The 72,089-nt window shown below is 39.7% G+C and overlaps 4 protein-coding genes across 4 annotated transcripts in view; all 4 read right to left on the bottom strand.

Moving 5' to 3' along the window:
* The window catches only part of LOC122970020 (pleckstrin homology domain-containing family O member 1-A-like), a 24,567-nt gene extending 11,448 nt beyond the window's left edge, over positions 1-13,119 (bottom strand). Inside the window, exons 1-2 of the mRNA XM_044336106.1 lie at positions 12,726-13,119; positions 8,370-8,519 (exon numbers count right to left, since the gene is read on the bottom strand). Coding sequence (XP_044192041.1) covers positions 8,370-8,519; positions 12,726-12,752 — 177 coding nt within the window. The 5' untranslated portion in view covers positions 12,753-13,119. The remainder of the gene's footprint in view (positions 1-8,369; positions 8,520-12,725) is intronic.
* Positions 13,120-16,562: 3,443 nt separating this feature from the next.
* Positions 16,563-24,238, bottom strand: LOC122970136 (toll-like receptor 13). Its single transcript, XM_044336221.1, has 3 exons — positions 21,503-24,238; positions 18,668-18,785; positions 16,563-17,439 (listed from the first exon to the last, which is right to left on the bottom strand). The coding sequence occupies exons 1-3, from the start codon at positions 24,042-24,044 to the stop codon at positions 17,193-17,195; spliced, it is 2,907 nt and encodes a 968-aa protein (XP_044192156.1). The 5' UTR covers positions 24,045-24,238; the 3' UTR covers positions 16,563-17,192.
* An 8,673-nt stretch (positions 24,239-32,911) lies between these two features.
* On the bottom strand, positions 32,912-35,851 carry LOC122970031 (tripartite motif-containing protein 16-like). Its single transcript, XM_044336124.1, has one exon. It carries the CDS (start codon positions 34,632-34,634, stop codon positions 32,970-32,972), a length of 1,665 nt encoding a protein of 554 aa, XP_044192059.1. The 5' UTR covers positions 34,635-35,851; the 3' UTR covers positions 32,912-32,969.
* A 2,468-nt stretch (positions 35,852-38,319) lies between these two features.
* vps45 (vacuolar protein sorting 45 homolog) lies at positions 38,320-54,070 on the bottom strand. The gene is made up of 15 exons (XM_044336117.1): positions 53,699-54,070; positions 53,240-53,374; positions 51,610-51,670; positions 50,693-50,772; positions 49,529-49,597; positions 49,084-49,221; positions 47,813-47,923; positions 46,597-46,731; positions 45,836-45,949; positions 45,594-45,761; positions 42,845-43,003; positions 41,808-41,915; positions 39,928-40,049; positions 39,362-39,493; positions 38,320-39,010 (listed from the first exon to the last, which is right to left on the bottom strand). Exons 1-15 carry the CDS (start codon positions 53,789-53,791, stop codon positions 38,929-38,931), a joined length of 1,707 nt encoding a protein of 568 aa, XP_044192052.1. The 5' UTR covers positions 53,792-54,070; the 3' UTR covers positions 38,320-38,928.
* Between the last annotated feature and the right edge of the window lie 18,019 nt (positions 54,071-72,089).

The raw sequence follows: 72,089 nt of genomic DNA, 5'->3' as shown, positions 1-72,089 counted from the left end.
GCGCCCCCTACGTTAGTGATCTGACTGATGATATCAGTTCTGTTTGATTTGATTGGTGCAAAATCTCATTAGGGCAGATGAATGTAAAACACAGTTAGCACTGAAAGAGTTACATCAAGCTCATAATACTTATGTACTTTTACTGCAATACTTTAACTACATCAAGCTCATAATACTTATGTACTTTTACTGCAATACTTTAACTACATCAAGCTCATAATACTTATGTACTTTTACTGCAATACTTTAACTACATCAAGCTCATAATACTTATGTACTTTTACTGCAATACTTTAACTACATCAAGCTCATAATACTTATGTACTTTTACTGCAATACTTTAACTACATCAAGCTCATAATACTTATGTACTTTTACTGCAATACTTTAACTACATCAAGCTCATAATACTTATGTACTTTTACTGTAGGAGGATTTTTCATGCAGGACTTTTACTGTTAAAGGAGTATTTTTACTTTGCTGTACTGGTACTTTTACTGCAAAAAGCCCTGCATTCAAACTTTTACTTAAGTAAAAGTACAAAAGTATCAGCATCAAAGTACCATAAGTAGAAGTATTGATTATGCAGAATAATGTTTATTGTATTATTGGATTATACTTATTGATGCGTTCATGCTGGTGAAGATGAAGCTGATTTTAAGAACCTTGCTCGGTAGATTGTTAATTTCCACCCCGGAGATCAATAAAGTCTTATCTTAATCTATAATATTACATCATAATTTATCTATTGATAATACTGCAAGTTGAATTATTAAATTGTAATCAGTAAAAATCTCTGAGATGTGGTGAAGTAGAAGTTTGTTGGTGTGTGTTCACATTAACGAGGTCACAGGAGGTCACTGTGTGTGTTTACAGTCACATGTGGAGCTGGTAGGGAGAATCTGTCAATATCACTGCCAATACGATCAATACGATGCCTGAAGCACAGCGAGTCTAAACACACAGACACCAGCTTCAAACCTTCCTGTCACTTCTTCACATCAGTTGTTTAATGTTTGTTTTCAGCATCAGTTAACTGCATTAAAAGATCCTTTCAGGCCTTTAGAGACATTTCTGCTTCATGTATCAGTTGAAATGATGTTTTTACATTAATGTCGTCACACATCGAATAATTATTAATTAATGTTGAATAAAACACGACTGCTGGACTTTATAAACTCTCTGATGACGTTAAAAGATGTGAAAATGTTTCAGTGGACTCGCTGTCACTCATCAAGACTCACTGAATCACCACTAAACACAAAATCAAAATCTCCTGCATCACCAGTCAGGCCAGTAAAACAACCAGTTCAACTCAAACAGCGTTATCAACGTTACACCTGTTCAGTAACAAGCCACCATCATTACACACACCACCCCGTCCACAAACACCTTTAAACTCACAACATGTGATTTCAGCCGCTAGGGGTCTCAATCAAAACAATAACAACAGACGGAGTGTGATGATGGTGTGAAGTAGCAAGGGATCATGGGAGTTGTTGTCTTTGTTGTTAAGTAACCAGCTTCAAAGGGATAGTATTACTCCAGTGTTCATCATTCAGGATGTTTTTACCTGCAGAGGTCTCCTCCTCTCCAGAAACAAACGTACACGCAGATTAAAATTGTTAAAATATTAATTAAAGCTGTTTCACCTAAAAAATCAATATTTCTCTGACGATGTTTGGTGACCACTGGACTTCCTGGAGGGGCTGTTAGCCGAGCTGCTGCTAACGTTTGTCCAGTTTATTTCTCTGATAACTTAAGATCCAGACGTCCAATGACTAAAATCCTTCTTCCGGCTAAAAGATATAGTTAAAAACCACCTAAATTTATCATGAAAATGTGGCTTAAAACTGAATAAAAGTCTATTTATAACAGTTTGTGTGGAACAACCACAACGCCGATGTATTATCTTGTATGTGTGTAAGTTACTCTTTGGTAGACGCCATTGTAGCGGACAAACACAGCGCCGCCGTATGCATCTGGTGCGTGTTTACTCTTTGGTAGAGGAGGTATGACGCCATCGACAGGCGACCAAATGAAACGGTCCGTTACTTTGATTAAATTACAGATTTCTCTGGGTTTGAAAATTGTTGGAAACATTTGGGAAAATGTAAGTACACAACTCAACAACATATATAACATAGGTCTAGTTGTTTTTAGACTTTTTAATGTGGAATAATTAGATATTATACCTTTAAAATGTCCTTCATCCCCTGAATAAATGACACCAGACACATACAGATACAGCTCTTATATTACTGTGATGTTTTTACTTTCTACTTTCTGTTCATGTGACGGACAATAAAGTTTCTTGAATCTGCAGACGACGTTCGAATCATCCTGAAGCATCAAACAGCTGAGATCATCAACGGATCTGAACGGACATTTAAAAGACTAAAAAACTCCAGATGAACTCAGTGTTTGATGTTCTGCAGACACACACACACACACACAAACACACACACACACACACACACACACACACACACACTGTAACACACACACACACACAGTGAGCCTCCCTCAGGCTGCTGCTGTAATAAAGAGTTCTGGGTCAACGTTCTGCTGAAATAAAGAAACAAGACGACTGATGATGAAAAAAAATCATAATTACAGGAAACTGAGACACACACACACACACACACACACACACACACACACACACACGCACTCACACACACACACACACACACACACACACACACACACACACACACACGCATTAACATGAGTCATTATTCTGCTGCTCAGTTCAGTCGACCTCCAGAGAAAAAGACAAACTGTAATAAAAGAAGAAGAAATCAAAGTGCTGAAGTCTCTTCTGCTGCTGAAAATAAACACACAGACAAGCAAATAATAAATAAAATGATTCAGAAAGATTCATTTCACCTGAGAAAGCAGCTAAATTTAAAGGATGGTTTTCTCTATTTATGTTCTTGTCAACAAATCTTCATGTTTGGATCCAAACCAACAATGAACTGCTGCACTGGGTCACATGTTCCTTCATCATGAAGAGTTTGGTCACGTTAGTTTGTTTAGAAACGGCTCCAAAGACTAATAACAGCATCATGTTTTCAGTCTCCAGAGAGTAGTTCTGTGTACGGTTCTGTTTAAGTTTCACCAGCTTGTTGAGCTGCAGATAAACGACGTCTTCACTTTGTTCTACATTATAAATTTCTTAAAGAACTTCAGTACAAAGTCACAACAAGCTGCTGAAGATGTTCTGAGATCACAGCAAGAAGTTTTGGACACAAGTTGTGGATTTGATTTCCTGTGTTGAAAATATTTTTGGGTTTTTTTTTTGTGATTAATCATATTTTGCTTCCAGGTAAATATCACATGATCCATAAATCCAACTTTTATAAAAGCAGATTATTATTTTGTTTTCATGATTGATGTCAAAAAATTGTATTGAGAGTAATTTCTTCTTTGAACTAAAACGCTGTTACAAGCTGTCAAACTAATTAAAGTTATAATACGTAATTATTCTGCATTAAAATGAAAAACAACCAGACCTATGTTATATATTCTGTTGAGTTGTGTTCTTACATTATCCTAAATGTTTCCAACAGTGTTCAAACCGGAGAAATCTGTCATTTTAATCAAGGTAACGGTCCGTTTCATTTGGTCGCCTGTCGACGGCGTCAAACCTCCTCGACCAAAGACGCATTTCCACCAGAAACTGCCATAAATGGACTTTTATTCAGTTTTAAGCCACATTTTTATGATAAACCTTTAAAATCTTCTTTTACTGTATCTATTTAACCGGATGAATGATGTTAGTCATCGGACGTCTGGATCTTAAGTTATCAGAGAAACAAGCTGAGCAAACGTTAGCAGCAGCTCCGCTAACAGCCCCTCGGCTAACAGCCCCTCCGCTAACAGCCCCTCCGCTAACAGCCCCTCCGCTAACAGCCCCTCCGCTAACAGCCCCTCCGGACGTCCTGTGCTCGTCGAACAGCTACAGAGAAACACTGGGTTTTTTTTTTTTTTTACATGAAACTGCTTTATTCAGTGTTTTTACTGGTTTTAATTGCTGTGTACATTGGTTTTGGAGGAGGAAACGCTGGTTGTTTAACAATGAAGACAACTCCCATGATCCCTTGCTGCTTCACACCGTCATCACACTCCGTCTTTTGTTATTGTTTTGATCGAGAGATTGAGATTGTGCGTTTAACATTTACTTTATTCCTTGAGTTTAATTTTGCTCACGTTACTTGATGTTTCATTATCTTCTAAAACTCGCTGAGTGTGATGTTGTGATGTCACTGATTGGGGGCGTGGCCAGCAGAATCAGTTTAAAAGCACAGAGATAAAAAAAAAAGCAGGAAGTGTGTGACTCAGCGTTTGTTACATAACAGGCTGTTATATAAAGCAGAGCTGCAGAGAGAAGAGTCAGCACACCTGCTGCACCTGCACCTGTCCTCTGTGATGCGTTCAGGGACTCTGCAGCATCAGAAAAGTGAGTCTGCTTCCAGAAAAAAACATTCAAACAAACACGACACACAAGAAAAACTTCCATAAAATGACCTGAAACCTGCTGCTGCCTGCGAATACAGGACGAGAAAGTCTGTGAACAGAAACTGGATGTTTAGTGTTAAATCAGCAGCTCAGAGTTCAGATTGTGTTTAGTCACTTTATAGAAATGATTCTCCTTTCAAATGTGTTTGGTTTCATAATTTTTTATGCACAGTCAACATAAAATCACCAAAGCCCCTCCAAGCCCCTTTCCTAAAAGAAAACACAAAAAGGGGAGACAAGTTCCTGCAGTTACATGATTCATAAGTTATGGTGGAAAGCCGTTTACGACAATCCTTTACATAAATGACTCACAAACAGTTACGGACGACAGGGTAAGAATAAGGTAAAACTAGTCTCGTATGTACTTTATACACAAATAAAAAGTATAAGATTAAATAGATACATTTAGAAAATGAACTACCTGCCCAAATTTAATAATATATAGCAAGTTTATCTTTTACAACAATTCATTCTTCCAATTATCAGCTGTGGGAACAACTTCTCAATTCCAGTTCAAAATAAGCTGTTATTTATTTATTTATTTATTTATTTATTTGCAGTAATTAATCAACAGGAAAGAAGTTGTTATGATTTATTCAATGTCAATTCTGATGTCCCCAGAATTATTAGGAGAGCGTCTGTCAGTATGTCTTTTAAATAACTGAGATGAAATATTGAGGATAATAATTATTTAATTTTGAACAATAAAACTGTGTGCGAGATCCGCCTGTTCTAGTTTACACTTATCACAGCTGTGCAACCGGTGCACCAGTTTAAACTGGATCAGGTTGATCTTTTTTCTACTTGATTGCCAAATTTCTTCTGATATTTTGATTCCTAACTTGTTTTTTTTTTTAAATGCAGACATTAAAGGCGACACAAAACATTATAAACATGTATAGAACTGAGTCAGTGTCTTGCTGGGATTTACATATGGATGCAGACACATTTCTAAATAGCTGAGGCTTTTTCAAAATTAGAATTATTAGAGTGAATATAAATGCTTTATCCATATGAGATGGTTAAAATGATGCATTTCCAATTATAGGACGTAAGAGTGACGACACTGGTAGAGAAAAACATTTCTTAATTTGTTATGTATAATGACACTATTACTATAAATTGACTTATCTAATTGTACAGGAGAGAAAATAATGCAAGAAAGTTTATTATAGTTCTCACTGTCATATGATCAAGCCACTGTGTAATAATTTTTCATATGTTTAGCCCAATAATATATCCGGTAGGGTCAACCTGCCCTCCTGTTTAGATTTGCAGACGTTTTCTTTAATTCTGGCATTTATAGCTCCATAAGAAATAGAAGATGATAGAGTCAAGATGATTAAAAAAAGATTTTGGCAAAACTATTGGTAGACTTTGGTGAACATAATAGTTGAGGAAGAAAAATCATTTTAATGGCATTAACTCCACTAATTTAAAATTTAGTGTTAGCTTTAAAGAGAGCACAGAATTATTTTGTAATTTCTATACCAAGATATGTAAATGACATTATTTAGAACAGAAGTCTCTTTCAACCTGACAGACATTAGTTTACTTTCAGACCAGTTAATACAATAACTGGAAAATGTTCCAAATATATATTAATCTTGTTGAAAATCAATGGGATACTGGTACTAGGTTTGGTCATGTATAACAATATGTCATCTGCATATAATGATATTTTATTATCTGTGTTAGTTGTCTAGAAGTGATTCTGTAAGAAGTTTTATGGTCAAAACAAATGAAAGTGGGGATAAAGAGCGTCGCTGCCTCGTGTCTCGACATACAGAGCGAAACGGGAGGAAAAAGTTTTATTTATTATTTATTTATAACCTTGATTACAGGTTTTTGATAATTTTATCCATCTAATGAAATTTTCTTCAAGATTGACTTTTACTGAACATGAACACCTCCTCCTTTACTAATGTTCTTCTTACATCTTTGATTTCTTCATTTATTACTCACTTCCTTCATCCTTCTGTCTTTTCTTCTTTCCTTCCTTTCCTCTTTATTTCCCTCCTTTCTTCCTCCATCCTTTATTCTTTTCATCTTTTTTCCTTTCTCTCTCTTTATCGTTTTTATATTTATTTGGTTCCTTCCTAAATCTTTCCATCCGTCCTTCTTTAATCCTTCTTTCCTTCCTGCATTCCTCATTCTTCCCTTCTTTAGTATATTCCTCCCTCGTTCTTCTCTTCAGTAAAAAAACAGATTCAGTGTTTCAGTCGTCAGCAGCATCAAGATCGACCAATCAGCAGCAGACTTACTGTGTGTGTGTGTGTGTGTGTGTGTGTGTGTGTGTGTGTGTGTGTGTGTGTGTGTGTGTGTCAGATGATGATCTTTGATTCATCCAGCAGCCTCCCTGTGTGTCAGAATAAAATCACTTCCTCTCTCAGGATGTTCACTCTTTACAAAGACATGCCGGTGACATCACAGGTCACATGATCTGCTGTGTGACTCAGCATCATCATCAGTGTTCAGTTCAAAACATCAGAACAGCTGCGGCAATGCTGATGAACTGATAACTGGAACATATGTTGACAACATGTTTTATGTCACAATAATCTGATAATCTTTATGTTTATGACATGTTTATGATAAATAAAACCATCAGTGGAAAAAGTATTCAGATCCTTTACTGCAGTAAAAGTACCAATACAGCAATGTAAAAATACTCCATTACGAGTAAAAATGCTGCATGAAAAAAATCCTCCTACAGTAAAAGTACATAAGTATTATGAGCTTGATGTAGTTAAAGTATTGCAGTAAAAGTACATAAGTATTATGAGCTTGATGTAGTTAAAGTATTGCAGTAAAAGTACATAAGTATTATGAGCTTGATGTAGTTAAAGTATTGCAGTAAAAGTAGTGGTTTGGTCCCTCTGACTGATATATTATTATATATGACATCATTAGATTATTAATAGTGAAGCATCAGTGTTAGAGCAGCATGTTACTGTTGTAGCTGCTGGAGGTGGAGCTAGTTTACACTACTTTATATACAGTTAGCTAGTTTAGTCCAGTGGTTCCCAACCTAGGGGTCGGGGCCCCTCCAAAGGGTCAGCAGATAAATCTGAGGGGTGGTGAGATGATTACTGGGAGAGGAAAGAAGAAAAAACAAAGTTCTGATACACAAATCTGTTTTCAGTTTTTGGACTTTTTCTCTAATCTTTGATTTTTGCTGAAATATTGGATCATTTGAACATTTATTGAAATGAAAGCATGTGAGAAGTTTAGAGGGAAAAATCACTATTTGGTGGAGCTGTTAACAACTCATAGACATGTGAAATGTGACCCCGACTACACACTGCTTTTTGTAAGACGTCAAAAGCCAAAAAGGTTGGAAACCACTGGTTTCATCTTTAACAATGTGTTGTATTTTAAAAGCTTGTTATATTATCCATTGTGTCAAATCTTCATCTGAAAAGTAACTAAAGCTGTCAAATAAATGTAGTGGAGTAGAAAGTACAATATTTCCCTCTGACATGTAGAAAGTAGCATCACATGGAAATACTCAAGTAAAGTACAAGTACCTCTAAACTGTACTTAAGTGCAGTACTTGAGTAAATGTACTTAGTTACTGGATTAAATGAGACATTTGAAGACGTCATGAACATATTCACGATTTTCATGATCACTTATAAACTAAACAAACTGAACAGAAAGTTAGAGGAAAATCGAACATCAAACAACAACTGATCTGATTGGAAGGAATTTAACTCTTTACTGTCTTAAATTTAGAGCCTCTGAAAACCTTCCCTTGTTAATATCGTGTGATATTGACGAGTGAATAATTGATCATCAGCTGCTCGTCTTCTTCAGTGAGGAGGTTTCAGTCTGTTTCTCACCTCCTTGTCAGAGATGAACAGGTGATCTCCTCTCAGCACCACGTAGCGGTTCCTCCAAAGCTCCCTGAAGATCCCTCGGCCACAGAACTTCCTGATCCAGCCGACCTTCTCTGGCTGCTGGACAGCTGGCTGACCCGAGTCCTGAACGCCCTTAAACGAAGAAAACACAACAAAGACAAAGACAGGGTCAGAGAGGAACAACTGATACACATAAAAACAACAAAACAACCAGTAGAGTGTCTATAATGTGTATTTTTATATCAGGAACATCGGAGCTGACTGTGTTTAAAGGCTTCATATTCTGCTTTTAGTGGTTTTCTGTTATTTATATCCTGTTCTGATGTCGGATGTTAAACATGATCAAAGTTCAGAAACTGTAGGAATGCTGCCTGCAAGTCAAAAGTCAGGGCTTCAACCTGCTCTTTTCTACCTTGGTGACGTCTGTATATTTCTATTCAGGCCTATTTTACCTTCATTACTGCACCGACTACAAACCTAAAACATTCACGTTCAGTTATTTTGAGATGTTCTGCAACAATGAAAACCTCATTTCATGTTGGAACAACCAAACAAACCAAAATCAAACTGCAGCTTCTGTAAAAACACAACAAATATCAAACATGTTCCCACCCAGGCAGCAGTCTGTCTTACAGTTTATAGAACGAATTAAGGACATTCATTACACCAACAAAACAGTGAACGTTTTTAATACATTTTCAATATTTCAAACTTTAATTGTTGTAGCGCCACCATCAGGAGAAAAGTTCTATTCATGAGAAGACAAAGACAGAAAGACAAAGAAATGAAGTAAAGTAAATATGAAAATAAAAACACAGAGAAGAAGCAAAGTTTGAAGAAAAAAGTAAAGATTCCTCCGTAAAGATTTTCTGATGACGAGACAAACAAACGTTTAGACGAAGCAGCAAAAGAAACGACAGCAGAGCAAAGAGACGAGGGAGGAGAGAAAAAACATCTTATCAGAGGAGGAAGAGTTCAGAGGACGTCACGGAGACGGAGAGAGGTGAGGAAGAGGACAAACAGAGAGAGGAAGACAAACAGAGGGGTGAGGAAGAGGACAAACAGAGATGTGAGGAGGAGGAGGAGGAGGAGGAGGAGAGAGATGAAGAGCATCTCTGGCGTGATCTCTGCTCTCTCAGTCTGACCTACTTTCATTACATAACAGCGGGAGGTCGACAGAAAACAGCTGAACTGAAGCTCCACTCCGACTAATATACTGAAATATATACGTGACAGTTTATTTATTTATCAGAGAAACTCACGTATCATAGCAACAGACAACCGAGAGATCATAAACAACAACAAGAGAAAACTAAAGTTCAGGTAGCAGCGACGAAAAGTGACGAAGCTGCTGCTGATGACTGAGGTGAAGTATTTACAATAAATACAGTTTATCTACAAACAAACAAAGTAATAGATCAATAATTATAATATATAAACTACTATAAAATAATAGATAAACAAAAGATAGATAAATTAAAAAACACAAGATAAATAAATAAAAATAAATAAATAGATCATTAAATAAAAGATAAATAGATGCATTGAAAAAGATAAATAAATAAAAGATCAATTTAAAAAAAAGATAAATGTGCAGATTTACAGAGAGAGCAGTTATAACATGTTGATGTGATGAAACACATGAAGCTGGAATCAGTTTGACTCCCAGTAAAAAGTCAAAACTCTGATAATTAGTGATCAATGATAAATGATCAGATCACATTGATCTGATCAGATGTTTGACTCACACACGTTTCTGACTTCTGTTAATAAAAACATCATCACACAACTGAACCTGATCAGATTCAAATCAGACCTCGTCTCTCCAACAGCTGATCCCACAGTCAGCTGCTGATTATGTCTCTGTTGTCATGACAACCGCAGCGGGATAACTCATGATGTCGTGAGCTCGGGCTTAGCTTTGGTTAGCGGCTAGCATGTTCTCATGAGTCATTCATGTGTATTCAGATGCAACAAAGAATATCAAACACATTAAAACTGCAGACGTCATGTGACTCAAACGCTTTCACATGAATGAAGCTCATTTTCATACAGATTAAATGTTTCAGCTCTACGTGATTCTGTAAAAGAAAACATAACATTAGCACCAAGTTAGCAACAAGCTAACAGAGATCAGCGGGCGGCGGCTCACCGTCAGCTGATTGCTCCGTCTTCCTGGTTGGCTCTTTATTGGCACGCGCTCAGATTTAAAACTGGACTTAATTTCAGTTTTGCAAATTATAACCTTTATTTTAATGGTATTTGATGACTGTAGAGCTGCTAGTAACAATTATTTTCATTACTCAGCTGACATTAATTGATTAAGGCTGCATTCACACCATGAATGTGAGGTGTGCGGAGGTGTGCGGAGGTGTGCGGAGGTGTGGGCATGTTTATTTCTGCTTTAGAAACAATCAGAAAATAAAGTTTTATCTCTCTGATTTATGGCTTTGTTCTAGCTACCAACGCTCCCTCTCTTCATTCACTCTCTAGCTCGCTCGACCACTGCTGCTCTCTCTCTCTCTCTCTTTCTCTCGTCTATTTTAAAATGAGTCGGGAAGCCGACAACAAAGTCAACAAGTAAACAAGATTCTCCTTCCTTGCTTTCATTGTGCTTTTATCGTGTCAGACTAATTTATGTATTTTACATACTGTGCATGATTTTCCTATCTGTGCTTCTGCTTTGCATGTTCTAGTTAGTGTCTAACAATGCAGCTCAGTGTGATCTTATTCAATCTGCTTTTCTATTAACATTAATATCTTCATGTATTTATTGTCTTGCATATTTTGTATCATGAGTCTCTGTGTTGCATGTTTTAAGGATGTCCTGAATGATGTTTTTTTATTAATATTATTTATGTTCTTCTTTCTCCATTTTATTAATTTGCTCCGCATGCTTATAAATGACCTCAGTAATTTTGTAATTTCAATCTCATTTTCATATTCTGTTTTTAGGGAGACTCTGTAACATCTGTCCAGGGACTACAGATGAAAGATAGCCTCTTGGCTAACTCTGGCGCATTTACAGCAATGTTTATTAATGTGCATTGTCTCTGTTAAATAAACAAACAAATTAAAAAAAATAATAATAATAATTCCTGTGGGCGTCTTCGGTCTGATCGCCGGCTCAGGTGATTGGCTGCCGGGTTGCATTTCAGCAAAAGTTGATTCTGTTAAAGTTCTTCCCGCGCAGCCGCTGAGGTTTCTTGCTGAACCCCAACTGTCAACAATTGATTTGTTCTCCTAAACAACACGTGAAAACTCGAAAATAAGTAGTTTACTGTAGAATAAGAAACAGAAAAAACAGCACATTTATGAAACTGAGAAGCTGGAACTACAGAATGTTTTGGCATATTTGCTGGAAACGATTAATCAATTATCAAAATAGTTGCTGATGATCAATTAATCAACTAAATGTTTCACCTCCACATGATTCTGTAAAAGTGGAGTTTCAGGCAGGAAACGTGACTCTACGCTAACACGAGGATGAAACTGAGAGTTGTGAAAGTCAGACGGAGGCTGATAGTTTATAAGCAGATATCAGGACACTTTAAGGGTTTATTAATGTACAGTTTTTCTTTATATTTTATATTATTACAGCTGTGTTTTACTGTTTATACAGCAGCAAACACTTCTGTGTGTCCACAGGAGGAGTTACAGCTGTTAACAATACATTAATAAACACTTATATCTGCTGACAGCTGCATTATAGAGAGTTATTAATCATTTATTAACTCTTCATAGACTTATCATTAATGATAAATATGGGAAATTAAAGTAAAATGTTACCACAACGAATGTGAGATAAATATGAATGTAAGTCAGTGTAACAGAAGTATTATTTTCTTTAAGTGAAGGGAACTAAACAGCAGGTGTATTTAGATATAAAGTGAGCAGAGTTGTGATGAAACAGCAGTAAAACAGTGAGATGCAGCTGCTGCATGAATTATTGATAAAATCACAGACAGCTCTGCATCATTACAATATTACAGGAATATATTTCTACACGGACACTTAAAGGAAAAATGAATAAATATCAACTGAATTGTGACGTTTTTCTCCACTGAAACAAACTCATATGAATATTATACTTTATTGGCTTCTTTGTTGTAATTATAGAAGTATTTATAATGTATATCAGGACTATCAGAGCGGCTGTGGTGTGAATGCTGCTGCTGTAATGAAGTCCTCTGTGCACAGAGCTGCTCCGTGAATAATAATCATTCTATCAGAATATGATCAGGATGTTATGAATGGATGATTGATGAATGAGTGAAGAGGCAGCAGGTTCATATTCATGTATAAATATGACGAGAGGATGAGTTATTTGTTTCCTACCCGTTTGCTCTGGTTGCTTTTCTTCATGCTGCCTCCGCTCCTGTCCGCCGCCGCTCCGCCGCTCCGGAGCTCCGAGGAGAATCACGCCGACAGGGAGGAGGCTCAGCCCGGCGCCGGTGGCTCTGTGCCCGGTTGGATCCTGGTGACGGTGTCGGTGTGTCGGTCCGTTCAGTCCCGGTTCTTCTTCAGCTGAGCGTCTGTTGTCTGAACTGAGACAGCAGCATCCTCCCTGTGTGTGTGTGTGTATGTGTGTGTGTGTGTGTGTGTGTGTATGTGTGTGTGTGTGTGTGTGTGTATGTAGGCAGATGCTCTCTCTCAACAACCATGTGCACGCGCTCTCCCACGCGCACCTTAACCTATATTCCGGTAAAAAGGAGCCCGGCAGCGCCATCTAGCGACACGCACACACACACACACACACACACACACACACACACACACACACACACGCACACACACATTCCTAAACAAAGAAACGTGAATCACATGATGTCAGACTCCTGATGATCAGATTATAATCAATAAATACATGTTAAATTATTTTATTTTCAATTTAACATGTTTTATTTAACATTATGAGGATTCTTTTTTAAAGAAAAATGTTATTAGTCAAACATTTTACTTTATTATGGCTTATTATTATTCTAACTGATTTTCTCATAATTTTCCACTTGATTGTTTTGTTTAAGATATTCTGATATTGTCAGATGATTGTATGGAAGCCCATCAGGAAAAGAAAAAACTTAGTTCTGTCATGGACGCATGGTCTTAGGACTCCTTCACTCTGTGTTTTGTGTTTTGGGGTTTTTGATCTTGTATGTTGCAGATGGGGGTTGGAGTGTTTTTGTGTGTTTGGGTTATGTTTCATGTATATTCTTGATCTATGCTGCTTTGTATTGAGAGGTTTTGTGTTTTCTGGGTTTTGTGTTTTTGCTTTTTCCCTCCTATGTTCCTTTTACACACCTGCCCTGCTCCCTGTGTCCCCTTCCAGCCAATCAGCTCATTGCCTGTTCACCTGTTCCCCAAATCCATTAGTTCAGTTTGTATTTCAGTGCAGAACATTTCTTATGAAGACTGGTTCCTTTCAGACTGTTTACTTCCTTTTATACATTTATCTCCTGTTTTGGAGGTAAAATGTGAATCTCCAAAATAACCAGTAAGTTAAAAAACAGTTGTGGAAAGTACATTTTCTCAAGTATTGTACTTATGTACAATTTTAAACATTTATTGAAATGAAACCATGTGAGAGGTTCAGAGACTGTTTGGTGGAGCTGTTATCAGTCTATTAGTCAGAAACAGCCTTTTACCAAAACACTTTTCAGGAAATGAAACTGTCTGCTGCTGCTCTTCCTTCTTTGAGACCACCAAGAAAACCTCAAGACCCCAAAGAAGAGGCCTAAAAGAGGTCATCAGAATAGAACTGAACTCAAAACAGTAAACTGAACTTAACAGAGACAAAACTGACTAACTAATGACACATGAGGGGAACATATTTACTGGCTGACCAAACCATTTTACAACACACATAAACACATAGACAGTTTGCTTCCAACTCAGTATTAACTGGGCAGCATCAAACCACAATAACCCTAAATTAGACTTACAAAATTACCTCCAAGATACACATACAGAAGGCTCTCTCAACCTTGCTGTTGCAGGTGTTTGGCACAGTCCAGGGTCCAGGTGCAGGTGTTTGGTATAGTCCAGGGTCCAGGTGCAGGTGTTTGGTACAGTCCAGGGTCCATGTGCAGACGTTTGGTACAGTCCAGGGTCCAGGTGCAGGTGTTTAGTACAGTCCAGGGTCCAGGTGCAAGTATTTGGTACAGTCCAGGGTCCAGGTGCAGGTGTTTAGTACAGTCCAGGGTCCAGGTGCAAGTATTTGGTACAGTCCAGGGTCCAGGTGCAAGTATTTGGTACAGTCCAGGGTCCAGGTGCAGACGTTTGGTACAGTTCAGGGTCCAGGTGCAGGTGTTTAGTACAGTCCAGGGACCAGGTGCAAGTATTTGGTACAGTCCAGGGTCCAGGTGCAGACGTTTGGTACAGTTCAGGGTCCAGGTGCAGACGTTTGGTACAGTCCAGGGCCCAGGTGCAGGTGTTTAGTACAGTCCAGGGTCCAGGTGCAGGTGTTTAGTACAGTCCAGGGTCCAGGTGCAAGTATTTGGTACAGTCCAGGGTCCAGGTGCAGGTGTTTGGTACAGTCCAGGGTCCAGGTGCAGGTGTTTGATACAGTCCAGGGCCCAGGTGCAGGTGTTTGGTACAGTCCAGGTTCCAGGTGCAGGTGTTCGGTACAGTCCAGGGCCCAGGTGCAGGTGTTCGGTACAGTCCAGAGTCCAGGTGCAGGTGTTTGGTACAGTCCAGGGTCCAGGTGCAGGTGTTTGGTACAGTCCAGGGCCCAGGTGCAGGTGTTTAGTACAGTCCAGAGTCCAGGTGCAGGTGTTTGGTACAGTCCAGGGTCCAGGTGCAGGTGTTTGGTACAGTCCAGGGCCCAGGTGCAGGTGTTTAGTACAGTCCAGGGTGCAGGTGCAGGTGTTTGGTACAGTCCAGGGCCCAGGTGCAGGTGTTTAGTACAGTCCATGGTCCAGGTGCAGGTGTTTAGTACAGTCCAGGGTGCAGGTGCAGGTGTTTAGTACAGTCCATGGTCCAGGTGCAGGTGTTTAGTACAGTCCAGGGCCCAGGTGCAGGTGTTTAGTACAGTCCATGGTCCAGGTGCAGGTGTTTAGTACAGTCCAGGGTGCAGGTGCAGGTGTTTGGTACAGTCCAGGGCCCAGGTGCAGGTGTTTAGTACAGTCCAGGGTCCAGGTGCAGGTGTTTAGTACAGTCCAGGGTGCAGGTGCAGGTGTTTGGTACAGTCCAGGGCCCAGGTGCAGGTGTTTAGTACAGTCCAAGGTCCAGGTGCAGGTGTTTGGTACAGTCCAGGGTCCAGGTGCAGGTGTTCGGTACAGTCCAGAGTCCAGGTGCAGGTGTTTAATAGAGCTTAATGCATCAGCAAACCTTCGACATGATGGAGGTCAGATGTCTCCCAGATCAAACACACTAACTCAAAAGTGTTAGCAAAAAAAGAAATACTAATAAAATAGTGCAGAAGCTAATTGTGTTGGTTATTTAATTATGAAAATTGTAACTGAATGTAAACCTAAATAAGAGCAGTAAGAAAGAACAGTCAGTGAAAATGAGGATGTGAGAGTGGATGGCAAGGCAAGTTTATTTGTGTAGCACATTTCAACAACAAGGCAATTCAAAGTGCTTTACATAGAGCATAAAAGGCATTAAAACAGAATATAAAAGCAACACAAGTAAAAAGACATAAAAACAATTAAAAAGTGTTAAATTTGGAAATAAAAAGAAATTAAAAAGGGAATAAGACAGATAAAACAAGAGAATAAAAGTAATAGTGCAGTGTAAAATATTAACCCTTAATGTGGTTTAATGAAAGGCAGCAAACAGAAAAGTCTTAAGAGTCGCAGCAGTTGCAGTTTTCTGGGAGTTTGTTCAGATATGTGGAGCATAAAAACTGAACGCTGCTTCTCCAGGTTTAGTTTTGACTCTGGGGACAGAAAGTAGACCTGATCCAGACCACCTCAGAGGTCTGGATGGTTCATAATGTAGCAGAAGTTCAGAGATGTATTTTGGCCCGAAACCATTCAGTGCTTTATAAACCAACAGCAATATCTTAAAGTCAATTCTTTGACAGACAGGAAGTCAGTGTAAAGATCTGAGAACTGGACTGATATGATCCACTTTCTTGGTCTTAGTGAGGACTCGAGCAGCAGCGTTTGAATCAGCTGCAGCTGTTTGATCGATTTTTTAGGGAGACCTGTGAAGACAGCGTTACAGTAGTCGAGTCTACTGAAGATAAATGCATGGACAAGTTTTTCCAAATCCTGCTGAGACATAAGGATGGATATAAATATTTGAATCTGCCAGTGCGGCCATCACATACTGATACAGGCTAATAATGTTGCTGTCAAACTGAAAAACCACAAACCAACTTCAGTGCAGTTCTGAAGTTAACATGGAAATAAGAGCAGCGTGAACAAACCTCAGCTACAACTAGAGCTGCAACTAACATTTATTCTTAAGCTTTAAGTCTATAAAATATCAACCTGATGTCTCCAAATGTCCAGAACTCAAATATTCAGTTTACAAATCTGCACACTGGAGAAACTGACACCACTGAACAAATGGAGCCTTTTAGCTTATTGATCAATCAGTTGATCAACAGACAATCTGCAGCTATTTTCATAATTGAGTAATATTTTTTGTCTTTTAAAGCAAAAATGTCAAATATTTGCTGGTTGCAGCTTATCAGAGGTGAGAATTTGAAGCTTTTCAGTGTCAGACATGAAACTGTAAACTTAGCATGAATATTTTGGAGTTTTGGACTGTTGATCAGACATTGATGACGATTAACAAATTACTGATAATCAATGATTCATTAAAGATGATAAATATCAGTACAGTGTCAGTTCAGTAGGAGCATCCTGCTGGTCCGGTCAGCAGGTTGGTGTTCTCTGTGGGAGCGTCCTTCGTCTCCAGAGCTCTCCGTACGTTCTGCCAGAAGACTCCCGTGTGTTGGCCGGCCTGCGACCAGCTCAGGTAGGTGTGTCTCTTCACCAGCTTCCTCATACGGTAGTACGGAGACAGCTGATAGGCCGGGATCTCCTCCAGAAACAGCAGGATCAACACGTCCTTCTGCTCGTCAAAGAGACGGAAGCTGCAACAACAAACAGGACAAACCATGAGGACGATTCGGAGGACTGAATCAGTTTGGAGGCTGTGAGATAAAAGCAGGAGGTGCTGCTATATGTGAGGACAGAGAAATGCTTTATAGTAAATTTATTATCCATATGTTTATGATTGTCATCATGTTTCAGTTGTTACTAACCCATCCTACCTGAACAAGATCATTTTAATTCACAAGAAGTTCTTGAAAATGGAGGCAAATCCAATTAGCAGGCTTCAGAGGATCTAATTTATTAAGTACTCAGGTTAATGTTTTAACGTGTGTTTATGTATGCACGTATTTGTTTGTATTGCTGTAACTAATGATTATTTTCTCAATTAATTAATCAGTCATTTTGTCTATAAAATGTCAGAAAATAGTGAAAAATGCCTGTTATAATTTCTTACGGTGACATCGTCAAACATCAGTCAAAAATCCAAAAGAAATTTAGTTTACTGTCATATATGACACAGAAAAGCTTCAAATCCTCATTTAAGATGAAAGCAGCAAATATTTGGCATTTTTGCTTAATAAATTACTAAAATTGATTTTTCCTTTATCAAAATAGTTGCAGATTATTTTTCTGTCAATCAACTAATCAATTAATCATTGTAGTTCTAATTGATTGTACTACTGAATTCTCAAAAGTGAAGATGGTCTTGGTCTTTCGTTCATCTGCAGTCATCTCATCAAACTCTTTGTTGAGTTTGAACTTGATCTCTGCGGTCTTGAAAGTACTTTGAGACTTCATCGAAATGAATCCAGCATCATCCACGCTGATCACCAGGTTAGGCTTCACCATGTTGCCCATTTGCTCTTCATTAATTTTCTACCAGGTCAACAAAGGATTTTCATAATATCAATATACCATTTCATATAGAAGTCCCTGTAAGTGTTTGAGATCTAATTTAAAGTCAGCCATGTTGTTACATGTCTTCAAAAACATTGAAAACACCAAAAGTCTTTATAGGGTTTTCTTTTTTTTCCTGTTTTTGATTTTGAGTTTCCTTGTTTGTGTTCCTTTCACCTGCACTTCTTATTTTTCTTTGCTTTGTCTTGTTGTCTGATGTTTGTGATTCCACTTGATTGAAACTTTTTGTATTGGCCTCCTGGTTTCCTTCCTCTTCTTCACATACCCACAGAGCTTTATGATTCTGTGTCTTCAACCAAGATGTTTAAATTAAAGAAAGAAAGACTAATGATGGACAGCGGCCCCCACCTGGCCATCTGGATCTCTCTGGAGCACCACTCGCTCTGCAGGTAGCGCTGGCTGATCACACAGATGGTCTTCCTGCTGCTGTAGATGGCGTCTGTAATGTTCTCTATGATGGGCTTACCTGTGGAGACACAGTTTAGACACACTGCAGGTAAAACACATGGACTCATTTCTACTAAAGACTCCAGAACAACATGAACGCCATGAAGTCAGCTTGGAGTTTGGCACCATTGTGGTAATTGTTAGGATACATCAAATCACAGTGACTGAGGCTGTTTTCAAACCTCTAGTGTGTTTGTTTGGATCTAAACCAGTGGATGATTTGGTTTGGTTTCTTTTCACACAGAAAAAAATCAAGCAAACCAAAATGCATCACTAACAGCCAGGTGAGAACGTTCTCTTCCCTCATTGGTCAGATGTGTCTGAGATGGGAGCGAGAACATAAACACAGGAAGAAGGTCCTGAAGAAGCTCCTAGATGACATACTTGGTTGTTACTCCAAGTCGGACCTCAATTCATACTGCAGCTGAAACTCAAACTTGCAGCCTTGTAGTCGGTCAGATGGAGGTCAGATCATGTTCTGACCACAAATGAACTGCTCCAGAATTGGTTTGTGATCAGACCGAGACCACTTCCTCTAAAGGGTCTTGTAGGAATTTGTGAAATCAAATAGCTTTATGATTTTATGGGGGAATTATGAGTTATTATTGTGCACAACTCCAACATGAAATCATTTGTCCACCAACATAACTCATATTAGAGTAGGTATGATAACAGGGAAATAGTCCTCCTTGTTGGCCAGACAAGAGAGGTTTCATTTCCTATTGTTCTGAATCACATCCTTAAACTAGCAAAATGCAAGCTTTCCACCAGCATGGCAGAAAGCAAGAAAACAAAGTCAAAAACAAGCAGCAGGCCAAAAAAACAGCCTTAAATAGCATAAACTCTTAGATAAGACACTGTTTTAAAGTTTCGGTCTGCCCACCAAGAAGGTGCATCGTGGCCAGTCCCATTGGTTGCAGAGTTCTGGGGGAGCAAAGTCAGTCTCTTCCTGTTCATGGACAGGCGGGTACAGTTCCTGAATATGGTTACTCTATTAATCAAAGTATTTACAATTTAACAATTGCATGATTCTTAATTTTGCATCTGGAGATGGGGGCTCCTTATCTGATCCTTTCTGTTTGCAGGAGGTTGTTTAGATGGTCTGGTCAGTGAGGAGTTTGGGACTCTCACTTATATATTATTGGCCAGCATCTCTGGGGTGTTAAAAAAAGAGCTGGCCGCTTGTTTAAGGCTTGTGCTGTCTGCCTTTTGTCTGCCACCTTGGTGGAGCCCAATATCCACAGAAAACATGCTTGGTTTGTTTATACAGATGCAGCTCTCACTTTGGTTACACAAGGACCACATGGCACATACCAAAGGCACATCCCCACAAGATATCAAAAGAGACATGATCATAAGCTTAATCTAAGAAGACTGGATGGACAAACTCCCATGACCGCTTCAGACCTGCAAGAACAAAGAGCTGCTACACCATTCTACAACCAGGATGGAAACCTCAATGGACTTCCTGAATCCAAAGTTCAACAATTTACTTAAGCCTCTAGTCCAGCACCTCTGCAGTCAAGGTTAGCAGTTCTTCATTGTTGAGAGGAGCCTGAGCAAGGCCCTGCCTCCTCTTCCTGAATTGCCTGATGGTTTGCCAGAATGTCTTTAAGGCGAACTGAAAGTCCTCCCTCAACGCTTCCAAGACTTCTTTTGGCTTTCATGACCACAGAAGCTGCGGTCCTTCCTCACCTAACTCTACTGATTCCTGTCAGGAGATCCTCTGAGCTGACCCTTGATGTCTCTTGGCCAGCACCTTGGTTTGCCACCACAACAGGTACTGATGATCTACTAAAGACCTGGTGGAAATGGGTCTATCCAGACATTACCAATTCATCCTCACTATACTTTTAGGTCTACTGGGTCTGTCCCAGAACCCAATGCAATCCCTCACCAGTTCATGGTCAGTTTGCAGCTCTGCTCCTTTCTTTTTCCAAGTGTTCAAGACATTCAACTAGACACCTAATGGTACAACTACAAAGTCAATCCTCAATCTACTAAGGTATTCTGAGGCATGAGACCATATGGCTGATGGTGTTTTTGCCACCACTGGGACTTACTGAGCTGTAACTGAAATTGTAGCTGTTGTCCTGGGTTCTTTTATTTTCCACTGCCTTGGAGACAAGTTTCGGGAGCTAAATTATGAATTAAGATTCAGGAGGTAGTAATAAATCAAATTCCAGCTACTAGTGGGGAGCTTGTGATTGATCAAGCAGATGTGTCATCACATCTCAACGACAACAAACACAAAACTTTAAGCTTTAAAGGCTTTTAAATATCATAATCACGTATGTCCAGAGCGGTGTCACCTTTTCAATGACACACATCTGAGCCATGGTTTGAAATACAATGGAAAAACCAGACAGAAGTCATACAAAGCCTTTGTACCTCTATCCAATTGTCCTCACATGAAGGCGGGGTGAAAAGCCTGCCATCATAAACGGAGGAGACAAATTGTACAAAGGGGGATAGTGAAGTACATTTTCAGACAGTTTCTCCTCGAAGAAATTCATGGTGTTGTAGTCTGGTATTCACACACTAAGTGACACAAGTAGTTGAGAGGGAAGCTCAAACCCTGCCTACTTTCTCCTCTCTGCACACCTGACCACACATTGTGAAAAGACCGGCTTTGGGAAGTTGCAAAAATTGTTGGTCACAACTCTATTTGAGGACTTACGGCACACAAACAAAGTGACAAGCAAAAAGACATAAAGACACAAAAACAGTGTTGACCTGGTTGGAAGTCTCTGTGGTGCAGACAGAGTCTCCAGCCCTGCTCTCCCTCCAGCACTGGAAGCATCTCTCTGTAAACCCAGGCCTCATCATGAACGTTGTAGGAGATGAAGGCGTCGTAGCGGTGAGGAGATTCCTTCTTCCTCTTCCTGCTGTCATAGAGGAAGGCCAGGAAGAGGTAGAAGCTGTAGACTAGCTGCCACCTCAGAAAGTGGTAGATGAAGGATGTGAGGAGCGTTAGCACAACCAGACAAGTGCTGGAAATGAAGCAGAAGAAGTTAATGTCCATCCAGCAGGACTGGATGTCAAAGTCCAGCAGCTTGCTGCCTTGTTCAGCCAAAGGAAAGGAACAAGCATACTGGTAGGCATTAAGAACTTGTGTCTGGTTGTTGCTCTTCACCCATTGGATGAAGCCAGCGTTAGAGCAGTTACAGGTGAAAGGGTTACCAAGCAGGTCCAGATATGTTAGTGCAGGCAGAGACTGGAAGACCGTTTCACTGATCACCGTCAACTCATTCTCTCTCAGTTTCAACCAGCTGAGAGCCAGCAGGTCGACCTGAGCCAGAAAATCCAAAGATCTGAGCTTGTTTTTGGACAGATCAAGAGACTTCAGGTCTGGGATCGGCCGAAACAGTTCAGGTTTTGGATGTGAGACGTTACTGTTGGTTATCTGAAGACTTATCAGGCGAGGAGTGTATTTAAATGTGTCTGGATGAGGTGAGTCAGTGAAGAATTTCTCTGCTGCAAAGTGCTCTAAAGATTTCAGACCCTTCAGCAAATCAGGCGAGATATGATGCCAGTCATTATTTTGGATTACAAGACTCTTCAAGTAAGGTAATTTGGAAAAATGTGGTTCATTTTGTTGATGAGAACTCTTGCTTTTATGGGAAGACGTGAGATGTAGTTTGAGATTTTCTAAGTGTTGCATTCCTGTGAAAATCATTGTATCAAAAAGACATGGTGTAACGCTAAGAGTTTGAAGATTGTCCAGACCATCAAAAGCTCCCTCATGAGCAACATAAAATGTATCTGACTCTAGATCTAAAGATCGGAGAGAAGGCAGATTCCTAAAGTTGTCTTTTCTGAGCTGCTTCAAATTATTCTTGTGAAAATTCAAAAATTCTAGTTTCTGTAAATTCATGTGGAAGGGATCAACAAATAATTGAACTTCATTTTCTCCAATATTTAGGACTTTTAAATCGTTCAAATCTTGAAAAACACATCCTTTGAGTATTGAAATGTGATTCTTATTGAGATTGAGTTCTGTTAATCTTGTCAAATTTAGAAAGTCAGAGCAGCCTAACTCACTGATAAAATTGACACTCAGATCCAGGATTTCAAGCATGGAGAAACCTCTGATGGCGAGCGGCACTTTAGAGAGAGAGTTTTTGTGTAAATCCAGACATCTGAGCTGTTTCATCGATCTCAGTGAAAACTCAGACAGCTCTTCCAGTGAATTAAATGATAAATCCAGCCTAGTAAGTTGAGAGCAAGACTGCAAGAATGTGTTATTGATGCTGACAAAGCGATTTAAGCTCAGATCAAGACTTGTCAGAGCTGGGGTTTGGCAGGCGATGTCTATCAGGCTTTTATCTGGCAAAGTCTGTAAGTTGCTCAGTGACAGCTCTTGCACTGACTCAACACTCTGCAGCATCACTTTATACATCTCATAACTAATTTCAACCCCAAACAAGTCCAAAGCAGTGAGGTTCCTCAGAAAGGTTTTGTCAGGTACATCCCATTTAAAGTCAGTTTCGACAGTTAAATAGACCGACTGAAGACAAGGGAAAATGTCACGTGTGATGCTGAACTTTGTCAGTTGATTACCAATTAACCACAGTGTCCTGATGTTTGATTTGTTAAAAGGCAAGTCAGGTGACTCAAAAAACGTGAACATGTTATAATCAAGGCTCAGTTCGTCTAAGTTTGGTAATTGTAAAATTGGCACAATATCTGACATTTGATATAGGCAGTTATATCTCAGGATTACTCTCTGTAAGCTGATCAGGGGCTGGAAGGACAGCGGGGAGATGTATGTGATATAGTTCTTCTCCACAGACAAATAAACTAATTTAGTCAGCCCCAGAAACATGTTGTCTGTCAGGTTTGAGAAGTTGTTTGAACCCATTTCAAGCTCCATTAACTTTGCCAAGTCTGCAAAAGCGCCATCATTTACATGTGAAATGCAGTTATTTTCAATGTGTAAATGTCTGAGCTTTGATAAACCTCTTAAATGTGTCCTGTTGATATTAAAAATCTGATTGGAGCTGAGATCTAGAGATGTTGCATTTTGGGGAATGTCGTCAGGAACAGCAGTCAGTTCATGTTGAATGCATGTGACCCAAACTTCAGTCACATTATTAGAATATTCGGTAGTGCAGTTTTTCAATGCGTAAGCCAGCGAGGGGTTAAAATAAAGCAAGAAAGGCAGAAGTAAGAGGAGGAAACTCTGTAGAAACAACGGAGTCCAACTTCCCATCACTGGCATGTTGTTCTGATAAAGACAAAGTGATAGAAAACAACAACAACAGTCTACAATCATGCTACATGGTCACAATGACATTGCTAACATAATATTAATCATCCTAGTTTAGCACATTAGCATGTACACTAATTAGCATTTAACACAAGTGCAGGGGCAGCATGGATGTCTAAACCAAACCTCATAGTAATCCAACCAATCAAGTCAAGATAAACCACAAATGTGAACCCTAATGGTGATGCTACAGGAAAACTAGGTACAAGTAATAGTAATAGACTAGTAATAGTCAGTGACTTAGGTTAACAAGATAAGTAGGGGGTAACAAGAGTCATTAAAAACATACATACTGTGTCCAGGCGCTACAGAAAAAGTAAAGAGGATCATCAAAGTCAGTTTGATTCATCCGCACACTGTCTTCTTCACTTGCAATTAGAGGAGATTTATTGGGAACAACGTTTCGGTACACAGACCTTCATCAGGTTATTTCTGCATACTCGCGGACGTGGAAAGCATAATTTCAGCTTAAGGCTGCTAACATTATCCATCTTGCATTAGAGTGCTATTATTTAATACAAATTAACTGACCCCATTCTATTATTCTGTCGGCAAAGAAACACCTAAAAAAATATCTGAGACATGTTGTTCTTATGATTTAAAAATGTTTTGATGAATTTTGAAGCTGTAATAAGTTAATGCTAACAAGATGCTAACAGTTTATCGTAACATGAACAACAGCGTGAAGTTCCAAAGGCTGCTAGCTAACATTATCCAGCTTTCATTAGCAGCTTGTTATTCTGTTACAAATTAAACAAAATGATGTTTCACTTTTTAAAACTTGTTTAATATAAGAAATTTGTTTTCACTAATACAACTTCCTGCTATCTATGATGTTACAGATCTGTTACGCCTGTTATACAATATCAAAATAGATTCCCCTCAGGATGAATTACAATAACTTTAGCGCCGTCATCTGGTCAACATTTACTTTGGTTTATGGCCAAATACCTGAAAAACTAATGATATTGCCATCAGCTGTATTTAGTGCTAATTAGCAAATGTTAGCATGCTATCACGATAAACAAAGATGGTGACTATGGTAAACTTTAAATCTGCTAAACATCAACATGTTAGCATGCTGATGTTTAGCATTTAGCTCAAAGCACCAGAGCTGCTAATTTGACTGTAGACTCTCAGACAGCCAGACAGCCTTTCATCTTCATAATTGTGAAGTGAAAACAGGAATTCTTCTTAATATTTTGTTTAAAGGAAGGGTTCACAATTTTTCCAATGTGTTAAACCAGCAGTCAGGTGTCCATATGAGCAGTGAAAGAGGTTTTCCTCGCTGTAATCATTCCTCCTGTTCATACTGGATATTAAAAGATCCTTCAAATGTGCTTTCAATGGAAGTGATGGAGGCCAAAATCCACAGTGTGTCCACACAGTCATTTAAAAGTCTGTGTGAAGCTTCTATTCAGCTTCATCAGTCTGAGTTAGTCATATCAAGTGGATATCTGACACATTTACAGTCTTTTTAGCATCAAATTCCCTCTTTGTGTTTCCTCGGACAGTGTTTCCCTGTTGAGCTGCAGGTGGAAGTATAATAACAAAAAGAGGAACTTTGGCACTAAAAAGATTTTGAAAGATATCTACTTGATTTGACTCATTTGGACGATGAAGCTTCATATTAGCTTCAGATAAACTTTTAAATACATTTTGCAATTTCAATTAAAAACAGGTACAAACAGAAATTAAAAAGTTTGAGACAGTGGATTTAAAATGACCAAGAGATACCAGTGAACTCATTTTTAAAGTGTTTTGTAGTGTGTTCCATGTTGATGGTGCAAAGAAGCAAAAGCAGTTCCTGCAAGCTCTGTATGAACACGAGGGACATGGAGTAAACCGGTCATTAAACCTAGTCTAATGTGGTCCAGTGGACCAAACTAGCATGGAAGTAATGTAAGATGGCAGCTTTCCAATAAGGGCCTTGGAAATAAACAAATACATATGCAAACCCCACCTCTCAGAGAGAGAGGACCACCCAGCCCTCTTTGTAAAGGATGCAATGATGAATGTTATAAGCATCACCAGTAATGAATGGTAGAGCGCATCAGGGGGCTTTAAAGTCGCTGCTGAAGCATGCCTGTACAAGTTGTCACCATAGTCTAAAACTGATAAGAAAAAGTTTCCTCAACAAGGGTTCTTGTAACAGGAAGCAGGATTTATTCCCAAAGAAAAAGCTGATCTTTTGGCTTACTCACCAAATTTGATACATGATTTTTAAAGTATATCTTCTCATCAATCCAAATGCCAAATACCATGACTCTTTCAATAGTGTTGCCACATTTAGTTGTGATGATGAGGTTATCCAAATTCATATTTTTGGCTCTAGTGAAAAACAAAAATTTGGTTTTGTCTGCATTCAAGACTAACTAATGGATATTGAGTGAAACTTCTAAATCAGGAAAACAGTTCTGAAGAGATACTACAGCAGACTGTACAGGATCTGCAGTGCAACACAAAATAGTATCATCAGCGTAAAGATGAATATTACATCAAGTTATAGCAGAAACAATATCATTTATATAAAGTGTAAACAGAACAGGACCAAGGACTGAGCCTTGTGGGACACCTTTTGCAATACAGATCCTATTGCTACACACTGCTGTCTGTCTGTGAGATAACTCTGAAACCAATTATATGCATTTGGGCTCCTGACTGTTGTTTTAACACACACTTGAAAAATTGTGAACCTGTCCTTTATCATTTATTTATTATCAGCAGACACACAGACAGAGAAGCTCCTACCTGACATGAATTGCCGTCAGTTTTCTTTGGTGAATTCAATCCTGACAGTAAGAAGAGTTCAACGGGTGAGCAGTGTGACAGGAAACATCAGCTAACAAGGTGAAAAAGTCATACTTCCCCTTTCAGAAAATAAAATAAAAAAAATCAATAAATATATAAAATAAAATATAGGAAAAATATAATATGATGGTAATAATATGAAAATATATATATATTTTAACATTTTACAGTAAAATAGACAGGAAGAGAAAAAGAAATAATAATAAAAGGAAATTTAATATTCAAATAAAAAAATCAATAATTTAAAAAGTTTTTTTAAAAAATACAAAGAAAAACTAAAAAGTTTAGATATTTTGAAAATAAGTTGAAGTAAAACTTTTTTAGCTGCAGGAAACTCTTTCATCGTGACAGAGCGACATTTCTCATTTATTTTCTAGTACATTTTGAAATGTTTCATATCTACATTTTAAACAAGAATTTCAGTCTCTAAATTATATCAATAAAGACAATTAAATATCAGTTTAAAATTAGAGCAAATGTCACATGATACAAGTCCTGTTTTAGGCGAGTTATATGACTACACGCACACACAGAAAAAACACACATCAAAGTTCAACGCCAACACAGAGAGGAAGGTGGTTACATATGTAAATCTAATAAAACACACCAATAAGAATAATATTATATATAATATTATATTATTTTCTCTCCATAGCAGTGACAAAAGGTTGTTTGTATATTTTGTACCAACCTGCAGCTCTGTTCCAGATTCATCAGCCGCTGTCACATGAACTTCTGTGGCAACATTCAGGAAGTGAGCGTCTGTTCATCCTTCAGAAAACTGCAGAGTGAAAAGAGGAGGAGCTGCGGGATGTTTTCAGTCATCATCTCACAGGTCAGCAGCCACCAGATCCTCCTCTCGTCCGTGCAAATCCCACTGAGATTAAACTGCTGATTTGTCGGCTATAGCAACATATCTGCTCTGTAAATTATCTCTCTAGTGCAGCAGTGCACATTATGAGCTTGATGTAGTTAAAGTATTGCAGTAAAAGTACATAAGTATTATGAGCTTGATGTAGTTAAAGTATTGCAGTAAAAGTACATAAGTATTATGAGCTTGATGTAGTTAAAGTATTGCAGTAAAAGTACATAAGTATTATGAGCTTGATGTAGTTAAAGTATTGCAGTAAAAGTACATAAGTATTATGAGCTTGATATAGTTAAAGTATTGCAGTAAAAGTACATAAGTATTATGAGCTTGATGTAGTTAAAGTATTGCAGTAAAAGTACATAAGTATTATGAGCTTGATGTAGTTAAAGTATTGCAGTAAAAGTACATAAGTATTATGAGCTTGATGTAGTTAAAGTATTGCAGTAAACGTACATAAGTATTATGAGCTTGATGTAGTTAAAGTATTGCAGTAAAAGTACATAAGTATTATGAGCTTGATGTAGTTAAAGTACTGCAGTAAAAGTACATAAGTATTATGAGCTTGATGTAGTTAAAGTACTGCAGTAAAAGTACATAAGTATTATGAGCTTGATGTAGTTAAAGTATTGCAGTAAAAGTACATAAGTATTATGAGCCTGATGTAGTTAAAGTATTGCAGTAAAAGTACATAAGTATTATGAGCTTGATGTAGTTAAAGTATTGCAGTAAAAGTACATAAGTATTATGAGCTTGATGTAGTTAAAGTATTGCAGTAAAAGTACATAAGTATTATGAGCTTGATGTAGTTAAAGTATTGCAGTAAAAGTACATAAGTATTATGAGCTTGATGTAGTTAAAGTATTGCAGTAAAAGTACATAAGTATTATGAGCTTGATGTAGTTAAAGTATTGCAGTAAAAGTACATAAGTATTATGAGCTTGATGTAGTTAAAGTATTGCAGTAAAAGTACATAAGTATTATGAGCTTGATGTAGTTAAAGTATTGCAGTAAAAGTACATAAGTATTATGAGCTTGATGTAGTTAAAGTATTGCAGTAAAAGTACATAAGTATTATGAGCTTGATGTAGTTAAAGTACTGCAGTAAAAGTACATAAGTATTATGAGCTTGATGTAGTTAAAGTATTGCAGTAAAAGTACATAAGTATTATGAGCTTGATGTAGTTAAAGTACTGCAGTAAAAGTACATAAGTATTATGAGCTTGATGTAGTTAAAGTATTGCAGTAAAAGTACATAAGTATTATGAGCCTGATGTAGTTAAAGTATTGCAGTAAAAGTACATAAGTATTATGAGCTTGATGTAGTTAAAGTATTGCAGTAAAAGTACATAAGTATTATGAGCTTGATGTAGTTAAAGTATTGCAGTAAAAGTACATAAGTATTATGAGCTTGATGTAGTTAAAGTATTGCAGTAAAAGTACATAAGTATTATGAGCTTGATGTAGTTAAAGTATTGCAGTAAAAGTACATAAGTATTATGAGCTTGATGTAGTTAAAGTATTGCAGTAAAAGTACATAAGTATTATGAGCTTGATGTAGTTAAAGTATTGCAGTAAAAGTACATAAGTATTATGAGCTTGATGTAGTTAAAGTATTGCAGTAAAAGTACATAAGTATTATGAGCTTGATGTAGTTAAAGTACTGCAGTAAAAGTACATAAGTATTATGAGCTTGATGTAGTTAAAGTATTGCAGTAAAAGTACATAAGTATTATGAGCTTGATATAGTTAAAGTATTGCAGTAAAAGTACATAAGTATTATGAGCTTGATGTAGTTAAAGTATTGCAGTAAAAGTACATAAGTATTATGAGCTTGATGTAGTTAAAGTATTGCAGTAAAAGTACATAAGTATTATGAGCTTGATGTAGTTAAAGTATTGCAGTAAAAGTACATAAGTATTATGAGCTTGATGTAGTTAAAGTATTGCAGTAAAAGTAGTGGTTTGGTCCCTCTGACTGATATATTATTATATATGACATCATTAGATTATTAATAGTGAAGCATCAGTGTTAGAGCAGCATGTTACTGTTGTAGCTGCTGGAGGTGGAGCTAGTTTACACTACTTTATATACAGTTAGCTAGTTTAGTCCAGTGGTTCCCAACCTAGGGGTCGGGGCCCCTCCAAAGGGTCAGCAGATAAATCTGAGGGGTGGTGAGATGATTAATGGGAGAGGAAAGAAGAAAAAACAAAGTTCTGATACACAAATCTGTTTTCAGTTTTTGGACTTTTTCTCTAATCTTTGATTTTTGCTGAAATATTATATAATTAAAGCTGTCAATTAAATGTAGTGGAGTAGAAGTATTAAGTAGCATCACATGGAGATACTCGAGTAAAGTTCAAGTACCTCAAAATTGTACTTAAGTGCAGTACTTGAGTAAATGTACTTAGTTCCTTTCCACCACTGGTCAGTAGTTTAAAATGTGTTTGAACTGTGAGTGATGGACACTTTAACTTCACAGAGAATACAGACTTCATTTATGAGAAAGCCACAAGTGAAGGAGAAGTTTAAAGACTGTAGTTAGTGAGTAAAGTATAGAAACGTTGTGTAAGAATCTGACTGTCAAGACCAAACTGAAATAACAGAGAATGTTAAACAGAGCTGGTCAAATTAAAGAGAAGCTACAGATGCAACCAAGACAAGAACATGAAATAAATATAAAGAGCAAAGATTTCCAGATTATAAATGATCCTTCTGAGTTTTTACCCTCAGAGAGACGATATAGACAAGAGCCACCAAAAATCTATCTATCTATCTATCTATCTATCTATCTATCTATCTATCTATCTATCTATCCATCTATCTATCCATCTATCTATCCATCTATCCATCCATCCATCTATCTATCTATCTATCTATCTATCTATCTATCTATCTATCTATCCATCCATCTATCTATCCATCTATCCATCCATCCATCCATCTATCTATCTATCTATCTATCTATCTATCTATCTATCTATCTATCCATCTATCTATCCATCTATCCATCCATCCATCCATCTATCTATCTATCTATCTATCTATCTATCTATCTATCTATCTATCTATCTATCTATCTATCTATCTATCTATCTATCTATCCATCCATCCATCCATCCATCTATCCATCCATCCATCTATCTATCTATCTATCTATCTATCCCTGGTGAGCAGGATGACGGCGCCCTCTTGTGTTGTGCTTTAGATTTCACTTGTTGACGTGTAAAAACTCCACTGAGCCTTTAGCGGCTTCAACAACATCAGTAAAGAGAGATTTAAACATCTGTAATATCACACTGTGTTAGTTTGTCGACAGAAGTCACATCCTGTAACGCTGACGCTGCATTCAGGTCACATGGGAAAGATGGGAGAGAAGAGTTTCCAGTCTGCAAATATTCAGCTTTCAGGATGTAAACAGAACTTGTGAACACTCTGCTGATAAATGTCGACCTTTGACAGTCACATGATCCTATGTAGAAACTCTCAGCAGCAGGAACAGCCAATCAGAGACATGGTTTGATCCAACATCTGCTGTATTGTACATTCTTTAAAAAACATCCTTACAGTCTACTCAGTGCTGAGTTATTCTGCAGGAACATATTAATTATTATTGTTATGGATATTCCATAACTGACCAGGACAACAGAATGTCAAGCTGTACTCTTCTGTTCTCTCAAACAGAAGATAACACATGTTGTTTAATAAACCAGGAGCCTCACAGGCGAACCAAGGCCAGAATGCAGGTCATCATCAGACGCAACAAGACAAACCAAAGATACAGATTTAGGTCATAGGTTTATGATTCGGAACTGACGAACTAGTTTCTATGATTGGCTTAAAGGCTGGTTTTGGACTGTGAGGGTCAGACGAGTTTGGGGACACCGTACGAACAGGAGGTGTCCCTTGAGTCGCTCTCCCTTGCAAGGTTCTTCATTAAAGTTTTCCCAGAATCATCATACGAAGTTTGGTTTGGTCTTCTCTTCTTCAAACTGACAACTGCCAGTGCATCAGCTCCGAAAATCCACAACAATTATTACCTCTTTGACAGCATTTTAAAGCCAAAACTAGTTTGTTTGATAGTTTTTATTCTTCTGTTTGTGAGTGAAAGTGAAGGATTTTTACTTTTATCTTTCACTAAAGTCTAAAATGTTCCTCTTAGCAGTTTGATAAATTGGGGTCCAGGACCGTCTCTCTGTGAGGTGACAGAGTAAACACTGAACCAACATGACAGCCTCATTCTCAACTTTCATCTGCATGAAAATCATCAGAAAAATAAATGAAATGACCTCAAGTTCACCACGACACGATATCTGTTGTTTTATGTTTGTCAGGACGCAACAAACCTTCTTCAAACCCAAACTTGATCAAATGAATTCTTACTATTTTCCAGTTTTTTAGGCCTGTATAACAAAGACTTTATCAACTAAATGAACAAATAAAATCTTGTTATTAAAGCAACAAGTGATAGAAAACTCTGCTCTTTCCTCTGTGACAAAGCTGCTTTAGTGAAGAAAGCTGAAAGTTCAGAGACTGACTGACAAACGTTTGTCTGCTCTGAACATGAACTCTGGACTTTGTGGTGTTTCAGGAGGAAAACTGCCTCAAATAAACTCTCATTTTAGTTTCACATTTTCTCCAGAAGCTTTGAATGAGATCCTGAGATGAAGACAGAAGAAAATACTTTGTTCACTGTTGAAAAAACATCTTTATTGATTATGTAAAGCTTCAGATTGTTCACACATCCAATCAGTTAAGTCTGTTAAATGACTCTTGTTCAATGATTTCATGTTCAGATTCACTTCATCCACACAATCAGTTAGTTTAACCCAGAATGTCAGCTATGTACAAGAACATAACAAATGATTATTATCATGATAATTACAGTTTAATTGTACGTTTCTTCATGAATTTACACAAATACATCAATACAAACATGAAACTAACATTTAGAACAAAGAGAAGTTTATATTTTCATCTGAAGAAGCGTCAGTGAAGGTAAAAGACGTCATCATGAGCAGCGATAGCCTCCATGGATAAAAACACACAGCAAAAAGTCACATTTAAAGAAACTGAAAACATCAACAGAACAACAAATGAAAAGAAGAAAGTGTTGATAATCCCAGTTTGATTGACAGCTGATCTCTGTGCAGTTCAGAAACACCACAGCAACGAGCTCTCAGAAACAATGGAGACAAAAACATGAAGAATTACAACAGAATCTGACACATGAAGTCTGAAATGACTTCTGTCTATTTGAGTTTACACAACTCAGCAGGTTCTCCTTCATAAAGCCAAAGTCCAGCATGGAGAGGCTGAGTGAATGTGGTCTGGACTCTGTAGAGGAGAGTCATGGTTTTAGAGACGCTGTAGAAGGACAGAATACCTGCTGTGTGATCCAGGTACACTCCTATTTTGGAGGAACGAGGACCGAAGACGGGAGATTTGATGTTGTTGAACCAAAATGTATAACTGTCATTGTTACAATCTAAAGACCAAGATTTGTAATTACGTCCAAATCCAGATTCAGGTCCTGCTCTGCTGATATTCTTGTATGCAACTGCTACCTCAACACTTCCCCCTCCCCTCTTCACCTCCCAGTAACAACGTCCAGTCAGACTCTCGCTACTCAGGACCTGACAACTTCCAGTGAATCTGTCTGGGTGACTAAAATAAAGCTGGTGTTGTTTCATTCGTTCTGCTTTTCTGTTCCCATCAGATATTAACACCTTTGTGTTTGCTGTGTTTGGATCCAGAGTGATTTCACGTGAATATTTTAAGAATCCAGCTCTGGTCTTGGGTTCTGGTTGTGGCAGTAAAACGTCCACTTCAGTCACTGTTGGTGAGATGTTTGTCCTTTTCTCCGTCAGGACGTCCTGTAGTTGATCTCTGAGCTTTGACACAGCTGCTGTCACATCCTCAAAGTGTCTCCGAGGACGGATATTGATGCTGGATGAGTCTGTAGATGCACTGAGTTGTGACAGTGAGGGGTAGTTGTGTAGAAACTGGTTGTGATCCTCTGTGTATGAGAGCTGCTTTAGTTCAGCGTCTTTCCTCTTCAGCTCAGTGATCTCCTGCTCCAGCTTCTCCTGAAGCTCTTTGACTGGACTCACTTCAGTTTCCTGCTGGGATCTGATCTGCTGCTTCACATCAGAGCTTCTTTTCTGGAGGAGACGGATCAGCTCAGTGAAGATCTTCTCACTGTCCTCCACTGCTTTATCAGCAGAGCGACTGACGGCCTCCACCTCCTGTTGAAGCAGCTTCACATCTTTCTCTCTGTCCTGGATTCTCTGCTGGATGTTTTGTCGACTCACCTCGAGCTCTCTCTGCCTCTCAGTCCTTTCTGCTGCAGCTGAGACTGTGTCGTGGCCTTTATGTTCATCCACAGAGCAGAGATAACAGATACTCTGCTGATCAGTACGGCAGAACATCTTCATCACCTCATCATGACGAGAGCAGATGTTCTCCTGGAGCTTCTCCGAGGGGTCGACCAGCTTGTGTTTCTTTAATGGACCTACATCATAATGAGGCTGGAGGTGATTCTCACAGTAAGAGATCAGACACTGCAGACAGGACTTGAGGGCTTTCAGCTTCCTCCCAGTGCAGACATCACAGGCCACATCTTCAGGTCCAGCATAGCAGTGATCAGCAGGAGCAGCTTGGAGTCCAGTCTTCTTCAGCTGCTCCACTAAAGCTGCTAACATGGTGTTTTTCACCAGGACAGGCCTCGGTGTGCAGGTCTGTCTGCACTGAGGGCAGCTGTAGATCTTCTTCTGATCCTCTCCATCCCAGAAGCTTTTAATACAGCCCATGCAGTAGCTGTGTCCACAGGGAATAGCCACCGGATCCTTCAGTAGATCCAGACAGATCGAACAAGAGAATGTTTCTTGGTCCAGCTGGACTCCTTTCTGCGCCATGTCTGCTCTCAGTAGCAACAACTGTCTGAGTTTCACTTCCTGAGAAGTGAAATAGGTTTGGGCTCTGATCTGAACAACATGTGTTTCCGCTGTGAATGCAGCCTGCAGCTCTTATACTGCATCACATGTTGGTTACACCCATCTGCAAACTGTAGATCTGAAGGGGAGGGAACCAGGAAGTGGAGCTTGTGTTTAAAGGGGCAGGGATGGTTATCAGGACGAGGAGCAGCACTGTGAATTAAAACTGTTTCCTCAGTTACATTGAAGTCATTTAAAACCTGCTCACCATATGAAAACATTTTTACATTAGCTGTAAAACAATTGTTGGCATGTCAGGGTTTGGTGATGCCTCCATATTTCTCTAACTCTTCCTTAAAATCAGATCAATTTATATTTATTCAGGGTTAGGGTAAACAAATTGTGTCACTTCCGGTTGCTGACTGTGCTTACTGACAGTGATCTTGTTGCTCTTAGCTTAAGTTAATTAAGTTAATTTCTTTATCACTGTGGATAATATCCCGCTGTACATTTAAACTCACTCTAGTTCTGCTCGAGCACTCTTAGCTATTTTAGCTCAGCAGTTAGCTTAGCAGCTAACTTAGCTACGCAGTTAGTGATGGCTTCTCTCTCTTGCTCGGTGTGTCATATGTTTAGCTATTTCTCCGCCTCCTTTAGTGATAATGGTACGTGTAATAAATGTAGTTTATTTGCAGTGTTGGAGGCGAGGCTCCGCACCATGGAAAACCAATCATTAGCTAATGTAGTTAGCCAGCCCCCCAGTAGCCGATGCGGGCCGACCTAGCATACACTCCCCCGGTAGTTCCCGAGCAGCTGGGAAGCCAGGCTGGCTGCGACTGTCCGAAGGAAGCATAGCCCTGAGCCGAAGCTCACAGTTCACCACCAACCAGTTCATATGTCTAACTGGTTCTCTCCACTCAGCAACACACCCGCTGAGAAACCAACTCTGATTATTGGCAGCTCCATAGTGAGAAACGTGAAGTTAGCGACACCGGCAGCCATAGTTAAATGTATTCCTGGTGCCGGAGCGGACGACGTTGAGTCATATTTAAAACTGCTGGCTAAGAATAAACGTTAATATGATACGATTGTTATTCATATCGGCGGGAACGACTCCCGATTACGCCAATCGGATGTCACTAAATTAATGATGAGTTGGTGTGTATATTTGCAAAAACAATGTCGGACTCCAGTTTTCTCTGGACCGCTGCCTTATCTGACCAGTGATGACATGTACAGCCGCATGTCCTCATTCAACCGCTGGCTGTCGAGGTCCAGCAAACGATGTGGGCTTCATAGCTAACCGGCAAACTTTCTGGGGAAAACCTGGTCTGATTAGGAGAGACAGCTTGCATCGCACTTTGGATGGAGCTGCTCTTCTATCTAGAAATGTGGCGTTTATGAGTTTATTAGTAGACCAAAACTATGACAACCCAGAGCTGAGACCAGGAGGCAGAGCTGCAGTCCTACACGCTATGCTTTTATGCAAAATAAATCTTTGCATAAAACAATAATGTTTGGTTCTATCAGACGGTCACACTGAGCCTGATTGCATCCTGCTACACAAGAGCCACAGAGTCTGAACAACAACCCACATCAGCTTTCCTGCTAAAGTCTCCTTATTATCCAACTTACATCAACACTTCTCTCGCTCTGATGAAATGACTCATAACAGCAGTTTTGATTTAAAGTGCTGATTAAACTGAAAGAACAAATAGTAAATAAAAACAAAAAAAATCACATTACGCAGTCTGTTGTATTGATCATTTAATGTTGTTTAACTTAAAACATTCACAGTTAGTCACTTTGAAATAAAACTGCACAAACACTTTTAAAGGGCCATTCTACCTAAATCCAAAAACATTATCTTTGTTTTCGAGGTATCACTTGGTCAAAAACTGAACTTGTAAGCAGGTATTTCAGGGTCCAAACACCCGATGAACTTTACTGAAGGTGCACAGATCCGGGTGACCAGGACACTACCAGAATTTGTCTCTGAAATAAGAGGTTTTGAATCTTTTCTTTGTCATATATCTCTCTGGATCGAAGATTTTTGTGTTTTAACTACAAAACTACAAATGTGAAGATATCACCTTGGACTCTGGGAAACTGTGACGGGCATTTTTTCACAAATGTATGACGTTTCATAGACTAAAAGTGAATCGATCAATTGAAAAAATAATCGACAATGAAAATAATTGTTAGTTGCAGCCTTATTGGTGAGAAAGTGTTTCTTCAAAAATGATACTGTGCAATCAAATATCAGTCATGCAGCTTCAAACAGAATACAGCATTAAATATCTGTAACTGATTTTTGACGATCAGGTTTCAGGTTTCAAGAATAATCTGAAAGATTTTGTCTCTTGAAATGTAGTTGGGAAACCAGAAGAAGTGGTTTTACAGTCAAGTTTCATCCAAATTTAGCTCAAATTTTAACTGAATTTCAGGAAAATGGTCCAAAACAAACTGTAGTGAATATTAGGAGATGAACAGATTCTTGAGTCAGTGTCATTAAACTATTGCAGAGGAAGAGACACAACAAGATGACCTCGTTAGAAGAGCATCAGTCAAAGCTCAAACAATGGAAAACCATGAATGTATTATAAGAGCTGGATACATGGATGTATAAGCAGCAACCTCCGGGGCTGTAAAATGAAGCCAAAAACTGCAGTTCCTTGAATGACCACTTGAGGCTCCAAAAGTGACTCAATCCCCATAGACCCCCATGTTAAAATGTCCAACTTTACAGCAGAAATAAACATGTTTACAGTCTGGTACAAACAACGGTTTTGGTCTTTGTAGCTAATTTCCTCTTTCATGACAACTGTACGGGGGGTGAATTTTTTTATAACTCACCCATTTAAATTTTATTAAGCCGTATAGTTCTGCATAATGAAGGACATGGCTGCTTTGAGTGACAGGTCCGCCGGCCGCTAGGTGGCTTGTTTCAGCCATTCGGCCCGCCTCTTTGCCTATTTTTGATTGGCTGGGAGTTAGGCAGAGTCACGCACTGCCAAGATGGCGACGGCCATCTTTGAGCTTCAAAACCGCTCTTCAGAAACCAATGGGTGACGTCACGGTAACTACGTCCATATTTTTATACAGTCTATGGTGTATATACAGCACCATGATGCTCGGCATTGCAGCCAGTTTTTCCCAGTGGTCACTCGTGGTATTGCAGCAAAAATCCCCCCAAAAAGCATAAACCATCATTATAAAAGAGAACTGTTGACAGGACAAGAATGATTCTTTCTATTATGAATTTTTGATCCACGGAGGTTTTATATTTGTTTCCTTGAGCCGGGAAAAGCCATTTAAAAATCTGTGACGTCATCGCAATGTAAAGTCTATGGGCCGAGTGGGAACTTGTGGGCGGGGCCAGCGGGGGAAACATCACTGCGTATATTCAGTGGGCCGCAAAACGTGGAAGCAAACCCGGAAGATAGAAAATTTGTTGGTGAATGCGCCAGCCAAGCAATTCTTAACAGACTGAATTGGCGCCATTTTCAGTATCCAGCTCTTACAAAACATCCACATGGAAAACATGATGGAAATATGACGTTTCTGTTAGTTTCATGTATCGATGTGAGGAAGGTTACAGTCTCCTCATCATCGCTCCACACAGATCTGATGTTTTCAGCTCTTCACTGACCTTTTAGTCACATGATTAATTTATTCACTCAGTCTGTTTATATTTGATTTTTATCCACACAGCTGCTGTTTACACGTTATTTAGACTTTCATTTGAATTTCCAGTGTTTTTAATGCACAAAATAAAATTGTGAATAAAACGAGGCGGATGAAAACACACTTATCAACATGAGAGAACTATAATTTTAGGTGGAATTTCCTTCTGAAGAGAAAAACAAGACACATTTGTGTATTTGACATGGACAGAAAATATATTCATACACGATTATAAGATCTACAGTCTGGTTTAGTTTCAGTGTCCCCAAATTCTCTCTTAACGTTCAAACAGAAATCCATCACATTTCTCAGACATAAACATGAAACGTCAGCCTTAAATAAAAGAAGAGAATCACACTTCCAACGACCCCAAAGCAGTCTGACTTGGATTTTTTTGTCTCTTTTGAGCTTGGCTAACAGTTTCCACCTGCTTCCAGTCTTTATGCTAAGCTAGGCTAATCAGGTCCTGGAGCTGTCTCTGGAAATGACGGAGAACAAGAGGATTTAAACAAACATTGGACACAAAACGGCAGCAGAGACAGAGAGAGAGAGGGAATGATGCTGTTCAGGAGTGTTTCTGTGTTTGTGCTCAGCGCCTGCTGCTATGGCGACCGCCTACTTGCGCTCTGTCGCTGACGTGACCCGTCGTTGACATCACTTCCTCCAGGAAACTGAGAGTAAGAGAAAGACAGAGAGACGTAATTCAGACAGTGGAAGCTTCGTATCATCTTCAGGTAAACTGTTAAATACATATTTGCACATAAAGAAGTGACTTTGTCCTTCATCACTTCCATTGTAAGGTCATTATGAAGGATCTTCTGATGGTCAGTATGAACAGGAGGAATGATTACAGCAAGAAGGTTTCACTGTTCGTTTAGGCTCCTGACTGTTGATTTAAGATGGACTTGAAACACAACTCGTCCTTTAAAGGTTAGAATAAGATATTTAGTTATGATGGTTTAGGTTATAGTAAGGGGGGCTAGGTGTGTGTGTGTGTGTGTGTGTGTGTGTGTGTGTGTGACCTCTTGGTGTTGTGGATGTTACTTCCTCCCAGCACGATGCGGACTCCAGGTGTGCTGCGGTTCAGGTTGTAGACAGTCAGAGCTTCTTCATACGTGGCTCCACCGATCATAAACACGATGATGTCCTGGGGTCTGAACACACACACACACGCACACACACACGCGCACACACACACACACACGCACACACGCACACACACACACATACACAAACACCAGGGTTAGGGTCTGTCAGACATTTGGAAATAAATAAATAAATGTAGCAAACAAAAAAGTGTAAAACAAACCAAAATATCTTTCATATTTCAGCTCAGGTGTGTGTGTCTCCGGTGTGTGTGTGTGTGTGTCTCTCTCAGGTGTGTGTGTGTGTGTGTGTGTGTATGTGTGTGTGTGTGTCTCTCAGGTGTGTGTGTGTGTGTGTGTCTCAGGTGTGTGTCTCTCAGGTGTGTGTGTGTGTGTGTGTGTCTCAGGTGTGTGTCTCTCAGGTGTGTGTGTGTGTGTGTGTGTCTCTCTCAGGTGTGTGTGTGTGTGTCTCTCTCAGGTGTGTGTGTGTGTGTGTGTGTTACCTGTCTCGGAGGCTGCTGGCTCCCAGGTACGGAAACTGACTGTCCTTCAGTCGACCTTTGATCAGCTGATCCAGAGTGTCATGTATCAGAGGCTGATGCTGAGTGTACACGTTCTCCACACCCTGCACACACACACACACACACACACACACACACACACACACACACACACACACACACACAATTATTAATTATTTCTGGTTGTTATTGGAACTGTTGTAATTTTGTTCACATTTAGTCAAACAGTCTCCATTAAAAGTCCTGTGAATCAGCTGTTAGCAGCTTCCTGTCTGCAGCGTCACATGATGTTCAGACAACTATCACTGATTTAAAATGTTCTGCAGCCTCTTTGTTTTCTGGTTTCTAAGTGGATTCATGGAGGTTTACTGGTGATGACATCAGAGATAATGATCCTCAGGAAGTGTGAATCATATCAACATGTTTCATGTCTGTGTGTTCAGATCCGACTCAGTTGTGACTCTGAGGAAGATTTTTGGTTCTTCTTCACCTGACAGTATCTCTGCCTCTCCAGCTCTCAGCTTAATGTCCATGTCTGTCTGTTACACACCTGTTCCTCTTTTCCTGAAAGCATCTTAACGCTGAGATGATCATAAAATCTATCTTACAAACCTTCTTAAGCTTCAGAGCTGTTTCCAAAAAGCATCGTAAGTGAAGCCTCTTAGGAATGACGGTAGATGAACAATCACTCGTAGGAGGTTCAGAGCATCTTAATAAGCTGCAGGATGAACCAAAGACTACGTTTCATTGAAGTTTTCATTGTTTCTGTACATTTTTAAGTTTTCAAAAACACTGATGTTCTTTGTTAAGTGATGTTTGATGTTGATGTTTAAATTAGAAAGTAAAACTAAACCAAAATACGTATGAATGTATTTAACAACTGATTTGTCAGTCTGGGTCATCATTGTCCTCCTCTCCCTCTTCTTCATCACATATCCATCTCTTCTGGCTGATGTGACACTTCCCTAGTGGTTTATTTAGTCAATGAGCCTGTACCAGGACTTCCTGATGTTGTTCAGGCCAAAGCGACACGTGAACCTTAAAGGTTAGTTGGTCATCAGTCATGACACCCAAGCATCAGGCAGACTTTGTGGGCTGATTCAAGCTGGATGCTGATGTTCTGTTGTATAGAAGGACTGGCTGGGATGACAAGGAGTTCGGTCTTAGAGAGGTTAAGATGAAGGTGGCGTTCTTTCATCCGTGCTGATACATCGGCAGGACATGACGAGATCCGAGCCGAGACCGTGAGGTCGTCCGGCAGTCGTGACAGGAAGAGCGGAGTATCGTCAGCATAGCGACGGTTTCTATTCATGCTACATACAGACAGTCTAATACGGAGATGATGACAGTATGAAACTTAAAGCAAACTCAGCTGATTCATTTGGTTTGAATCTTCCTCCAGCAGATGAATCAACAGACTGCAGACTGTTTACTGCACACAAAGCTTCGTTTTCATACTAAATATTAAATATAAAAAAATATTAAATATTTATCTTTGTTGTTTACAACATTTACACTTTGTCATGTATTTTCATTACATAGCACAGCTTACAGAAATATATAAATATGTAAAGGTGCGAAGTTACTTTAAAATGTATTCATCATCACCTTCGGCGTGTGTAGAAATGCTGTTAGGAAACACTGTAACTTGTAAGATCGATGGTTATCAGGTAACGAGGCCCTGATCCGTTTATTTACTCTGTGACTTAAAGCTTTCAGCTGTTAAAGGTAAAAATGAATAAAAGCTCTTGCAGCGGCTGGTTGTCAGGTTATTCTCAGTGGTTGCTAGGGTGTATGAGGTGGTTGCCATGGCGATTCTGTGTGCTAGGTTGTATTGTGTGTGTGTGTGTGTGTGTGAGCACCTTGAGGCCCTTGAAGAACTGTTTGGTGATGGCGACAGCGTCTGTCGGCGCGATGAGGTCACTTCCTCTGACTCTTTTCCCTCCGTACTCCACCACACACTGAACCATCTGACACACAAACACACACACATTAGATTTCATACACACACATTAGTACTTCTATACTAGTGAGGACCCTCCCTGACAGCCTCAACATGAAAACTAATACAAATTCTAAATAGAGTTGAAAGAAACAAGAGATTAATTGATTTGTTTTTGAACAATACAAAATGTTATTAATTCCATAAGAAATCTCATCCATCATGTCAGTTTCTCCACAATAATGATTTTCTGTTTTTCTTTAACAGAAAACTGAATATATTTGAGTTTTCGATATCTGAAAACATCATTTTCACTGTTTTCTGACATTTCATAGACCAACCTAGGGGTGGGGCCCCTCCAAAGGGTCATCAGATAAATCTGAGGGGTGGTGAGATGATTAATGGGAGAGGAAAGAAGAAAAAACAAAGTTCTGATACACAAATCTGTTTTCAGTTTTTGGACTTTTTCTCTAATCTTTGATTTTTGCTGAAATATTGGATCATTTGAACATTTATTGACTGTCTGGTCGAGATGTTTAAAGCTTAACTGTCACATTATTTGACAGTGACGATAACTGGATCCAGTTCTGCTTTCATCACTGGTTTGGTTTCTACCAGGTGAAGCTGCTCCACCTGCTGGCAGCCTGATGTCACTGCAGACAGATGTGCTGGCAGCTGTTGTCTCTGATACTGATGTTTGTCAGATTGTTATGTTTGTTTTATTCTTCACATCAACCTGCAGACATAAATGAGTCTGTTAATGTTAAAGTTCTGCTCCTCATGAAAACAGAAAGATTTGATGAAAAGACGTCAAGACTGGATGTTAAAGTGAAGCAGCTCCTGACTGCAAACCACCAAAACCCTCCTGCATGTTTCAGTTAAGATCTAAAATGAATCAAATCAAACACCAGCCTTCACTGGCCAATCAGAGGCCAGTGTGACTGATGACATCATTACCCTGCGGTGGCGTTCGGACACTCCTCTTCGGCTCAGCTCGTCCATCAGAGCGGGCAGGATGCTGCTGCTGTGGCGTTCGTATCTCAGAGCGTAGAGCATCACGAGCCGCACGGCGTCCAACTCCGTCAGCCGAGGATTCTGCAGCAGACGACGCACGCTCTGAAAGACACGGGACGACATGTTTACAACATGTTTACAACACAGGACAACATGTTTACAACATGTTTACAACACGGGACGACATGTTTACAACACGGGACGACATGTTTACAACATGTTTACAACACAGGACAACATGTTTACAACATGTTTACAACACGGGACGACATGTTTACAACATGTTTACAACACGGGACGACATGTTTACATGTTTACAACACGGGACGACATGTTTACAACATGTTTACAACACGGGACGACATGTTTACAACACGGGACAACATGTTTACAACATGTTTACAACACGGGACAACATGTTTACATGTTTACAACACGCGACGACATGTTTACATGTTTACAACACGGGACGACATGTTTACAACATGTTTACAACACGGGACGACATGTTTACATGTTTACAACACGGGACGACATGTTTACATGTTTACAACACGGGACGACATGTTTACATGTTTACAACACGGGACGACATGTTTACATGTTTACAACACGGGACGACATGTTTACAACATGTTTACAACACGGGACGACATGTTTACATGTTTACAACACGGGACGACATGTTTACATGTTTACAACACGGGACGACATGTTTACATGTTTACAACACGGGACGACATGTTTACAACATGTTTACAACACGGGACGACATGTTTACAACACGGGACAACATGTTTACAACACAGGACAACATGTTTACAACACGGGACGACATGTTTACAACATGTTTACAACACGGGACGACATATTTACATGTTTACAACACGGGACGACATGTTTACATGTTTACAACACGGGACGACATGTTTACATGTTTACAACACGGGACGACATGTTTACAACACGGGACGACATGTTTACAACATGTTTACAACACGGGACAACATGTTTACAACACGGGACAACATGTTTACAACACAGGACAACATGTTTACAACACGGGACAACATGTTTACAACATGTTTACAACACAGGACGACATGTTTACAACACGGGACGACATGTTAACAACTTGTTTACAACATGTTTACAACACGGGACAACATGTTTACAACACAGGACAACATGTTTACAACACGGGACGACATGTTTACAACATGTTTACAACACGGGACGACATGTTTACATGTTTACAACACGGGACGACATGTTTACAACATGTTTACAACACGGGACAACATGTTTACAACACGGGACAACATGTTTACAACACGGGACAACATGTTTACAACACGGGACGACATGTTTACAACATGTTTACAACACGGGACGACATGTTTACATGTTTACAACATGTTTACAACACGGGACGACATGTTGACAACATGTTTACAACATGGGACGACATGTTTACAACACAGGATGACATGTTTACAACATGTTTACAACACGGGACAACATGTTTACATGTTTACAACATGGGACAACATGTTTACAACACGGGACGACATGTTTACAACACAGGACAACATGTTTACAACATGTTTACAACATGGGACGACATGTTTACAACATGTTTACAACACGGGACGACATGTTTACAACACGGGACGACATGTTTACAACACAGGACAACATGTTTACAACATGTTTACAACACAGGACAACATGTTTACAACACTGGACGACATGTTTACAACACTGGACGACATGTTTACAACACAGGACAACATGTTTACAACATGTTTACAACATGTTTACAACACTGGACGACATGTTTACAACACAGGACAACATGTTTACAACATGTTTACAACACAGGGCGACATGTTAACAACATGTTTATACGTCACTCAGACACAGCGAGAGCAGCAACCATAAAGCTGATGGTTGATAAAAACTCTGAACTCAAACTTTTTCTGAAAGTTTTTTCCCTGCTGATGTTTTTTCCGCCACATCCTGATGATCGAAGGTGTAATTCCACCGGAGACGGAGGACATTTCTCCCTCATGTTTGATTTTCTTAGTAATGTCTCTAAACGTCGCTCCCTTACTGTCCTGCCACCATAATTCAGATTCTTCATTGATAAAATGTTGACACACTCATCTGATTCTCCTTCAGTTATTATCATGCACTCAGAGCAATAAGCTAAACGGGTTTCTCCTCTCAGGTTACTAACAGGCTGCCATCTTATTGGTGAAGGTTGTTGGGGCTGAAACAAATACCTGCAGACGCTACTCAGGGTTGATAAAAAAGGTTCTGCCAACTTCCTTTTCCTAGATACTGAAGATGCAGGTTCATAACTGAGTGAGACTCCTGATCCTCTGGAGAGAAGACGTCTCACTCTGTTGGAGTTGTTGGAACTACAGAAACACTCTGGTTGTACAGCTGTGTTACAGAGTGGAGCTTCTTCTCTAACAGATGATCTTTGGTCGAGTGCAGACACACAAACCGACAACAGATGAGTTTCATTTTGTCATTAAGTTTCTCAGAGAGTGAAGGTTAATCAGTGATACTAGCTGCCGCCCAACATGGCGAAGCTCAGAGCAGATAAACAGGAGAAGCTTCTCTACTCTGATCTCTGATGTTGACTCTCTGCTGTAAAGGAGACCAGATCAACCAGTGTTACCTGCTGAGCGTTGGAGTGGTCATTCTGACAGGCCAGCTCCTGCTCCGCCTCCGACAGCTCCATCAGCTGACGCTCCGACACCAGCCGGGACAGCTCCCCGACCACCGTCACATGTTTGGACACGGTGCCCGACATCTTCTTAAACTGAGGGTAGTTATCCACAAACGCCTGCAGGAGGAAACACACATGAAACACACACAGACCAACACTGACTGAACACTGACCGTCAGTCCGTCAGTCACCTTCATGTCTGTGATGGACTCCAGCTTCTGTTGTCCTTTAGGCTTCTTCTTCTGGAAATCCTCCATCAGGTTCTTAATGTTGGTGCCGATCTCCCCGAAGTTCAAGTACAGGTTCTAACACACACAAACACACACAACTTTTCATTTAAACTTTGTGTTTTGTGATGTTATTCAGGGTTTTGCGTTTATGAAGTGTCTCAAAGCAGAAATCATTCCTAACTGGCTCAGAGTGACGTAATTTTGGTCATACTTTTAGTTTGAGGAGTAAAGGGAGTCAGAACAATCTGCTGATATGAAGCAAACGGACAGTTTCTACAGTAATAAATTAACTTTGATGTAAGAATCAGTCAAGTTGTAGAAAAACAAGCTGCACTCATGCAAATTGTGGGTTTACGTATAATTTATGTAATTAATATGGAGCTGAAACTATCTACCACTACCAATACAATTAATATTTCAACTATTTTAACTCATTTTTTAAGCAGAAACGTCAAACATTTTCTGGTTCCAGCTTCTCAAATGTGATGATGTAATGAATTTCTGTGTCATACGAGACCATAACTGTATATTTTTTGGGTTTTCTAGAAATAAATAACAACTTTGTTGATGTTTTTTCACCTTCAAACAACAAACAGTTCGAAACTCGACTTTAAAAAACCTGTAAACTGAAAGTTGGACCTGGTTGATCCAGACGTGTGTCTAAAGATCAAACTGCCTCTTTTATATTTTCGCTGTTTTACATTTTGTGTTTTCAGACTCACGTTGGCGTAAAACTCGTCGTTCTCGGCAGACAGCACCACCTCCCGCAGGTCTTTGTTGATCCCTGGAACTCTGGAGAGGTCGATCCGGTTGTTGTTGAGACCCAGCAGCTCGTGGACCATCGCCTGGTACGTCCACTACAGGAGAAGAAGAAGCAGAAGAAGAAGAAGAAGAAGAAGAAGAAGAAGAAGAAGAGCAGAGATCAGAGGAGGCCTTTCTCAGTCTGTTCTTGTGTTTTTGTGAAACGTCATCAATCACAGTTCAACTAATGTTCCAATTTCCACATTTAGCCAAGTTCAGTCCAAATGAGTTGAAGAGTTCTTGCTCTGTCTGTTGTATCAACGTGTTTATTTGTCTCGTGTGGACTTGTGACAGCGAAGTATCCCAGAATGCATTTTGCACCAACCAGCGGCGATGGCAGAGATTTTGAGGCTAAAAGCTGTTGTAACTTTCAATTAAGGACTGTTAATATGTAACATGTAGATTCCCAACATATGGTCAGTTTATCCCAATAACTCCAGTCTGTAAAGCTGCTGGGATGTTCTGGGAGATGTTTGGGAGCCGCTGGCCTGGTGAGACCAGCTGCTAGCGGCCCGACTCCTGAGATGATCAGCTGGTTAACATGTGGTCATACCGGGAGAACATGATCCATGAACTGATCTGCAGCTGATTCACCGCTGGCTCTAATGTCTCCGCAGCATTTTGATATATGATTTAATTCCTTCTGGAAGATAAATGTTGGTCTCACAGACGAAATTGGTTAGTTTGTAACCCTAACCCTCTAACCCGAACCCTCTAACCCAACCCTAACCCTCTAACCCTACCCTAACCCAAACCCTAACATTAGTTTGTCTGAATGTAAAGTGAAGCTTTAACATAACTGACTGCATCTTGAACTTGATAAAAGTCTGTTGGTGGAGCTTTGAGTTGAGATGATTTAGGGTTAGTACAGTCAGGTTCAGGCGTGTTGAAGCTGAGCTGCTGTTCCAGTTGGGAATGATGGTACTGCGTCCTCCTGTCCTCCAGAGTTTGTTCTCCTGAGTTGAACTTGTCAAGTCTGAACTTAGTGAACTCTGTAGTGAGAAAGGCCGGCGGTCCAGTATGAACTCGAATGAAACCTCTGCTACAGTAACAGAACTATAAATCTGTAAATAAACTTCTGAGTGTTTCTGGTCGACACATGATGATGTCATCACGCTGAGCTCTGTGATTGGTCACCTGGTTGAGCAGAGGTGTGATGGCGTCGTCGCTTCGGTCGAGAATGAGGAGCAGAGGAGGAACTTCAGTCTTCCTGAAGTCAAACAGCTCGTACTCTTTAGTGATGATTTGCTGTTGACAGAGAGAGAGAGAGAGATGAGGTCAGAGGTCAGAGGTCGGAGGTGATGCTAGGGTGAAGTCGAAACTCGGCTCTAAAATGTTTATTTTTGTTCATGAAGTCAACTGTGTGTCATAAACGCAGTGACTGTTGTATGTAACAGTGTGTGAATCATTATCAGTTCATTTTATTTTATTCATTTCATCAGTTCATGGTGGCCAAACCAACTTCCTGGTCCGTCACATGATGCACACTAACTGAAAAAGACATCATGGGGAAAGGAGCAGCTGTGAAACGGTGGATACAGTTTTCTGAACATCACAACCTGCGAAATGACTTGTTTCACTATCAGAATTTGATCCATTTGATCTGATAACATTTTGAAAGTCTAGAAGAGCCGCACAATTAAATTATTTATCTCATTCAAGTTAGCGGAGGGCTAACAGGAAGTTAGCTGGTTTGGCCGGCAGAAGTCTCTGGTGCAGCTGCTCTATGCGCCACATGGATGCAGAAGATCTAATTCTTTAAACTCTTTTTGCTTCATGCACCACTGAGCAACTTTCATAGTAACTTTGACTACAACCTCTATCTGGGGCGGCTGTGACTCAGGAGGTAGAGCGGGTCGTTCACCAAGTGGAAGATCGGTGGTTTGATTCCCGGCTCCTCCAGTCTGCATGTCGACGTGTCCTTGGGCAAGATACTTAACCCTAAGTTGCTCCTGATGGCTGCCATCAGTGTGTGAATGATTAGATTTCCTCTGATGGGCAGGTTGGGACCTTGCATGGTAGCCTCTGTACCCATTCAGCGTATGAATGTGATTCGTAATGTAAAAGCCCTTTGAGTGGTTGGAAGACTAGAAAGGCGCTAAACAAGTACAATCCATTTACCATCTACACTAGCATACAAAAAGGGGAAAAGAGCATGCACGTGTACATGTACTAAAAAACACTACAACAGTCATAATTCATGCAGGCTATGGACAGATCAGTGCCCGTCTGAGGGCAACACCAAAAAAATGTCTCACAACAATCAGTATTTCATGTTTTTTCAGGGTATAACTAATCAAAACTCGTGTTTGGTCAAATGTTCGGGACAAAGAGGACGTGACGTCTGGTCGCCCTGGGTGATGCGTGCAGTGTGGTAATGTTGTTGTGTGTTGTGTTGCCGTGGAAACCTTGACGCTCTCGGCCAGGCGTTTGGACATGTCGGAGGACAGCTGGTAGCGGATCATGGGACATTTCTTTAGAGCGAGCAGGACGGAGGTCAGACCCTGAGTGCAGCGAGACAACATGGAGGGCTCCCAGCTCCGCCCCTGATGATGTCACACACACACACACACACACACAATACTTCATTTACAGTGATATAAAACAGAGAAAAGCAGAAAATAAGAGATGCTGGAACAGAATTTTTTGCCTTTTTGCTTGTAAAATGTCCTAAATGACTAATCGATTACGATTATCAATAGTTGGTGATTCATTTTCTGTCAGTTGACTAATCGATAATCGATTGCAGCTTTAATCCCCAAACGTTTTCAACATTACTACAGATAATTATCATATAAAACAATCTAATAATATTAATATCTTCATCAGAGTCATTAGAGGTTTCTTTCGTACCCTGGCGACTCCCTGCAGGTTGAGGGAGAACAGGTGAGGATTCACAGCGATGAAATCTCCATAAAACTCCTGCAGACACAAACAAACAAACAAACAAACAAACAAACAAACAGATCCAGTTTAACTAAACGTCTTGTTTTATAATCTCCTGGTTCAGTCTGAATTAGAAGCATCATTTTCAACAGACATGAAACTTCTGTAAAATCTTCATTAGATTTAAATATTTTCTGTGGTGAATTAGTTCTGCTGTTCTTTTATATTTCTATGTATTTACATTACAGTTACAGTTAATGTGTGTACATTTAAACACAGAATGTTTAATGAATAATATAATGAGTTTTTACTTCTTTGTCAGGAATTCAAACGGATCAGTCGTGGGTCACCTGCTGGTCGTTTTACGAAACTTTTACTGCATCACTGTTTGTGTTTTGTGCTGTTTTCTACTGTTGAGTTTCAGTATTTTAAAGGTCCAGCTGAGGATGGACATTGTGGTACGAGCCTTAGTTCATGTTATATAGATGAACCTTTACAATGTGTAAAGTGTTATATTGTTTCACTTTTCTTTGTCTAAAAATGAACTAATTTCAGGACACTGTGTCTATGAAATACTGATTGTACAAAACTTTTTCCTAAATGTAAAGTGTCCTGAGGACAGATGACAAAACTCCTGATCAGGTGACTGAGCTGCACTCAGGAGTCAAGTTTCATCCAAATGAAGCTCAAATTTTAACTGAAAATCATCGACAGAAAACGTCCTGAATGTTTGTTTCCATCCTGCTGCTGCTGTTGTTGTGAATATCAGCAGATAAACAGTCGGCGCCGTTAAACCGTCGCAGAAGAAGAAGAAACAACAAGATGACGTCATTAAACGAGCGACAGTCAAAGCTCAAACGATGGAAAACATGATGGAAATATGACGTTTCTGTTAGTTTCATGTATTGATGTGAGGAAGGTTACAGTCTCTTCATCATCGCTCCACACAGATCTGATGTTTTCAGCTCTTCAGTGACATTTAAGTCACATGATTCATGACGTCATCATTTATTCACTCAGTCTGTTTACATTTGTTTTTTATCCACACAGCTGCTGTTACACCTCAGACAGGAAACACTGTGTTTTTTTGGATTGAAACACTTCTGTTGTCTCAGTGTGTTTGAGACTCACCTGGACTTCAGCCACCACTTCCTGTTCATCAGCCTCAGCCAGAGCTTTGATCTCACTCTTACTGATCACATTACTGAAGTCTGAAACACACACACACACATGCACACACACACACAATATGATCAGACAATTATTCAACATCAAAGGATGGTTCACAATTTTTCAAGTCCATTTTAAACCAACAGTCAGTCTTCAAATGAACATTAAAGCTGTGTTTCTTGCTGTAATCATTCCTCCTGTTCATACTGACCATTAGAAGATCCCTTCATAATGACCTTACAATGGAAGTGATGGAGGACAAAATCCACAGTCCTCCTTCTGTGCAAAAATGTATTTAAAAGTTTATCTGAAGCTAATATGAAGCTTCAGCGTCCAAATGAGTCAAATCAAGTAGATATCTTTCAACGTTACAGTCTTTTTAGTGCCAAAGTCCCTCTTTTTGTTACTATACTTCCACCTGCAGCTCAACAGGGAAACACTGTCCGAGGAAACACAAAGAGGGAATTTGATGCTAAAAAGACTGTAAATGTGTCAGATATCCACTTGATATGACTAACTCAGACTGATGAAGCTGAATAGAAGCTTCACACAGACTTTTAAATGACTGTGTGGACACACTGTGGATTTTATCCTCCATCACTTCCATTGAAAGCACATTTGAAGGATCTTTTAATATCCAGTATGAACAGGAGGAATGATTACAGCGAGGAAAAACCTCTTTCACTGCTCATATGGACACCTGACTGCTGGTTTAACACACACTGGGAACACTGGGAACCTGTGCTTTAATTACAACATTTAAAGAGTTCATGTGGACGTGTGGGGATCTCTCAGTCTGCTCTTTTATGTTTCTATGATTTGTGTGAAATGACCCTTTGACAGCAGTAAAAATGTGAAGTGTCTGCTGAGAGTCTTACAGATGAAGTAGACGCTGTACTTTGGTCTCCTCAGCTCCTGGATCAGATGTTCCACGTTCTCCTGCACAATACACACACATCTGTTATTAATAACGTCACTATTATAAATGGTATGATTATACTAGAAAATGCAATTTCTGTAGAAATTGCGTGTGATTGCTGAAAGTGGATTCAGATTGCATAACTGGAAGCTGAAGAGTATTGAAAAATCTAGCAAGATTAAAATCAGCAATGAATGGAATTGAACCTACACCCTCATGTTTGTAAGACAGACTGAGCACTGAGCTAACATATCACACAGCAATGCCAGGCCAGATTCTGCTATTTAGTCTGTCAATTGCATAAAATTGACATAAAAGCAGTTCAGTTCAGCTCATTAAGCAGATTGACATCAGCTGTGCACTCCTGCATCCTCCAACTCTACTGAGTTCTGCCCTAAGCGGGGCTCGAACTCACAACCTTTGGATCTAAAGAGAATTCAGAAGTGACATGAGCTTAAACCACCGGACTACTCAGACAGGATCTGTAGGATCAGAATAGCAATCCACATTTTAGGTAATAATGTTAATGTAAACTAAAGAGGAATAGATTTATGGTACATGATAGAGATGTAAAGCAATTTTCTACATGAGAGCAATATTATGAGGAGCACTGCAGTGAGCAGGTATTGAACACACAACCTTGTCATCTAAGGCGAAGCTGATCATGAGAACAGTGTTCTAAACCACTGAGCCAACAGACATTCACAAGGATGAGAGGAAAAGAAAATGTATTTGTCTTAAACTAGAGCTTGAAGCCCAGAGATTTGTACATCATTAGTGAAAGCAAGACTAGTTTAACATGAGAATGAATAATATGTGTAAAAAGTGTTTGAAGGAAGAGAGAATCTGTAAGTTTAAGAAACTGGAGTGAAAGGAGACAAACATCCTGCAGACTGTATTGCAGGCAATGAGAACATGACAGGGACTCTCTATCAATTAAGGTTCAGATCTCAAAAACTAGAAGTCCTATGTGAAATGTATTTACATTGTGAGAGAGAGGAGGCTTGTGGCAACATACTGAGGCAAGATATGTGCTTGAGGAGTTAAAATTGTGGGAGTGACAGCAGTTTAGAAAAACATTTCTGGCCTAAAATTATCTGTGCTCTCCACTGTGCCTGATCACATGACACACTGATGAGACCTGAAAAAGTCTGAAACCCTGACTTTGGGCTTAAATTGCTGAAAAACTACAAAAGATATCACTAAACAATCTGATAACTTTGAACGTTCAAAGTTTTGTGAATATTTTGCAGTTTGAATGGCGTCTGTACGATAAGGGACTTCTGAGCAGTTGAGTGTCAAAGTGACCAAGGTTCCAAGTCAGTTGGACGGTTCGTCCCATAGACTGCCATTATAAATTTTAATGTTTTAAAAAATTATATAAAATCACTGAAACATGTTACATTTCAGAAAAATACAAGCACACATCTGCTGAATGAGTTGCACAGATTGACAGTTGAATGGTTTTTATAGCACAAAGTATGCAGCAGACGGAATAAGAATAAAGAGTGAGAAGAACAATGTGTGATTGCTGGAAACAATCACACAAGTATTATTATTATATAGAGACAGACAGACAGGCAGTGTACCTTGGTGGGTCTGAGGAAGCAGATGGCCTTCAGGTGTTTCATGCTGTCTCTGTTCTGAGAGTCGATGCGTTCAAACAGGTAAACCTCCCTCTGCAGGATCTCTGACTGAGTGTACACCACACTGACTATACTGGTCTGCACACACACACACACGCACATGCACACACACACACACACACACACACACACACACACACCAGTTATTTGTTCCATAAAATGTAAAACACACAGTAACAGTAACAGTAACAGACAGACTGACTGTAAGTATATAAGCACTCAGTAACAGTTACAGACAGTCTGACTGTAAGTATATAAGCACTCAGTAACAGTTACAGACAGTCTGACTGTAAGTATATAAACACTCAGTAACAGTTACAGACAGACTGACTGTTAATATGTGAGCAGTAACAGTTACAGTAACAGTATCAGTGACAGTAACGTTGTGCTCCGGCCTCTCACCGTCTCTCGGTCCATCAGCAGCACCTTCATGCCGGGCCCGCTGCTCTCGATCATCTTGGAGATGTACTGCTTCACCGCCAGCGTCACGTTCATGGTGGCGACGACAACAACAACAACAACAACAACGGAAACAGAAGCCCGGAGACAGCGTTAACGGCTGAGAAACGTGTCCGAGCTCGTCTTCTTCTTCTTCTTCTGTTAGATTTGGAGGAAAACTGCGAGCAAATATCAGCTGAGCCTCCAGCTGCTGCGATAACAACACTACTGCTCGATTCTTTCCGGGTTGGTGACGTAGTTACGTCGCACGCACAGTGCTGCGTCATTGCGTAGCCAAATGCAGTTTTATTTTAGATTTATACGTTCCACATTTACGTTGTATTATATATTTTAATTTAATTTATTTATTTGAATAGTTTTATTGCATGTTTTTTTTTGTTTGTTTGTTATTGGTTTTTGGTTGATTTGCCTTATAATTTGTGAATATTTTGTTAAATAAAGCATTTAAAAACAAATATATACGTTCCAAAATATTTTTGGATCAATATGCAAAACTTTCTATCGGGAAAAACTAGTCAAATGGTCGTTCTTCATGGTAGTGATATTTTAATCTACTGTGAATAGAATCTTAGCTTTTTAATCCAACTATTTATCATTTTTGGCAGATTCCATAATTACTTTATGTTTTTTTGATTACTTTTGTTTTTTTTACTTCTTGTATGTTCTTTGCTTTGTATACATGTTCTTATGTCTGCCCCCTGTGGCATTTTATATTGCATTGTTAAAAACTTGAGTATTATAAATACAGTTATGGGAAGAAAAAAATGTATACGCAAATGTATTATCTCAGTACTTCATTATTTTACAGTATGTTGAGCGGTGTTTTCAGAGCGCAGTTTTGTACTTTTGCTACATTCATCTGATAATTACTTTGCAGATTAAGATTTTACACATGAAATATTTGCCCATTTTCTTAAATATAATGATCAAACTTCCCAAAAGTAGGAATTAAATCTGCTCCACCTCTACCAGTTGCAATATTGAGATCAGTTTATACCGATATGCATTAACATAAATAATATTCCACTGATATGTTGCTGATAAGTGCTTCAGACTATTTTAACCTTTGATACTTAATATTTAGCTGCTAGTTAAACATGTATAATTTTTTTTATCTATATCTTTGTTAAAAAATTTCAATACAGGACTTTTACTTGTATTAATAAAAGTATTGTTACATTGTGATATTACAGGCAGTGGTGGAAAGAAACAAAGTACATATTCATGTATTGTACAATTTTGGGTTACTTGTACTTTACTTGAGTATTTCCATGTGATGCTACTTTCTACATTTCAGAGGGAAATATTGTACTTTCTACTCCACTACATTTATTTGACAGCTTTAGTTACTTTTCAGATGAAGATTTGACACAATGGATAATATAACAAGCTTTTAAAATACAACACATTGTTAAAGATGAAACCAGTGGTTTCCAACCTTTTTGGCTTTTGACGTCTTACAAAAAGCAGTGTGTAGTCGGGGTCACATTTCACATGTCTATGAGTTGTTAACAGCTCCACCAAATAGTGATTTTTCCCTCTAAACTTCTCACATGCTTTCATTTCAATAAATGTTCAAATGATCCAATATTTCAGCAAAAATCAAAGATTAGAGAAAAAGTCCAAAAACTGAAAACAGATTTGTGTATCAGAACTTTGTTTTTTGCTGCTTACACACTGATGCTTCACTATTAATAATCTAATGATGTCATATATAATAATATATCAGTCAGAGGGACCAAACCACTACTTTTACTGCAATACTTTAACTACATCAAGCTCATAATACTTATGTACTTTTACTGCAATACTTTAACTACATCAAGCTCATAATACTTATGTACTTTTACTGCAATACTTTAACTACATCAAGCTCATAATACTTATGTACTTTTACTGCAATACTTTAACTACATCAAGCTCATAATACTTATGTACTTTTACTGCAATACTTTAACTACATCAAGCTCATAATACTTATGTACTTTTACTGTGGGAGGATTTTTCATGTAGGACTTTTATTTGTAATGGAGTATTTTTCCATTATTGTATTGTTACTTTTACTGAAGTAACGGATCAGACCTTTATTGATCTTTGATAACCAATATGAGGATCTGAAATCATTATTCCCTCTAAGGCTTTGATGAATATGATGTATAATGTTTGACAGAAAAATAATTCATCATAGCATGAATCCTGTTTTAATTATTTATAGATATTAGGATGCATGTAAATGTGAACTTAAATATCTAATGGATAAATAGAATTAAATATCCATAATGTAATGTTTCTAGGCAACTTGGGTGTTGGAATTGTTGTTTGCTAGATTAAATTAAATGATAGCTAACTAGCTTTTAGTTCAAATGCTGTCTATTGTTTTGATTCAGTGAAAATCCACTGTGATTTATTTATTTTTAGTATAATAGTTCACATTTCACCTCTCCCCTTCACCCAGTGTAAACAATGAATATACAGCACTGTCTCCGGATTTTACAATTATTCAAATTTAGCTGAAGAACATTAGCTAAGCTAACACCTGTTAGCATTGGCTAGTTTCCAAGAGTTTGGTAGTGCAACACTCAACTAAATCGGAATGTGTGTGTTCAACAGGTTGTTGGGGGTTACACACGGTTACACGGCTGTATACTGACGAATTAATTTAAGAAAATTTATATTTCCGCGTAATTTAGAGAGAAACTTTAGCTATCCTTTGTTAGCTAACGCTAGCTGTTTCCCGGCAATTAGCACGGTGAATTTAACATCAGCAACAGTTGACAAGAGATTACTGAACACAATTAGATCAGATACTAGGTTACTAACGTTTTATTGCCAATAAAATTTGAGGTACAACTCCTCATCAGTTATTTCATGGTTAACACAAAGCTAGACAGCCACTGGTAGCTAACACTAAGCGGCCATTATTCGATATGGGAGAGGCTACATGGGCTAGCTACTTAGCATCATCGTTCGATGTTGACTTTAACCAGTTTTGATGCGTAAATGTAGGAATTAACGTTAATTTAGCTAGTCAACAACGACTTCAATGAGAAGATCGCAGCTTCATGTTTTATTGTAATTGCGCTGAAATCAAATCCGCCAGTTTGAGGCTTTTAGCCCGCAGATGGCAAGATGACCGGAAACCTAATGGTATTAGCGTTTACTTTCTCTTTAACTAGGTGGTCAAACCGTGTTCATCATATTATTAATTATCGTTGTCATCATATAAAACTTTGAATCACACACTATGAAAGTAAGTCGCGTTCCGCGACACCCAAAGTTTATCAGAGTCTGGTCGGTTCAGAAGACTTTAATGTTAGTAACATTAGCATGCTAATGTCTGTTTGCACCCAGACGTTATGTTAATTATCAGGCTGAATATTGTTGAAAGATTCGTGGTAAACGCGTATTTCTCTCGACATGTGAGTCTCAGAGGAGCAGAAACATGAGTTTTTGAGTTTTGGGGTATTTTAGAAACAGTGTGGAGGGGCTGTTGTGCCTTCACAGGCAGATATCCCTCCGCCCAGCGGTGACAGCAGGAGGAGGGGAAGTGGCGGAGGGATACTAACCGAAGCACCTTCCAGAGTAAACAGCCGCAAACATCGTGCCCGGTGCTAAATGCAAGCTGCTAACTGTCTGAGAAGATCACTGTTTATCAGTTTAATTCAGAAAAACGTAAAGTTCTGCAGTTAAATTTTAACGGAATAAGTATTTATTTGGCATATTAAAGGTCCGGATAAGGTAAGCGAACGCATGTGTCTCTTTTTTAAGCGGACATAATGCAGAGTTAATGAAGTCAGTGAGTTAGCTGCTAGGCTAGCTCGTTAGCTTGTTAGCATTAGTAGCTGAAGGCTAAACTGTCTGTGAGGGGGGCACCGGGAGGGGTGTGTGTGCAGGCAGCAGGGACAGCTTAATACAATATCCTCAGTTTGATAATGAGATCATAAGTTTTGAAAAAGTAAACAGAAAGTCTGTGTGAAGTCAGTAATCTGGAACATTAAGCACTGTAAGTGTTTAATTAGCTTTGCATACATTAGCTTGCTAGCTTAGCATGCTAACTGATTGAGTTAAATCTGTGAAAATCTTGTCGCTTCTTGTTAACTTTTTGCCCGGATTAATAACTGAGTGAGAACAACTTTAAACAACATTAGTTATTAGCTTCTGTGTTATTTAGATTTTGTTTTGTTGAAACTGAAAATAGAAAGCAAACAGAATTTATTCCAGATAGCTTTCAGCTAACGGTCTTCAAGATGCTTTTACTGACTAATGACACATTTAATCATGAAATAATACTTTGTTTGTCAACAATGATTTGTTTGGATGATAGTAACATGTAATAGAACAAACTGCTGTAACGTGTACATGTGTTACTACAGTTAACAGACAGAATGAAGGATTTACATCAAAAATGACCGCTGGAGATGTTTGTCTGTTATGATATCCAGAATTGGCTTTATCTTTATTATTGACAGCTCTTTATATTATCTGCTGTTGAAAATTATTATAGTTAATATTATCTGACAGTGACAGAGCTAATAACAATTAAAGGACAGGTTAACAATTTTTCAAGCCTGTCTTGTTTTCCTCGCTGTGATCATTCCTTCTGTTTATACTGGCTGAAGCTTCATATTAACTCCAGATCAACTTTGAAATACATTTTTGCACAGAAGGAGGACTGTGGATTTCATCCTCCATCACTTCCATTGTAAGGTCATTATGAAGGGATCTTCTAATGGTCAGTATGAACAGGAGGAATGATAACAGCAAGAAAAACAGCTTAAATGTTCATTTGATGACTGACTGTTGGTTTAAGACAGGTCGGAAAAGTTTGATTAGAGTGGAAATGATTAGTTGATTAATCAGTTACTGGATCGACAGAAAATTAATCAACAGTTTTAAAATCAGTTAATCAAGTTATTTAATAAATTGGTTAATTCAAGTCTGTAATGAGACAAAAGTAGTAAAAAATATTTTTATTTTGACTGTGAACAGATAAACCACAGATATAATCTTAAACATTAAAAACATGAATGCATTCATTAATGTTATTAGTAGAAGTTAAGAAGCTCTAAAGAGAGCAAACAACTGATAGCTAATATCAGCTAGATGTCATCAGACACTGGAGACGCTCAGTGCTGCAGTACGACTGTTTAATTAACATGTAAAGGTCGTTACGCACCAGGGACGTGACGAGTAAATGACACGACAACGCAAAACACTCGCCTGTGAATAGTTCACATCAAAACTATTCACACCAGCAGCGATATTCTGCTGTCAGTCAGCTGGTGAAGCAGTTTGTCCTCTCAGCTCGTCAGACAGAGACGCTGGACGCAGGTCGGAGCCGGTGGTGATGATGATGATGATGATGATGATGATGATGATGATGATGATGATCACCGACCTGCGTTCAGCGTCTCCACAGAAGCAGCCGTACAGCGTCCGGACAAACTGCTTCACCACCACGGGAAGAAATCTACAGTGTTTGTATTTCTAAATACATGATGATGATACATGAATCAATATATTGATTCTTTATTTCCTGCCCACTACAGAGAGCAAGTTTACCTGCCTGCAGTGAAACAAGCTTACAGACAGACGAGTTGATCAATCAGTTTAATACGGTAAATTACTTGAAAACACACAGCGGGACATTCAACGTCCCACATGGGCCTTTACAATAAACCGCTGTCTGTGCAGATTACGCGTTGTGATTGGTTGATGCTTTTATTCACTGTGTGAAAACTCAGAAAAATCAACTTTGTTCTGAAAAATATTACGCCGCTTTTTTGCCGCGTAGTATTCGTGCTCTGTGTGAAAATACTGATGACAAAAACAACAGTTAGATAAAATATATCAACATGTGAGTTAATCGCACGTTAAAAAAACCTCCCCCGATGTGTAAAGAACCTCAGAACGTTGGTTTGTTTTGTGACAGTAAACTACTACCACTGTAAAAGTTTTATACAAAAAAAACATGTTTATATTTCTCACAGTAACGAATAAAAGTATAATTTTGGTTCGACAAGTTTAAAAATATTGTAAGAGATCTCCAACTGCTTGACGTCATTAGATTTAGCAGCTCAGCTAACGGCTAATAGCTAACAGTTAACGGCTAATAGCTAGCAGCTAATAGCTAACAGTTAACAGCTAATAGCTAACAGATAACGGCCAATAGATAATAGCTAACAGTTAACAGCTAACGGCTGATAGCTAACAATTAACGGCTAACAGTTAATGGCTAATAGCTAACAGTTAAGGCTGATAGCTAACAGTTAACAGCTAACAGTTAACGGCTAACAGCTAACAGTTAACGGCTAATAGCTAACAGTTAACGGCTAACAGCTAACAGTTAAAGGCTAACAGTTAACGGCTAATAGCTAACAGTTAACGGCTAACAGTTAACGGCTAACAGTTAACGGCGCTCCAAACGTTTAAAGAGAAACTTTTAGTCTGAGATTGTGATTTAATTTTTTTTTAGTTCAGTTGAATCAAAGTTCTCTATTCTTGTGTTTTTGAACACTTAAATAAAAACCTAAAGATTATTTTCATTATTGATTAGTTTATTTGTAGTTTGATCCATCACAGTAACATCTGAAAGCCAAACGTATTTACTGAGGTTTCTAACCTTAACAACAGTATAAATGTACACTTACTAGATTCTTCTGTAGCTTTCATCCACATGTTGCAGCAGATGAAGTTCTCGCAGTCTGCCAGCTGTTAAATTAATCGCTGACTATTTTGATAATTGATTAATGGTTTGAGTCTCGTTAAATGTGAATATTTTCTGGTTTCTTGAGTCTCTTTGACAGTAAACTGAAGATCTTTGTTGTGGACAAAACAAGACATTTGATGACATTTTATGGACCAAACAACTAATCAATTAATCAAGACAATAATCAACTGATTGATAATGAAAATAACGGTTAGTTGCAGCTCTACAAAAAAATCGCATTTAAGAAAAAGTTTGGTTGATAAACAACTCAAATGATTAATCAACTGTTACAGTTGTTGGTTAAATAATTGATTAATTGAACCAAACAACAACCAGGTCTGATGTTTGTTACAGTTTTTATCTCAACAGACTAAATCAATATCACTGATCAAAGATTATAAATCAGGAATCTGTCGTCCAATCAAATCATTCACTTACTGATGATCAATAATAGACACAAACAGCTGTGTCGTCCTGCAGGTGATGGAGGAGACGGCGGGCGGCGGCGGCGCTGGCGCTGACCTGCTGATGGAGTGTGATGAAGAGGAGCAGAAGGCGGAGAAGCGCGATGAAGGTGAGGAGTTAAAATGAACATGAACAGGTGATCAGTCTGTCATGTGACCGCCAAAGAACATTTTCTTCTTCTAAACTTTTCTCTGTGAGGTTTGTTCCAACAAACTTTCTTCATCATCATCATCATCATCATCGACGCCACTAACAGACGACGACCTGTTTGGCTCCGTTCATCAGCGTCAGTCGTCGTTAGAGGAGCTGAAACATCAGAGAACATGAATCCATCAGAGCAGAAGAAGAAGAAGTTAGAGGCTAAAAAAACGTCTTTCTAAAGCGAAAACGCTCCGAGACGAATACGAGAGGCGTCATGTGACGTCACGGAGACGTTAGAGGAGAATATTACAGCTACATCAGCTGATGTTACAACCAACAGCTGCACAAATAACAAGAACAAACTGTATTAACCAAACATTTCAACACGCAACAACATTCAAAACCAGGAAGTACAGTTTACAGTCCCAGAAGACTTTGATCACATGACTATAATACAGGATGCACACGTCATCATTTACTTGATTCATAAATTATTTTTTTATGTTTGTTGTGGATATTTTGAGCGAAGTGGAGAAAAGCTCACACACGAGCCTTTAATGTGTGTTGAACTGGGACGCTGTCTGTTTCTGTTCTGGTCTCTAAACGTCTGAGTCTTTATTAGTCTAACTGGTTCACTAGTTTCTAAACAAGGAAGTGCGTGTTACCCGTGTCAGTTCAGGTCACGTTGCGTTGAACTTCAGCAGTTTTGGTTTGAATGTCTGACTGCATCTACACATCCACTGATCTGCGTTGTCAAGGAAAGCCTCCTCCGACCTTGGTAACCATGGCGATGGATGCTGATTTACCCTCAATCAGAGAGGTTCCTGCTTTAGGATCACACTGAGACCTCTAAAGATGGAAAATTCCATAACAATGTTCACTATGTTCACTATATTTATATTTATATTTATTTTTATATTGAAACTGTAGATTGATTCAGATGAAGACTTTATTTCAGGTCACAGCAGCTCTGAACCCGACAGTTTTACCTTAAAGGAAACTAATGATGACATGAAGAAATGATGATAAATCACTGGTATCGTCTGATCGAGTGAATCAGAAACTAAAACAATCATCGTCTCTGTCGAGAAGAACGGCTGAACAAGAACTGAATCAGAAACAAGCTGCAACTAACGACGACTTTCATTATCAATTAATCTGCTGATTATTTTCTCAATTAATTGTTAAACTGTCAGAATTTAGTGAAAATGGCCGTCAAAGGTCCAGCGGTTCAGAACACAAAGATTCAGTTTATTGTCACACATGACGCAGAAAAACTATTGATCATCATATCTGAGAAACTGAAAGCAGCAGATGTTTGTATTTAGGAAGATTCCTGCGTATCAATAGTCTGTTTATTAACATGGTTGCTGGCAGGTGATTGATCAGCTCTTCCTGTAGTCTGTGTTTAAACTGTATGGAAGACTCAGGCGTGACGCTTGTGTGTGTCTGCAGCTCTGCAGGCCGTCGCTGCCGTGATGGAGGAAGAGGAGGAGGAGGAGGAGGAGGGGCGGGGGGAGCAGGGGGGGTCAGACCCCCCCCCACCAGTCAGGATCATCCCCATCCCACTGGAACCAGTGAACAGCTGCAGCCCCCCCACACACACCAGCACACACAATAACACAGTGATGGTAAGCGGACGCTGCAGGTCACTCGATCACTGATCAGACGGATCAATCATTTACTGAAACTAATAACATGAATGTTTAATGAACATTGATCAATTCATTCCTTCAGACACGTGTTTGTTGTAGAGCTGCAACTAACGATCATTATTGATTAACCCTAGAGATCCAGGTGACGTCTTCAGACTGTTGGATCAACAGATGTTTGGAAGTTTTCATTAAAACGATTCATTGATTGTCTTATTGATTAATTAGCTAATCGTTGCAGCTGTAAACTATCAGTCAGAGATTCATGCAGGAAGTTGAGTCGGAGCCGTTTCACAGGTTTTGATGATGTAATTCACCTCGAGTGTTCGGTCCAATCAGAGATGAGTTTACTGGCAGCTGAAGACGAGACGACGACGAACAAGAAGCTAAAAAACTAAAAAACCTCAAATCTGTTCAATGACTGAGACTCATTTCTGATGTAATAACAGCTGTGAGGCTGGAGTCACATGACCCAAGCAGCTGTTTGATCTGTACGTGATGTCATCAGGCTAAATGTTTACATAGTTCCTCTGCTCTGTGTGTGTGTGTGTGTGTGTGTGCGTGCGTGTGTGTGCGTGTGTGTGTGCGTGTGTGTGTGTGTGTGTGTGTGTAGTCGTTGTCAGGTGCTCCTCGGGGCTTCATGGTGAACGGTCGGCTGGTCCCGCTGCTGCCTGGAGGTCAGTACCATTCAGTTTGTTGTTTCCGTGGCAACAGATGTTTGATGAGCTGAGTTTGATCCCACAGAGTTCAGTGCATCCATCTATATATATATATATATATATATATATACATATATATATATATATATATATATATACATATACACACACACACATATATATATATATATATATGTGTGTGTGTGTATGTGTATATATATGTATATGTATATATATATATATATACATATATATATATATATGTATATATATATGTATATGTATGTGTGTGTATAATCTTGAGGAGGAGACGTTCACGTGTTCACTACATCAATCATCTTTTTGAACGGAGAGATTACCTTCAGAGTGTTGCATTATGGGTTGTTTGTAGCATTAGCGTTGTTAGCCTAGCGACTTTCACTCAGCACTAAAGATGTTTGTTTAGCTCACTTTAACCTGCAGGAGTTTTAGAAATGCATCGATCGATCAATCAGCTACTGATCGAAACCAGCCGGTCGGATCCAAATCAGATATCAGAAACTGATCAGCTGACCGATCAGCTGATCAGTTTCTTATATCTGATTTTTTTTTTTTTTTGCCGGTCAAATTTAAACACGTGCTGCACGATGGTTCACGTTGTGCACACAGCAGCACAGACAGTAACGTTACAGACACACATGTTGTTGGTTGTTCAGTGTGACACCTGCACAGGAAACAACCATCAGCGGCGGTTTGAAGACGCTCGCAAAGGCAAAGCAGCTTTTTAAATAGTTGATGTTTTATATGAACATACGGCTGAATTTCCATTTTCCTTTTAAAATAAAGTTACAAAATCGTTTGTGTATGATGTCAGTTATAGTTCTTAGAAAGAAATAAAATATATGAAATTCTTCTAAAGAAAGAAAAATCTGAATCAGGAGGTCGGACTTTGAAACGATCCGATCGTTGCGTCTCTGGACGTCTTCACTGCACGCTCAATCTGTCCAGCTGATAATCACCAAATTTCCACTGTCACTGTCACAGTTAGGGGATGGGCATTCGAAGAAATTTCCTTAATCGATCATCGGGAAAATTAACAATCAATTATTGATTAATCTTTTTTTTATGTGTATTAAAAATGCCTGTGGCAGGAAATACTAAAGAAAGCCTGTTTTTCCTCAATGAAATCTTTATTCCAAGAAGAAATGATAGACCAGCACCAGTCCTCTTATCCAGGCAGTTAAAGGCAGCGGAGCGCTAACTCCTCCATGCTAACTCCTCCCCGCTAACTCCTCCCTGCTAACTCCTCCCTGCTAACTCCTCTGTGCTAACTCCTCCCTGCTAACTCCTCCGTGCTAACTCCTCCCTGCTAACTCCTCCCTGCTAACTCCTCCCTGCTAACTCCTCCATGCTAACTCCTCCGTGCTAACTCCTCCCTGCTAACTCCTCCGTGCTAACTCCTCCCTGCTAACTCCTCCATGCTAACTCCTCCATGCTAACTCCTCCATGCTAACTCCTCCCTGCTAACTCCTCCGTGCTAACGCTGAGCAGCTAATGCTGAGCTGATGGAGGAGGATTCATGAACCAGTGAACGTTGTTCAGGTGGTGCATCATCGGGGTCGTTGTTGTTGTGTTGTAGGTTTACACGGCGTTGCGATGTTTACAGTGAGCTTTGTTGTTTTTTTTAGCGTCGCCTTGCTCTCTTCATGTTTACTTTCGTCTAGTTTCTACGGCAACCAGCCAGCAGCTGAGGATTCATTTTCCCTCTTGAATATAAATTGCGCCCTCGGCTGGTTGCAGCACGTAGTGAAATTCATTGCAACTTGAAGACACACACATACATAACATACTCTGATACGAACGTTAAATCGATTTAATTCCACGTGATCGAAAAACGATCAATGACGGATCATCTATTAATTAGCCCGTCTCTAGTCAGCTGATCTCCAGATGAACAGCAGCTGTGTGTTAACGGAGTGTCGCTGCTCCTCCTGCAGGAGGCGGAGCTGAGCTGAAGCTTCGCTCTCATCCCGCCGGCTCGGCCAGCGGTTTCACCACCGTTCACATCCCCGTCACCCTGACGCTGCACAGTCCTGCTGGAACCCGACACATCAACACCACCGCCTCACTGACCGCCACGCCGGCTGCACCTGAACCTGAACACACCCCCATCATCACAGGTACACACACACACACATACACACACTCATCATCACAGGTACACACACACACACACACACACCCCCATCATCACAGGTACACACACACACACACTCATCATCACAGGTACACACACACACACACACATCACAGGTACACACACACACACACTCATCATCACAGGTACACACACACACACACTCATCACAGGTACACACACACACACACTCATCACAGGTACACACACACACACACTCATCATCACAGGTACACACACACACACACACATCACAGGTACACACACACACACACTCATCACAGGTACACACACACACACACTCATCATCACAGGTACACACACACACACACACTCATCATCACAGGTACACACACACACACACTCATCACAGGTACACACACACACACCCCCATCATCACAGGTACACACACACACACACACACCCCCATCATCACAGGTACACACACACACACACTCATCATCACAGGTACACACACACACATACACACACTCATCATCACAGGTACACACTCACACACACACACACACTCATCATCACAGGTACACACTCACACACACACACACACACACACTCATCATCACAAGTACACACTCACACACACACACACACACACACACACACACACACACCCCCATCATCACAGGTACACACACATACTCATCATCACAGGTTCACACCGTTATTCTTAAAATAACTTCAACGATGAATCAATTATCAAAATGCTTCACAGTTCATTTCCTTCAGATCAGCTAATTGATGAGTTGAAGGGTCGTCGCAGGTCGATGATGATGATGATAATCGTTAGTGTCTCTGTCTGTGGTCCAGGTGTGGTCTCAGGTGAAGCAGCTCAGAAGGTTTTGAACGACCACAATGTGAACTTCATTACCCAGAATCCTCAGCTGCAGTCCAGCCCGCCTGTGAAGAGACAGAGGACGACCCCCATCCCGTCCAGCAGAGGCAGAGGAAGACCTCCGACCGCCAGCAAGCTGCTGCGCAAAGGTTTGATTTACCTTCAGAGTGTCTGCAGCTCTGATTGATTATTGATATTACAGCTGTTTCTGATCAGTTCACTGCAGGATCAATACTGAGTCACATGTCCACAAGTCATATGATCATCCTGCACAAACTGTGAGCTGCAAATAATCAATATTAATGGACTCTGATCAGAGTGTGTGTGTGTGTGTGTGTGTGTGTGTGTGTGTGTGTGTTCTCAGGTCAGCTGGGTCACGTTTCTCCTCCCGACTGTCTCGTCTGCATGTCTCAGTTCAAACTGATCACAGAACTACGAGGATTCATGTGTGTAAGTTCAGCTGCAGATAAATATAGAAATAAAACTCAAACTGTGACGTCACATGTCCTGACATCACGTGTCCTGACCCCCCCTCTAATGTCCCCCCAGCTGTGCAGTCCTGCCATCGCTCAGAGTCTGAGGAACCTGAGGAGGAAGAAGAAACCTCGCAGGAGGAGTAGAGACAAGAAGAAGAACAAGTCCTCCAGAGAGTCTCAGACCTGCAGCAAAGTGTCCAGAACTCAGCCAGGAGTGAGTCTGATCGCTGCTGCTGCAGCAACAATAACAATCAATAACACTCTGTTTGTTTGTTTGTTTGTTTGTTTGTTTGTTTGTTTGTTGTTAGCTTCTGTTGTAGCAGGCGCTAATCTCCCCAGAATCCATAAATCAAAATATTCAAAAAAACAAGAAAACGATCAAAGCGAAATCCAAACGGAACAAAACAGCTGATCTCAATGCAACACAGTCAAATCAATAACACATAGTGATCAATAAATAAATGGTTCAAATGACCCCAACAAGCTCTGACAAATAATAACAACAACAACACAGCTGCATTCAGACTCACAACTGAGTCGGATCTGAACATGTTGATATGATTCACACTTCCTGAGGATCACTATCTCTGATGTCATCACCAGTAAACCTCCAGGAATCCAGTTTACAGTCTTCTCCAGTATCACAGTGATCACTGGTTGTTTTCTGTCAGACAGGAAGCTGCTGATTCACATCACTTTGTTTTGTTTACACAACAAAAAGAAACAAACAACAGCAAAGCTACAGTCAGCATAAATAAATACATAAACATAAAATAAATGTACATTCCAGGTTATTAGATGAATAAATCATTTACACACTGAGATCAACAAACAGACAGATGAACAACAAAACTAATTAAATAAGTAAACAAAACACAAAATGTTGTTTTAAATGTTCTAAATACACTTTTTTTTTTCATTTGGTTTTACAAACAGAAAAACAGATAATAACAATAATGAGAACGTGGCTTACAAAAAATAAAACAAACAAAGAAATAGACAAATAAATAAAAGTTATAAAATAACTTTTATATATAAATCTGACTGAATGGACACTAATCAATAGTTGAGGTCGTCACTGGTGATTCTGACGTCACACGCTGGACGCAGAAGATGAAGAACAGTTGAAAGAGTTTAAGGAGGCAGATGGATGTTTTCTCAAACATTAACTAAGAAAAGCTTCCAGATCTTATAACATTTATTCATAGAGCCTCTCAAAGAATATTTTATTTTCTCTTAATTTAATAGAGAAACAGTCAGTCATGAAGCCATCGTGTAAAACTTTCCATTTTAAAAGTGAGAAATGAAGGTGAACCAGTCAGTGCCTCTGACAGAGAACACGCCGGCAGCAGGGAGCCGAGCTGGTTCACCAGGACACACTAACACACACTAACACACACTAACACACACTAACACACACTAACACACACACACACTAACACACACTAACACACACTAACACACACTAACACACACTAACACACACACACACTAACACACACTAACACACACTAACACACACACACACTAACACACACTAACACACACTAACACACACTAACACACACTAACACACAAACACACACTAACACACACACACACTAACACACACTAACACACACTAACACACACACACACTAACACACACTAACACACACTAACACACACACACACTAACACACACTAACACACACACACACTAACACACACTAACACACACTAACACACACTAACACACACACACACTAACACACACTAACACACACACACACTAACACACACACACACTAACACACACTAACACACACACACACTAACACACACTAACACACACACACACTAACACACACACACACTAACACACACTAACACACACTAACACACACACACACTAACACACACTAACACACACTAACACACACTAACACACACACACACTAACACACACACACACTAACACACACTAACACACACACACACTAACACACACACACACACTAACACACACACACACTAACACACACTAACACACACTAACACACACACACACTAACACACACACACACTAACACACACTAACACACACACACACTAACACACACTAACACACACTAACACACACTAACACACACACACACTAACACACACACACACACTAACACACACTAACACACACTAACACACACACTAACACACACTAACACACACTAACACACACTAACACACACTAACACACACTAACACACACACACACACACACACACTAACACACACTAACACACACTAACACACACACACACTAACACACACACACACACTAACACACACTAACACACACTAACACACACTAACACACACACACACTAACACACACACACACACTAACACACACACACACACACTAACACACACACACACACTAACACACACTAACACACACTAACACACACTAACACACACACACACTAACACACACACACACACTAACACACACTAACACACACACACACTAACACACACTAACACACACACACACTAACACACACACACACTAACACACACTAACACACACACACACTAACACACACTAACACACACACACACTAACACACACACACACTAACACACACTAACACACACACACACTAACACACACTAACACACACACACTAACACACACACACTAACACACACTAACACACACTAACACACACACACTAACACACACACACTAACACACACTAACACACACACACACTAACACACACTAACACACACACACTAACACACACACACTAACACACACACACACACTAACACACACTAACACACACACACACTAACACACACTAACACACACACACACTAACACACACACACACTAACACACACTAACACACACACACACTAACACACACTAACACACACACACACTAACACACACACACACTAACACACACTAACACACACACACACTAACACACACACACACTAACACACACACACTAACACACACTAACACACACACACACTAACACACACACACACTAACACACACTAACACACACACACACTAACACACACACACACTAACACACACTAACACACACACACACTAACACACACACACACTAACACACACACACACACACGCACTAACACACACACACACTAACACACACACACACACACGCACTAACACACACACGCACTAACACACACTAACACGCACTAACACACACTAACACGCACTAACACACACTAACACACACTAACACACACACACTAACACGCACTAACACACACTAACACACACTAACACACACACACTAACACACACTAACACACACTAACACACACACACTAACACACACTAACACACACACGCACTAACACACACACGCACTAACACACACTAACACACACTAACACACACACGCACTAACACACACTAACACACACTAACACACACTAACACACACTAACACACACTAACACACACACACAATAACACACACTAACACACACTAACACACACTAACACACACTAAAACACACTAACACACACACACTAACACACACTAACACACACTAACACACACTAACACACACTAACACACACACACTAACACACACTAACACACACACGCACTAACACACACTAACACACACTAACACACACTAACACACACACGCACTAACACACACTAACACACACTAACACACACTAACACACACTAAAACACACTAAAACACACACTTTACACACTTTACACACTTTACACACTTTTAATGGTGCCAGTAAACAGATGAGGTGTTTGAACGTGTGTGAAAGAGGCTCCTTTATTGATTCAGTCGTCATGCAGCTGTGTCTGTTTCCAGCTGTAGGTCACATGATGTCTGACATCATTCCGCTTCCTGTGTGTGTCTCCTTCAGTCTAAAGGTACCTCTCCCGTCCAGAAGACTCACAGACGGTCCGACGACTTCCTGTCAGACCAGTTCACCGGCCCCGCCTCTCCCGACGGCGCCTGCAGCCCCCGGCGGGACCCGTCCGATCCGGCGCCCGACGCCCCCCACGGGAAACTGGTCATCATGGTGGAGGACTTTTATTACGGGTCGGATTCCGGCCGGAAGCTCGCCAAACTCAACCAGCTGGGCAGGAAGTACACGGGACCGTACCGCTGCATCCACTGTCCCCAGACGCTCCGCAACAACATCCAGTGAGACACGTTTTCACTTCCACTGTTCTGCCGACGGCGTTCTCTGTGTTTGATTTCCTGTCAAGCTCTTTGACTTTTCCTGCGTATGAAATACATAAATGTTAATAAAGTTGCGTGGTCGTCTCAGGCTGATGTCCCACATGCAGCAGCACGTCTCCATGATGTCCCAGCAGGACGGACACATGGACGCCGTGTCCTCGTGTCCTCACTGCTTCCGTCACTTCAGCTCCCCGTTCAGACTGCAGTGTCACCTGGAGGCCGTTCACAGTCAGTACGAGTCCACAGGTCTGTCACGCACACGCACGCACGCACACACACACACTAACACACACTAACACACACATGCACGCACACACACACTAACACTAACACACACACACACACTAACACACACTAACACACACATGCACGCACACACACACTAACACTAACACACACACGCACTAACACACACTAACACACACACACACTAACACACACTAACACACACACGCACTAACACTAACACACACTAACACACACACACACACACAATAACACACACATGCACGCACACACACACTAACACACACACTAACACACACACTAACACGCACTAACACACACACCCTGAAAATCATCTGTTAAATATATTTCAGTGAACTTCATCAGTGAACAAACCAACAAGTGTTTCTGTGTTTAAACTCAGTTTGATCATTAAAGTCACAGCTTCTGTTTGTGCAGGAAGGTTTTAAAACATGTGGTGACTTAACACAGCGCAATAAAAACACACTATCTATCTATATATATATATATCTATCTATCTATGTTTAGATATATGTGTGTGTATTAAAGTTGAGTAGTGTTTTGTCGTGGTGTGACATGATGTGATGTAATAAAGTGTTTGTGTTCATCGTGCAGCGAAGTGTAAGATCTGTGAGCTGGAGTTCGGTGGTGAGCCGGCGTTTCTGTGGCACATGAAGAGCACACACAAACCAGGAG

This window comes from Thunnus albacares, chromosome 19 (assembly GCF_914725855.1).
Source record: "Thunnus albacares chromosome 19, fThuAlb1.1, whole genome shotgun sequence".
NCBI lineage: Eukaryota > Metazoa > Chordata > Actinopteri > Scombriformes > Scombridae > Thunnus > Thunnus albacares.
This window is presented reverse-complemented; position numbering and strand designations above follow the sequence as displayed.

Bases quoted from the DNA above. Each gene is read 5' to 3' on its own strand.
- LOC122970031 (XM_044336124.1), bottom strand. From the start codon at position 34,634: ATGGCGCAGAAAGGAGTCCAGCTGGACCAAGAAACATTCTCTTGTTCG.
- vps45 (XM_044336117.1), bottom strand. From the start codon at position 53,791: ATGAACGTGACGCTGGCGGTGAAGCAGTACATCTCCAAGATGATCGAG. The intron at 45,950-46,596 runs GTGAGTCTGAAA...TGTGTGTGTTAG, and splicing joins ACGACGAGTTTTACGCCAAC to AACCTGTACTTGAACTTCGG. The intron at 40,050-41,807 runs GTGCTCACACAC...GTGTGTGTGCAG, and splicing joins AGTTCTTCAAGGGCCTCAAG to GGTGTGGAGAACGTGTACAC.
- LOC122970136 (XM_044336221.1), bottom strand. From the start codon at position 24,044: ATGATTGTAGACTGTTGTTGTTGTTTTCTATCACTTTGTCTTTATCAG. The intron at 18,786-21,502 runs GTCAACACTGTT...GTGTCTCCACAG, and splicing joins CCACAGAGACTTCCAACCAG to GTAAGCCCATCATAGAGAAC. The intron at 17,440-18,667 runs GTGGGGGCCGCT...TTGTTGTTGCAG, and splicing joins AGAGAGATCCAGATGGCCAG to CTTCCGTCTCTTTGACGAGC.